Source organism: Muscardinus avellanarius (assembly GCF_963383645.1).
Source record: "Muscardinus avellanarius genome assembly, chromosome: 10".
NCBI lineage: Eukaryota > Metazoa > Chordata > Mammalia > Rodentia > Gliridae > Muscardinus > Muscardinus avellanarius.
This window is the reverse complement of record NC_137796.1, coordinates 88,173,143-88,237,141: the sequence shown is the minus strand read 5'-3', so window position 1 is coordinate 88,237,141 and position 63,999 is coordinate 88,173,143. Positions and strand designations below refer to the sequence as shown.

Here is a 63,999-nt window from a genome sequence, read left to right as displayed (position 1 = left end):
AAGAATTTTTAAATCTATGTTTATTTTGTTTGCTTGTTTATTTATTTTTGTGGTACTGGGCATTGAAGCTAGCGGCACCCTGTTCTGAGCTATACCCTCAGCCCTTTTTATTGTTTAGTCTGAGTCAGGGTCTCACTAAGTTGCTGAGAATCTTGCTAAATTATTAAATTGTTGCGGCTGGCTTCAAACCTGTCATCTTTCTGTTTTAGTTTCCCAATTACTGGAATTACTGGTATGCACCACTATGACTGGCTGGTATGTATGTATGTATGTATGTATGTATGTATGTATTTATTTATTTATTTATTTGTATTGAGGATTGAACTTTGTGCACTCTACCTCTGAGCTATAACCCCAGCCCTGTTTTATTTTATTTTTGTTTTAATTTTGAAACAGTCTCACTAAGTTGCAGCATCACTATAAATTGCTAAAGCTGGCCTGGAAACTGTAATTCTCCTGTCTCAGCCTCTTGAATACTGGAATTTCTGGGGTGTGTCACCAAGCGTAGCTTACATCTATGTTTATGAGAAATATTAGCCTATCGTAGTTTTTTGTTTTTTTTTTTCGGTACTGAGGATGGAACCTAGGGGCATTGTAATACCTCTGAGCTACACCCCTAGCCATATTTTTTTTTAAATATTTTTATTTTTTGAAACAGGGTCTCACTGAGTAGCAAAGGGCCTCACTAAGTAGCTGAGGCTATCTACAAACCACAATCCTCTGATGTCCACCTCCCGAATGCTCGGATTACAAACGTGCATCACCATGCCCGGCTAGCCTATAGTTTTCTTTCATGATGTGTTCTTATCTGATTTTGGTACCACGGTGATAGTGATGTCTGTGATATCTCATTTTTCAGAAATTCTTTTTTTTCTTCGTATTTCCTAAGACTTGCTTTGTAGCCTAAAATATCATCTATTTTGGAGATAGTTCCACAAACAGCTGAGAAGAAAGTGAACTTGGCTGTTGTTGGATAAAACATTCTGTAAACGCATGTTAAGTAAATTTGATTTATAGTATATTTTAAGTCTAAAAAAATCTTTGCCAATTTTATGTCTAGATAACCTATTTACTGCTGAGAGATGTATTGAAATCATCCACCATTAGTGTATTGAGCTGAATCTCAGCTTTTATGTTGAGTAGTGTCTGTTTTACGTAATTAGGTGCACCAACATTTTGGGCAGAAATATTTACTAATATTATATCTTCTTTTTAGATTGCTCCCTTTACCACTTTGAAGTGATCTTCTTTGTCTCTTTCGATTAGCTTTGGCTTGAAGTCTGTTCTGTGAGGTTTGAGAATGGCTACTCTTACTTGTTTTCAGGCTCCACTGGGGTGGAATATCATTTCCCATCCTTTTACTTTCCGCTGTGTCTTTGTCTGGGCGATGTGCCTCTTGCAGGAAACATATACTTGGGTTTTATTGATCCAGTATGGCAGTCTGTGTTTTTTAGTTGGTGAGTTGACATCATTTATATTCACTTTTATTATAGAGAGCTGTTTAATAATTTATGCCATTTTGATTAATACCTAATGTTAAATTTGCTCCTAATACTCATTTGCTCAACTATTCCTCTAATAATATTTATCCTATCCTGAGTTCTGCTGTTTAAAAAAAAATCCGTACATTGTATTTCAGGGTGTATCCATGTTGGAGCATATATCAGTATTTTATTCCTTTTTGTGGCTGAATGATACTTCATTGTAATAACCAGATCACAATTTTGTCTATCCATTCTGGAATGGATCTGGAACATCTCACGAAGGCTCATATGTTGAAGGCTTGTTTCCCAATAGTGACATTATTGGGAGCTGGTAGAAACTTTAGAATATAGAGCCTAGTTGGTAGAAGCAGGTTACTGGCATTTTTGTGCTTAAGGATATATCTGTTCCCCAGGCCCCCCCACCTCTCTCTCTTTCTCTCTTTCTGTCTTTCTCTCTCTCTCTCTCCCGCTCTCTCGCTCTCGCTCTCGCTCTCGCTCTCTCTCGCTCTCTCTCGCTCTCGCTCTCTCTCACTCTCTCACTCTCTCGCTCTCTCTCGCTCTCTCTCGCTCTCGCTCTCTCTCACTCTCTCACTCTCTCGCTCTCTCTCGCTCTCTCTCGCTCTCTCTCGCTCTCGCTCTCGCTCTCTCTCGCTCTCTCTCGCTCTCGCTCTCTCTCACTCTCTCTCGCTCGCTCTCGCTCGCTCTCGCTCGCTCTCGCTCTCCTTTCTGACCACCATGGATGAGCAGTTTTTGATTCACTACGTGACTCCCAACATGATGATCTGCCTCACCACATCCCAGAGCGATGGGCCCAATTGGCTACAGGCTGAAACCTCTATGAGGTCATCAGCCAAAAATAAATAAATAAATAAATAAATAAATAAATAAATAAATAAAGTTTCCTCCTTTAAGTTGTCTTTCTTGGGTAGTTTGTCAGAGCCACAGAAAAACTCTATGTTCAACATTTTAAGAAACTCAAATTATTTCTCAAGGGGCTTCATCATTTTACAGAACCAGTGGCAATGTATGAAGTTTCTATTTACATACAAATTTTGACATTAACATTCTTGGATCTGTACAGAGGGACCTTCCAGAAATGTGCCCACCAGCCACAGAAAGGCTGTGGCTTTACCTGTTTGGGAGTAGAGGAACTTTTTCCGTACCATGACAAGAGTTCTTCCCTGGGAGCCTTCAACAGTGACAGCCTCCCCCAGCTCCTCCCGGAACACGAGCTCTGTGAGGCAAGGGCTTGTGGATTTAACCCCTACTACTGTGCCTGGCATCTAGTAGGTACTCAATGAATATTTATAAAATAAATGAATGAATTTACCTCCTGCTTTTTTCCTTTGTCTGTTTTTTGCAGAGCTGAAGTCAATTCAGAGTCTCATGCATGCTAGACAAGTGTTCTAGCACTGATCGATTCCCCAGCCATAGCCTCCTGCTTTATCTCTCCAGTTACCCCTTCCTGCTTCTGAGAATATTCCTTTCTTATTCTTTAGGAGGACTGGTTATTTGCAGAATCTAGCCCATGGGTCTGCAAGGGCTGAGATCCCAGTATTCTTTATTTCTAAGGACATGGGTTGGTCAATCTGTCAGAATTCTTCACTAGTATTTTTTTTTACCTTGGAATTAAGATATTTATCAAAAAGCAAAATTTCAACAATTTGCTTTCATATCCAGTTGGCCTGGGTTATCTTCCGCTGCAACAAAATATATAAGATAATCATTTTATTTATTATTAATTAATTAATATATTTTTTGTGGGCCTGGGGATGGAACCCAGGGGCATTTGACCTCTGAGCTACACCCCCTGCCCTATTTTTTATTCTTTATTTTGAAACCGGGTCTCACTGAGTTGCAGAGGGCCTCACTAAGAAGCTGAGGCTGTCCGCGAACTGCGATCCTCCTGTCTCAGCCTCCCGAATGCTGGGATTATAAGCCTGCGCCACCACACTGGCAAGATAATCAATTTAAAGAAGGAAAGGTTTGCTTCAGAGACTGGTTTGGGAGGTTTCGGTCCTCAGTCAGTTGACTCCATTTCTTCTGGCCTGAGGCAAGGCAGTGAGCCCTTGGTGAGCAACGCTGTTCCCTCCAGAGCAGTGCTAAGCAAGAAGAGAAATGGGAGCCCCTGAGGTCCGTCCAAAGATTTCTTTCAAATGCATGCCACCAGTGACCTGGCTCACTAAAACACACTATTTTTATTTTTATTTTTATTTTTGGTACTGAGAATTGAGCCCAGGGGCAATATTTTGAAATTGAGCCTAGAGGCGTTCTACTTCTAAGCTACCACCCCAGTCCTCTATCTTATTTTTTTTTTTTTATTTTGAAACAGGGTCTCACTAGGTTGCCAAGGGTCTAGCTAAGTCGCTGAGGCTGGCTTTGAACCTGCTATTCTCTTGTCTCAGTTTTCCAAGTGTTGGGATTTCAGGTGTGTGGTACTGTGCCTGTCTTAAAGCTTAAATGCCACCTCTTTTTTTTTTTTTGTGTGTGTGTGTGTGGTGCTGGGGATGGAACCCAGGGACATTCTACCTCTGAGCAACACCCCCAGACCTATTTTTTATTCTTTGTTTTGAAACAGTCTCACTGAGTTGCAAAGGGCTTCACTAAGTAGCCGAGGCTGTCCGCAAACCATGATCCTCCTGTCTCAGCCTCTCAAATGCTGGGATCACAAGCGTGCGCCACCATGCCAGGCTAAAATTCCACCTCTTAAAGGTTTCACCACCTCTCCATAACGTCACAGGTAGGTAACCAAGCCTTTAATTTTGGGGCCTTTTTGTTTGGTTGTTTGGGGGCTTGTGAATTGAACCCAGAGGCATTCTACCTTTGAGCCATATCTCCTGCCCTATTTTATATTTTTATTTGGAAACAGGGTCTCACTAGATTGCTGAGGGCCTCACTAAATTGCTGAGGCTGGCTTTGAACCTGTGATCCTCCAGTCTCAGCCTCCCAAGTACTGGAATTACAAGCATGCGCCACCATTCCTAGCTTTTTATGGGTCGTTAAGTTGCAAATTTTGGGGTAATTTATTACCCCAACAATAAATAACAAAAGGATATTACTCAAAATCACTAAGCAAAACCCCTTTTCAGTTAAGAACGGCAACCAGGGAGAAGCTAGCCGTCCCTGAGCATGCTTCTTCCTGAAGACGGTGAAATTCACTTACACGTGTTTTCCATTTAGTATGGCCGCCAGAAATCTCAGAACCAAAGTTATGGCTCAATTTTAATTAATTGTGCAATTAAAGCAAACCCGATGGCCTGACTAATCTGTGATCTTACTCCTGGTCTTTCATTTCATTCTGACTCGTCTTTTTCTTTGTCCTGATTTTTGTTTTAGTTCATATTTCTGTTTATCTCTACCCCATGAATTTATGTGACGCCACCTCAAAATCAACTGTGGGAAGGTATCACCAACAGCTTTAAAAAGTTTTTTTCTTTTTAATTTAAAATTATTCTTTGCACGTATAGGAGAGAAAAAAAAAACCCACTTTTGCACGTGTTGAACACAAGGTGACTGTGGGTGGTGCCAGGGGAAGATCATGTCATTGAAGCATGGTTCCGGAGCTCGGGCAGGGGCCAGGGTTAATCTGGATTGGGTCAGAAACATCAAGCGACAGAGACAAAAAAGGCAAAAGGGACGGCAACTGATTGCCGCTAAGGCCCTGCCGCGCCACCCACCTCGCCCCGCCCTCCCGGCCCCGCCCTCCCGGCCCCGCCCACCGCCCGGCCCCGCCCCCTCCGCCCGGCGGTTGCGCGCTCCGCCCCTCCCGCGCCGCGCGCCCGCGCGCGCCCTCCCCGCCGGGCCGGGCTCCCTCCTTCGGGGCGGTTGGGCCGCGCGCCTGTGGGGGCGGGGCCGGGGAGGCGGCCGAGCCAATGGGGCACGGCGGCGGCGGCGGCGGCGGCGGCGGAGGCGGTGGCGGCGGCGGCGGCGGCGGCGGCGGCGGCTGGGTCGGGCCCCGACGGGCGGCGGCGGCGGTGGCGGCGGCGGAGGGCGGCGGCGGCGGCGGGGGGAAGATGGCGGCGCCCGTCCTGCTGAGAGTGTCGGTGCCGCGGTGGGAGCGGGTGGCCCGGTACGCAGTGTGCGCCGCCGGGATCCTGCTCTCCATCTACGCCTACCACGTGGAGCGGGAGAAGGAGCGGGACCCCGAGCACCGGGCCCTCTGCGACCTGGGGCCCTGGGTGAGGTGCTCCGCCGCCCTCGCCTCCAGGTAGCCGGCCGGGCGCGGGCGGGGCGGAGCGGGGCCTGGCGGCGGCGGGCGGGCCGCGGCACCGACGGCGGCGGCGGGCGGGGGCGGCGGGGCCGGGGGGGGCGGCCAGGCCGCGGGCGCGGCGGATGAGCTGGCAGGGCGCAGCGCGGCGGGCGGGCGGGCCGGGCGGCCGGGGGCGGCCGGCTTGACAGGTTCGCGGGGCTGCCGTGGGCGCGGGCGCGGGCCGCCGCGCGGGGGTCGCCGTGCCCCGGGCGCTAGGACAGGTGTTTCCGCGGTCCGGCCTCTTTGTACTCCGTCGCGCCCCGGAGCATTTGCAGACTTCTTGAGACAGTGACATTTGCGGGCCAGTGCGAATTGGACCCTACTTTGGAAGAAGACACCGGCACTTAACATATCTGATTTCTTGGACCTCCCTCGTTTATCTCAGTGTGTCCAGGGCGGGGAAATGGCCAGAGTTTGGGTCTAGCTCAAGCTTAATTCGAGTAAAAAGTATGGTATGTGTAGTGATGGTGTTTTAGGCAGTAGGCTGACTACACGTTGTTGGTTTGTAGAATGGGAGACCCACAAAAGATTAAAAAGTACGCTTTGCTAGACCGGTTTGTTTCATTCATAATTTTATTTATTTTTTTAAAAAATGTAATTGATTTGCCTGTTACATTTTGTTTTGATGCGAAAATGTAATTGATTTCTCTGTTACATTTTATTTCAGTGCAATAAGTTTTCCTAGATAAAGCTATTTTGAATAAAAGGGGTATTTGCAATTTTAAAGGGACTGCTTTTTTGTGTGTGCGCGGGGGGGGGGTCGGTCATAAAACAGCACAAGTAAAAAGAATGATTTAAAAATTGAAAGTTTATATTTTTAATAGAGAATATCTCTAATATTTTGATGTTTGTAGACAGTAGTCACATTTCAGCAGTTTCTTCCCCTCCTGTTGATTGGAAAATTGCTAGGTAGACAGAAATGTATAGTTCGCTAGTTAATTTTGACCAAACCACATATTGATGATTACACGAACAACTGAGAGTTGAAGATTGTCTTGTTTCTGTTCACAAACTGCAAGCTTCTGGTCTTTGCCACTTAGCCTTTTTCGTGGATCAGGTAGTCTGTTTCATTTGTTCTTAAACCAAATTCCTGTAGCTGTTTAGTGGGAAAATAGTTACCATATGCACTATACTTTAAAAAAAATTGACAGTGGAGCTATCCATTTACAGTGCAGAATACATCAGTATGTCAAAAAGCTCACATTTGTTAATGATTATTTTGAACCAAATTAAGTCTTTTCCCCCTACCTGTGGTACTGTGGATTGAATCCAGAAACATTATATTTCCAAGCTATACGTCCCCCTTCCTTCCTTCCTTCTGTTTTCCTTCCTTCCTTTATTTATTTTGTGTATTGGGGATGGAACCCAGGGGTATTCTACCTCTGAGCTACATCCCCAGCCCTATTTTTTATTCTTTATTTTGAAACAGTGTCTCACTGAGTTGTAAAGGGCCTCAGTAAGTAGTAGCTGAGGCTGTCCAGGAACTGAGATCCTTCTGTCTCAGCCTCCTAAATGCTGGGATTACAAGCATGCACCACTACACCTGGCATTTTGTTGTTGTCTTAAAACAGGGTCTCACTAGGTTGCTGGGAGTCTCACTGCTTTCCTGAAGCTGGTTTTGAACCTGCAATCCTCCTGTCTCAGCCTCCCAAGTACTAGGATTCCAGGAGTTCACTATGCCCAGCTCTACGTTAAATTTTATTAGACTCTCAGATACTGTTTGAGATCCACTGTGTATATCTTATACAGAAAATTTTTATGTTATTTTCACTCTTAGAAAAGACTTTTAAACTTAAAAGTATTAATACACCCAAGTTAACTGAATGACTAAATACATAATGAAAAGTCAGTGCAGCAGCATATATCAAATGTTTAAAAAACAAGAAAAGAAACCAACTTGATATTAGATTAATGTAAAATTAGCCAGGCATGGTGGTACATGCCAGTAATTCCAGTACTTGGGAGGCTAAGACAGAAGGATCACAGGTTTGAGGTCAGCCTTAGCGATTTAGCAAGACCTTCTTCTGCAACTTAATGAGACCCTGTCTCAAATAAAATAAATAAATAAAAAGGGTTAGGAATATGACTTAGAGGTAGTGTGTCCCTGGATTCAATCCCCAGTGTGTGTTTGGGGAAAGGATACTATGAAATTTAGACCAACTTTAGATTTTTTTTAGAAACTTTAGTTAATAAAAATTTAGTAGACCTTTTTCAGGGCGTGGTAATGCACACCTGTAATCCCAGTACTTGGGAGCTTAGATAGGAAGATTACAGGTTTGAAGCCAGTCTTAGCAACTTAGTGAGACTCTGTTTCAAAATAAAAAATAAATAGGGCTGGGGTATAACTCAGAGGTAGAATGCCCCTGGGTTCAAACTCCAGTACGAAAGAAAGTATGTTATTGTGTGTTTAAGTTCTTAAATTGGATTTTCTTTAAAAAGTAGTGTTTTTGAGCCAGGTAATAAGTATAGACTCTATTCTCATAGCTTAGATACTGCAAGAGCCAAGTTTTCATGCTCTTTTTTCTTTCTTTTTTTTTTATTTGTGCTATGTTACTAGGGATTGAATCTAGAGGGGTTCTACCTTCGATCTACACCCCAGCCCGATTTTCTTTCTTTTCTTTCTTTTCTTTTCTCTTTTTTTTGGGGGGGGGGGTGGGGGAACTGGGGTTGAGCCCAGGGGCATTCTACCTCAAAGCTGCATCTCCAGCCCTATATTTTTTATTCTTTATTTTGAGACAGGGTCTCACTAAGTTGCAGAGGGTCTCAGTAAGTAGCTGAGGCTGGCTACAAACCTGCAATTTTCCTGTCTCAGCCTCCCAAGTATTGGGATTACAAATGTGCGCCATCATGCCTAGCTTTTTTTCTTTTCTTTTCTTCTTTCTTTCTTCCTTCCTTCCTTCCTTTCTTTCTTTCTTTCTTCCCTTTTTCCTTCTCTCTCTTTTTTTCTTTCTTTCTTGTACTGGGGATGGAACCCAGAGGCATTTTACCTCCGAGCTACACCCCCAGCCTGATTTTTTTTTTTTTTTTTTTTTTTGGTGGTACTGGGGTTCCTGGAAGCCCTTCTACCTCCGGTCTACACTCCCAGACCTATTTTTTATATATATTTTTTGAAACAGGGTCTCTTACGACAGCACAGCGCGGTGGCTTCGAACCTGTGTGATCCTCCTGTCTCCGCCTCCCAAGCGCGGGGATTACAAGCGTGCGCCACCACGCCTGATTTTTTTTTTTTTTTCTTTATTTTGAAACAGGTTTCACTGAGTGGCAAAGGGCCTCAGTTAGTAGCTGAGGCTGTCCGTGAACTGCGATCCTCCTGACTCAACCTTCCAAATGCTGGGATTACAAGCATGTACCACCACGACTGGCTCTCTTTTTTTTTTTTTGATGATGCACAATAAATGACATTAAATAACATTGAAAAATATATTAAAAGTATTAGATATTAAAGTATTTATTAATATACAAATATATTAAAAGTATTTAGAAGTATGTTAGACTAAAAATAACTGGATCTTTATATGGTTTTATTAATTTTTGTGTCTCTAGGGATTGAACCCAGAGGCATTCTACCTCTGAGATACATCCCAGACCTGTTTTATTTTTTATTTTGAAACGGGGTCTCATTTGCGGAGGGCCTCACAAAGTTGCTAAGGCTGGCTTTGAACCTGTGATCCTCCTCTCTCAGCCTTCCCAGTTAGTACTGGCATTACAAGCCTGCACCACCATGCCCAGCTTCATATATATATATATATATATATATTTTTTTTTTTTTTTTTTTTTTTCTTTCTTTTTTTTGGTACTGGGAATTGAACCCAGAAACATTCTACCTTTAACCTTTGCATCAGCCTGATTTTATGTATTTATTTGGAAACAGTGTCTCACAAGGTTTCCCGGAGCCTTGCTACTTTGCTGAGGCTATCCTTGAACCTGTGGTCCTTCTGTCTCAGCCTCCCAAGTACTGGGATACTGGGATTATAAGCATGCGTCATCACGCCTGGCTTTAGAGTTTTTTTTTTTTTTTTTTTTTTTTTTGGTACAGGGATGAAACCTAGGGGCATTGCATTCTACCTCTAAGCTACATCCCCAGCCCTATATTTTATTATTTTTATTTTGAAACAGAGTTTCACTGAGTTGCAAAGGGTATCACTAAGTAGCTGAAGCTGTCTTTGAACCTGGATCCTCCTGCCTCAGCCTCCCAAATGTATGTTGGGATTACAAGTGTGTGCTACTATGCCTGATTTTTGTTGTTGTTGTTGTTGTTGTTGGTGGTGGTGGTGGTGGTGTGTGTGTGTGTGTGTGTGTGTGTGTGTGTGTGTTACTGGGGATGAAACCCAGGGGCTTTCTACCCCTGGGCTATACTCCCAGACCTATTTTATATTTTATTTGGAAACAGGGTCTCACTAAGTTGCTGAGAACCTCACTAAGTATCTGAGGCTGGATTTGAACCTGCGCAATTCTCCTGTTTTAGCCTCTCAAGCGCTGGGATTAGAAGGGTGCGCCATCACACCCAGCCTTTTTTTTTTTTTTTAATAATTTAAAATGAGAATTTAGTATGTTGTAACTGAAGCTAGTATTGAATTATGTAGCCATGTACATAAATTATTTTAAATTTACGCTTGCCAAAGGATAGGTAAGAAATCAGAAATGCTAATAAGAATAAATAATTTACTTACCATGTATACAGTATACCCCTTTTCAAGAAATTTATTGAAGCTGGATGTGATGTGGTCCATGTCTGTGGTCCCAGCTACTTGTGAGGCCAAGGCAGAGGATCCAAGTTGGAGGCCAGCCTGGGCAGGCTAGCAAGGCCCTGCTGCAAAATAAAAATAAAATGGGCTGGGCATGTAGCTCAGTGGTAGGAACTTGCCTAGCATGCATGAGGGCCCTAGGTTAGATCCTAAGCACTGTGCAAAAAGAAAAAAGAAATTTATTCAGTTTACTTAGCCTGTTTTGCAGAAGTGTGTGTGTGTGTGTGTGTGTGTGTGTGTGTGTGTATGTATGTATGTATGTGTGTTCCAGTGGACATTTAGAAAAATAAAGCAGCCTAAGTCTGATTTATAGATTGATTTTGGGGGGAAGTAGGTAGAATAAGCATCATTAAATGTTTCTCTTTTGACAAAATTAAAAAGCTTTTCCATGTAAGCAGATTATTGGGCACCTCAAGTTAATTTGAATATTGACTGGCATGTAGCAATAGTGTTTAGAGAAGTGACTATGCTAGGGAAAAGAAAGTTTTAGCCCAGGTTTGAGTGAGTAGAATTAAAGGTAAAGGTTGAGAAAAGTTAACAAGTTAACAAATGAAAAAAGATCCTGGGGAAATTCCTCCGTGTGTGTGTGTGTGTGTGTGTGTGTGTGTGTGTGTGTGTGTGTGTGAGTGATGCTGGAGATTGAACCCCAGGGCCTTGTATTCTGAGCTACATCCCCATCCCATTTCATTTTATTTTTTATTTGGAAACAGGGTTTCACCAAGTTGCTGAGAGGCTCAATATACTGCTGGAGCTAGCTTGGAACCTGCAGTCCTCTCGTCGCAATTTCCCAAGTTCTGAGAGAACTGGCATGCACCACCATGCCGGTTGAAAGTTGTTTAAGAACCAACATTAACTCATGATTTTCGATTGCTTAAGTTCACTGTATTCTCATTTCTCAATTCTTTAATTTTCTAGTTCGAATAGCATAAGGTAAAGATTAATGACACAATCTTGGGGAGGGGATGTCTGTGAGTAAAGACATCTAATATTTTGGGAGGCATAAATGCATAAGAGAATAGTTCCAGATTTTTGGATTTCAAAAGAAGTATTTTACCCCCAAAACTGGTAGCTGCAACAGAATTGGAATTTAAAAAATTCTTTTGCTGGGCGTGGTGGCACACGCTTGTAATCCCAGTGCTTGGGAGGCGGAGACAGGAGGATTGAGTTTAAAAGCCCAGCTTTCAGAGTACTAGTTTAGAACCCCTTAACCAGCCCATATTTTAAATTAAATTCTTATGTAGAGTAATACATTGGCTGCTTCACATTTGTGGGTAGTACTGGGGATTGAACACAGGGATGTTGTACCTCTGAGCTACACCTCCAGCCCATTCATTCATTCATTCAGGTACTGGGGATTAAACCCAGAGGCATTCTACCTCCAGGTTATATCCCCAGCCTGGTTTTATTTCTTATTTGAAAACAAAGTCTCACTAGGTTGCTGAGAGCCTCACTATCTCACTATATTGCCAGGGCTAGCTTTGAACCTGTGATTCTCCTGTCTCAGCCTCCCAAGTACTGGGATTTCATGGGTACACCACTGTGCCCAGCATATGTCTTGCTTTTTTTTTTTTTTTTTTTGGTGGCACTGGGGGTAGAACCCAGGGGCTTTTCTACCTCTGGGCTATACGCCCAGACCTATTTTATACTTTATTTAGAAACAGGGTCTCACTAAGTTGCTGAGAGCTGCACTAAGCAGCCGAGGCTGGCTTCGAACCTGTGTGATCCTCCTGTCTCAGCCTCCCAAGTGCTGGGATTACAACTGTGCACCACCATGCCTGGCCTATATTTCTTGGTTTTTGAAACAGGGTTTTGTTGGTTACTGAGGTTCTTGCTACTTACTTAGGCTGTCTTCGAACTGTGATCCTCCAGCCTTAGCCACTTCAGTACTCAAATTATAGGCATGCACCACCACATCTGGCTGGTACTTCAGATTTGAAAGATACGGCATATACACAGTGTTTTCACAGAGTCTCCTTTATACCCCTTTCCCCAGATACTTTTTTCCATTCTTAGGCAGCCTTGAAACTTTCTAAAGCCATTTAATGCATAAAGCATAGAGACAACCATATATATTACTCCTTTTTTTGGTTGTTGTTGTACTGGTGTTCCTGGAAACCCTTCTACTTCTGGGCTACACTCCCAGACTCCTATTTTTTATATTTTTATTTGGAAACAGGTTGTCTTAAGCCAGCAAGGCTGGCTTCGAACCTGCGCGATCCTCCTGTCTCTGCCTCCCAAACGCGGGGATTACAAGCAGGCACCAACCACCATGCCCGGCTTTTTTTCAGTCCTGGGGTTTGAACCCAGGGACATTCTACCACTGCACTACACTCCCAGCCCTTTTTATTTTTATTTTTATTTTTAATTTTTAGTTTGGAACAGGGTCTCACTAAGTTGCGGAGTCCCACACTAAATAGCTAAGGCTGGCTGCAAACCTGCAATCCTCCTATCTCAGCCTCCCAGGTCCTGGGATTACAAGTGTGTGCCACCACACCCCGCTCCATAATTTTTTCCCCCCCAGTATTGGGGATGGAACCCAGGGGCATTGTACCTTCGAGCTAGACCCCCCCCCAGTCCTATTTTTTTAGTCTTTTTACTTTTTGAAACAGAGTCTCGCTGAGTTGTAAAGGGCCTCGCTAAGTAGCTGATGCTGTCTGCGAACCGCAATCCTCTTGTCTCAGCCTCCTAAATACTGGGATTACAAGTGTGTACCACCATGCCTGGCTCATAATTTTTTTTATTTTTTATTGGTGCATTATATTCATACATCATATTAGGGTCTTAATTTTTTTTTAACATGAAGATATACATTTTGACTGATGTCTTGCCTTTTTTCTTAGCATTCTTTCTATCACTCTTGCACTTTAAATAACCTATATTCATATTTAGGGAAATGCCTTTTTTTTTTTCTTATTTTTGTACTGGTGATTGAATCCAGAGGGCATTCTACCTCCAAGCTATACCCTTAACCCTTTTTTATTTTATTCTATTCATTGAAACAGGTTCTCACTGGATTGATGCTGAGGCTGACCTTAAACCTGCCATCCTCCTGTCTCAACCTCCTAAGTATTGGGATTTTACAGGCATGCACCACTATGCCTGGATCTAGGGAAATGTTAATAGCTGTGTGAAAGAAATTTTGTTCTAATAGTTTTTTCCAGTTCACACAAATGTATGAAATATGAATTGTTATGTCACAGCTGTTTCTTGAAGCAGAAATTTCAGAAGCAGTATGAACTTCTGAAAGGAATAGAAAGAATCAGCCTGCCATGGCTGTGCATACCTGTGATTCCAGTACTTGGGAGGACAAGACAGGAAGGATTGCAGGTTTGAGGACAGCCTCATCAAGTAGTGAGACTGTCACCAAATCAACCTTTTGAGACCTTTATTAAATTAAAATAGTGCTGGGGAACTGGGCTTGATGGTACACACTGTAATCCTAGTACTTGGGAGGTAGAAACAGGAGGATCACAGGTTTTAAGCCAGCCTCAGCAACTTAATGAGACCCTTTATAACTTAGTGAGACCCTGTTTAAAAAAAAAATAATATAGAGCAGGGGGTTTAGCTTAGGGGCAGAATGCCCCTGGGTTCAATCCCCAGTCCACAAACAAAACAAAACAAAACCCCATAAATGAGTAAATCTGGCCAATCATGTATTAAAGATAAATGTAAATACTTATAGGCAATGCTGTCTATGTTCTAGCCCATATTCTAAGTAATTTACATATATTATTTAGTTCCTACAACCATCCTATAAATCTGGTACTTTTTTTTTTTGGTAGTACTGGGGGTGGAACCCAGGGCCTTTTTCTACCTCTGGGCTATACTTTCAGACCTATTTTATACTTTGTTTGGAAACAGGGTATCACTAAGTTGCAGAGAGCCTCACTAAGTAGCCTAGGCTGGCTTCGAACCTGTGCGATCCTCCTGTCTCAGCCTCCCAAGCGCTGAGATTACAAGCATGTGCCACGATGCCCGACTAAATCAGGTACATTTTATTACCATTTTATAGATGAGAAAAATGAGACACAGCATGTAATTGAAACTTGAAACAGATAGTAGAGAGTTGCCTGATTCTGTCCCAGGCAATCTGGCTAAAGAGTCCAGTTTCTTTAACACTACTTCAGATTCCTTTTAGAAGTTGGCCATGGAGTTGCATGCGTGTAATCCCAGTACTTGGGAGACTGACCTAGGAGGATCACAAGTTTGAGCACACCCTTAGCAAGTAGTGAGACTCATCAATCTAGGGAGACCTTGTTTCAGAATAAAAATAAAAGGGCTGGGGGCATAGCTTGGAGGTAGAATGCTGCTAGGTTCCATATCAGCTAAATTAAAATGCAATTCAAACAGTAGTGCTTTTTTTTTTAATAAAAATGTATGACAAAACTACATAGAGTGTGTATTACAGCATATACCTGTTTAGAGTGGTCTTTCTGGAAAAGCAAGAACATCACTCTGAAGGTATGGTATTCAAGAGGCAAATTGCTGGAGTATTTGCTTTCTAAACCGCAACTAGTGAAGACTGGATATTTGTTACACACAGTTAGTTAACAGATATGCAGGGGGGGTGATCGAGCCTGAGGACTTATCAGGTTAGCCTGGGGGGGGGGAGATAAAACTAAAGTATCTGCTGGTGGGGGAAGGGGAATGTTTAATTCTGTACTAGGCTGGGGTAGCCCTTTCTGTGCGAAGTGTTGAGTCTTGTGGACTACTACATATAGAAACAGAACTGGCCTTGAGCTGCGCTGTTGGCTAAATCACCATGCAGAAAGGAGGAATTTAAGAGGGATTATTTCTTGGATGACTTGGAAGAACTCCAATAAATGGCACGAGAAAGGCATGGAAGTGTAGGAAGCTGGCTATTAGGAGAGAATGGCAAGTTATGTTTTCTTTTTGTGGTTGAACTAGCATTTTACCTCTGGGTTACACCCTCAGCCCTATTTATTTTTTATTTTGAACCAGCGTCTCACTAAGTTGCAAGGGCCTTGCTAACTTGCTGAGGTTGGCCTTGAACCTGCAGTCCTAACTCGGCCTCTCAAGTACTGGGATTCTAGGCATGTGTCACCATGCCCAGCCAGGTGGTCGTATTTGAATGTATGGTAGACCCATTTGGTTTAGGAAAGGACTGGAATCTACAGATTGGTCAGAAAAATGCAAAACCAGGCATTCTTTTATATCTTTTGTTTGGCAGTACTAGGGGTTGAACCCAGGGGCATTCTACCTCTGAGCAATACCTCAGCCCTAATTTTTGTTCTTTATTATGAAACAGGGTCTCACTAATTTCCAGAGGGTCTCACTAAGTAGCTTAGGCCAGCCATGAACCTGTGATTCTCATGTTTCAGCCTCCCAAGTACTGGGATTATAGGTGTGTACCACTATGCCTGGCTGTATTTTAACATCTTTAAAACACTATAAACAGCTGGGCATGGTGATGCAAGTCTCTAATACTAGTATTTGGGAGGCTGGGACAGAAGAATCATAAGTTTGCAGCTCACAGCAATTTAGCAATTCTACAACTTGGTGAAATCCTGTTTTTTTTTTTTTTTTTTTTTTTTTAAAAAAAGATAGGACGGGGCAGGGGTATAGCTCAGAGGCATAACGCCCCTGGGTTCAATTTCCAGTATCACAAAAACAAAATTCACTATAAACACTTATATACACTCAAATGCATGGTTGTACTTTATTTTTGTCATACTTAATTTTAACATATTAGACCATTGATTGGTACTTCCAAGGTTATCTCAAGAGAGTTAATGCTGAGTGGGGAAAAATTACCAGTCTTAAAAGGTTATGTGCTATATAATTGCATTTATAAACATTGCTGAAGTTGCAAAACTAGAGATGAAGAACAGATTAGTGATTGTGAGTTAGTGAGGGGAGGGGAGAAATGATGTGGTTATGAAGAGTTAGTATGTGAGCCTTGTGTGGGGGTAGAACAGTTCTGTATCTCAGTCATGGTTACACAAAGATGTAAATGTGATAAACTTGTGTAGGACACACACTGCATGTAAAATTGGTGAAATCTGTGTAAACTCTGGTACGAATGTCGATTTCTTGGTTGTGATAGTCAATTATAGTTATCCAAGTTCTATCACACACACAAAAACATACTGATTAAAAAAGATACAGGAGCCAGGCGTGGTGGCGCACGCTTGTAATCCCAGCATTCGGGAGGCTGAGACAGGAGGATCACAGTTTGAGTCCAGCCTCAGCTACTTAGTGAGGCCCTTTGCAACTCAGTGAGACCCTGTTTCAAAATAAAAGAATAAAAAACAGGGCTGGACGTGTAGCTCAGAGATAGAATTCCCCTAGGTTCCATCCCCAGTACCGCAAAAAAAAAAAAAAGGATAAAATCAGCTTTAATCTATTTATCACATTGTAGATCCACATAAAATTTCGTTTAGAAGGAAAGTTCTTTTACATTCAATGGAGTGGGATTGGAAGAAGCTTACCAAGTGCGTGTGTGCATGTTATGTCCTTATCACTCTGAACTTCACTGAGATGTATGGTTATGATGTACCAATAAAAGTATATTTTAAAAAGTAGAAGAGTTGTTTTACTAATGAAAGTTTTGAAGTCATTAGGTTATGATTTATACAAGGTTTATTTGTATTAACACCTCTAATGGACTCTGAAGGAAACGGTTTTGCCGTCTTGTAATTATTGACTTTTTTTTAATACTGGGGATTGAACCTAGGGGCATACTACCGCCGAGGTACACCCCTAGCCCTAATTTTAACTCTTTAGTTTGAGACGGTCTCACTAAGTTGTGGAGGGCCTCACTAAGTAGCTGAGGCTGACTGAACCTGTGATTCTCCTGTCTCAGCCTCCCAAGTACTGGGATTATAAATGTGTGCCCCCATACCTGTCAATTATTGATTTTTTTTAAACAAATTATACTTAAGAAGTAAAATAGTGGAATATTGATGCTAAAATAAGAAATGAAAGTGGATAGTAAACTCAACTCTACTGTGTTTAAAGTTTGATTTGCTTCTGTATATTGTACAAATAGTTAAGATCACAAACTAGACCTGAGTCAACCTGGGTTGAAATCTTTGCTCCATCCCTTTATCTCTCTGTTGCTCAGTTTTCTCCTTCATAAAACAAGGATAAAAGCTGGGCGTGGTGGTGCACGCTTGTAATACCCGCCCTTGGGGGGCTGAGACAGGAGGATCGCACAGGTTCGAAGCCAGCCTCAGCTACTTAGTGAGGCTCTCAGCAACTTAGTGAGACCCTGTTTCCAAATAAAGTATAAAGTAGGTCTGGGAGTGTAGCCTGGGGGTAGAAAGCCTCTGGGTTCCACCCCCAGTACTACCAAAATAAAAAATAAAAAAATAAAACAAGGATAAGAAAATAGGGCCTGGCACAGAAGTACTCATAAAACTTTGTAACATGATTGAAATTGTAGTGTGTGTGTGTGTGTGTGTGTGTGTGTGTGTGTATGTGTTATACTAGGGATTGAACCCAGGGACATTCAACCTCCAAACTATATCTTTAGCCCTGTTTCACTTTTATTTCGAAACTGGGTCTTACTAGATTGATGAGAGTATCACTAAGTTGCTGAGACTGTCTTTGAACCTGCAGTCCTCCTGTCTCAGCTTGCCAAGAACTGAGATTACAAGCATGTGCCACCATGCCTAGGGGATTGTATGTCTTTATTTAATATGCTCCCCCACCCCTTGGTACTGGGGATTGAATTTAGGGGTGTTCTACCTCTGAGCTATAATAACCCCAGCCCTTAAAAGTGTGTGTGTGTGTGTGTGGTGTGTGTGTGTGTGTGTGTGTGTGTGTGTGTGTGTTGTTTATGGCATTGGGGATTGAACCCAGGGGCATTCTACCTCTGAGCCACAATCCCAGCTTGCTTTTATTTCTTACTTGGAAACAAGTTCTCTCTAAATTGCCGAGAGCCTTGTTAAGTTGCTGAGGCTGGCTTCAAACCTGTGATCCTACTGTGTCAGCCTCCCAAGTATTGGGATTTCAAGTGTGTACCACCGTGCCCAGCCTAAATTATTTTTAATTTTATTTTTTGTGGTACTGGGGATTGAATCTAAAGATGTTCTACCTCTGAGCTATATCCTAAGCCCTATTTTATTTGGAAACTGTTTAAGTTTCTGAGGCTGGCCTTGAACTTGAGGTCCTCCTGTCTCAGCTTCCTAAGTACTGGGATTATAGGCATACACACCATGCCCTTTCCTTTTTCCTTTCTTAGCATATTACTTCTACTATTTTTGTATGTCATTAAAAAATTTACCAGTAATGTAAGAGAAAGAATTTGAGGAGTCTTGTAACCTTGCCAATATTGGGCATTCTTTTTTTTCGTATGGTACAAGGGATGGAACCCAGGGGCATTCTGCCCTTGAGTTACCTCAGGGGGTGCTTTGCCTCCTTGCGGTCTCTCCAAGCCCCCAAACCCCCAGCCCTAGTTTTTATCTTTACTTTGAAATGACCTGGTATTTTTAAGCATATAAAAATTATAATTATTTTTCTTTGTAATTTTCACAAATTTTAAGTCTCAAAAGACATTTTCTTTTCTTTTCTTTTTTTTTGAAGTATTGGGAATTGAACCCAGGGGCATCTACCTCTGAGCTACACCCCTAGCCCGCCCTTCCTTCCTACCTTCCTTCCTTCCTTCCTTTGTTTGTGTGGTACTTTCTCTGTGTGTGTGTGTGTGTGTGTGTGTGTGTGTGTGTGTGTCTGGTACTGAAGGTGGAACACATGGGCTTTTCTACCTCCGGGCTATACTCCCAGACCCTTTTTTAAATTTTATTTGGGGAAACAGGGTCTCACTAAGTAGCTGAGGCTGGCTTCGAACCCGTGCTATCCTCCTGTCTCAGCCTTCCAAGCTTTTATTCTTTATTTTGAAACAAGGTCTCACTGAGTTGCACAGGGCCTAAGTATCTGAGGCTGTCCGCAAACTGCATCCTCCTGTCTCAGCCTCCCAAATGCTAAGATTACAAGCATGCACCACAATGCCCGGCCTCAGCCCTATTTCTCTTCCTCCCTCCCTTCCTTCCTTCCTTTCTTTATTTTATTTTATTATTTTTTTTTTTTTGCGGATACAGGGTCTCACTAAGTTCTGGAGGGCCTAAGTAGCTGGGGCAGGCTGCAAACCTTGATTCTCCTGTTTCTGCTTCCCAAGTACTGGGATTGCAATCGTGCGCCACCACACCAGGCAGTACACTTGTATTTCTTTTGAATATTACCTATTTATATATTTGTCTACTTTTTCCTCTTCTGGATTATTCCTTCTGGGTTTTTTCATTCGGTTAATAGTTTTTCATTTCTTATAGTAATTAATTGCCTATTATATGTATTATATACATTTTCTCCTAATTTGTCACTTGTCCTTTATTTTATTTATTTATTTGTATTCTACCTCTGAGCCACACCCTAGCTCCTTTTTATTTATTTATTTATTTATTTATTTATTTATTTATTTATTTATTTTTGTACTGGGGATGAAACCCATTGGCCTTTTATCTCTAAACTATACCCCAGCCCTTTTTCTTAATTCTTATATTTTGATACAGGGTCTTGCTAAGTTGCTGAGGTTGGCCTTGAACCTGTGATCCTTCTATCTCAGCCTCCCAAGCATGTGTCACTGTGCCTAGCTATGGTTCCTTAGTTATATAGAAGTTTTAACTTTTTTTTTTTTCTTTTTTGGTGGTGCTGGGGATGGAACCCAGAGGCTTTCTACCTCCAGGCTATACTCCCAGACCTATTTATTTTATTTGGAAACAGGGTCTCACTAAGTTGCTGAGAGCCTCACTAAGAAACTGAGGCTGGCTTCGAACCTGTGTGATCCTCCTGTCTCAGCCTCCTAAGTGTGGGGATTACAAGCATGCACCACCACGCCTGGCTTAGAAGTTTTAACTTTGTATGGTCAGATCTTTGACTTCTTGAAGCTTTTTTTTTTTTTTTTTTTTTTTTTTTTGCGTTTTTCTGGGGATGGAACCCAGGGGCATTGACCTCCGAGCTATACCCCCTGCCCTATTTTTTTTCTTTATTTTGAAACCGGGTCTCATTGAGTTGCAGAGGTCTCAATAAGTACCTGAGGCTGTCCGCGAACAGCGATCCTCCAGGTCTCAGACTCCCAAATGCTGGGATTACAAGCATGTGTCACCACGCCCGGCTTCTTGAAGCTTTTGAAAGCCGGGCGTGGTGGCACACGATTGTAATCCCCTACACTTGGGGGGCTGAGACAGGAGGATTACAGGTTCGAAGCCAGCCTCAGTTTCTTAGTGAGGCTCTCAGCAACTTAGTGAGACCCAGTTTCCAAATAAAAATATAAAATAAGTCTGGGAGTGTACCCAGAAGTAGAAAGCCCCTGGGTTCCATCCCCAGTACCACCAAAAAAAAAAAAAAAAAAAAAAAAAAAAAAAAAAAAATCCCAGTATTGAAGCTTTTGAATTTTTTCCTTAATATTTTTTTTTGCAAAATCTACCATTTTAAGATTATTTTAAAAAAATTCTCATATTTGTTGAAACATCTTTTTCACATTTTGCTTTGCAAATTTGTGTGTAATTTTGTGTCCAGTGTGAGGTGTAGGGATCTGACTTTCTTTTTCTAAATGAATAGGCTTTTGCCTAACTCTATAAATTGACTTGTCCATATTTGAAATGCTACAAGACTGCTGCGTATATAAAGTCTCTGGATTTCAGTTTTATCTCAGATATATGTTTCTGTATTTATTCCATGTTCACAGTCCTCCCTCTATGGGTTTTATATAGTAAATTTGAAATCTGATAGTGCAAATATGCTTGGTTTCAGAATTTTTTTTAGCTATTCCCGTGCATTTGCTTTTTCAGGGGATTTTTTGATGAACTCTAAAAAAATTCTTATTGAGATTTTGATTAGAATTGTGTTGTATTAGCCAGGCGTGGTGGCACACACTTGTAATCCCAGCGTTTGGGAGGCTGAGACAGGAGGATTGCGGTTTACGGACACCCTCAGCAACTTAGTGAGGCCCTCTGCAACTCAGTGAGACCCTGTTTCAAAATAAAGACTTAAAAATAGGGCTGGGGGTATAGCTCAGAGGTAAAATGCCCCTAAGTTACATCCCCAGTACTTCAAAAATAAATAAATAATAAGTAAATAAATAAAAAATAAAAGATAGCTATTAGAGCAAGTATTGGGGGGAAAACCTAATCTACCTACATTTTCATTTCTATGTTCTTAAATTTGGAACCTAAAGACATTTTATCAGGGAATATGATTTAAATCTACTTAGGTTCTTAGAATTGGTGCCATATTGTAATCTTTTTCTTATGTCATTAACTTAATGATTTAACTACTATTTGATCAAGTTATTTACTGAATTCCTTTTGTTGAACATTTTTCCAATTTTTGATAGTATAAGTTAATACAGTGCTTTTGTCTTATTTAAAAATGCTGCAGTGGAGTTTTTATCTTTTTTAAAGGAAATCTTTAGGCAAAATATAATTGTGAAAAATTCATTCATTCAGTATAGTAGTGTGTGTAGGAGAAAATGCTCCTGCTGAAGGTGAAGGCATTGTTTTCAAAACATCCAGTCCTGCAAGTGTCTGATTACATTCTCTTTATGTTTGTACCATCTGCAGCATTCATTTGTAACACTTTCCTTAAAATTTATTGAAGTCTCAGGCAAATGTGGCAGTGTGCCTCCTTTAGTACCAGCTACTTGTTCTGAGTAAGTAGATCTTGAGCTCAGGAGTTTGGGACCAGCCTGAGCAACAAAGACTCTCTCTAAGAAAAAGAAAACAAAGCAAAAAACCCTTGGCAATAAATCTCTGAATACATACATTGACGGCCTATTTGTTTTCTAATGTATATTAAGTACATGCATAATTTTTTCAAAAGTACACACACTTTATAAAGGACTGGTATAATGAATAGAAGTGTAGGTTCTGAAATTAGGGTTTTATGGTTTTAGTTCCAGTTCCACCATATTCTATCTCTGTGACAGAAGACAAATTATTAAAGTCTCTGCTCACTTATCTTACTTGTTAAATGAGGTTAGTATGACACTGGCCTTGTAGGATTACTATAAAATTAAATAGGTGTATAAGAAGTCAGGATATCCTTAATGTAAGTATTCAACAGATATTATGTATTATTATTAAATAGTTTATAAATACCTTGTTTCTCTTTCAAAGTTTGTTCTCATACAGGTTTTTCATTTTTAAAGTATTATGATTTATGAAATTAAGCCTTTGTATTTTACTGTTTTTTTCTTTAGGAAGAAAATGAATAATAGTGTTTTTTTCCAATATGTATTACCAGGATTTCCTCCCAAAGGATTATATTGTTTTATTGTCAATAGTGCCTTGCTAAGTTTAACGTTTAACTATTTATTTATTTATTTATTTTATTTTGCGGTACTGAGGATGGAACCCAGGAGCATACCACCTGTGACTGATACCCCCAACCCTATTTTTTGTTCTTTATTTTGAAACAGGTCTCACTGAGTTGCAAAGGGACTCACTAAGTAGCTGAGGCTGTCTGTGAACCACGATCTTCCTGTCTCATCCTCACTATTTAAATATTTTAAGAAAGTCAGGCCTGGTGGTTCATACCCATGGTCCCAGTAATTGGGAGTTTGAGACAGGAGGATTGCAGGTTTGAGGATAGCCTTAGCAATTTAGGCCCTGCACAACTTAGTGAGACCCTGTTTCAAAAATAAAGAAGTAAAATAGGATTCGATCTCTAATACCACAAAAAAAAAAAAGAAAAAAGAAAAAGAAATAGGACTGGGGGTGTAGGTAAGCATTCTACCACAGAACTACACCCTCAGTCCTATATTTTATTTTATTTTATTTTATTTTATTTTATTTTATTTTATTTTATTTTTTGGTGATACTGGGGATTGAACCCGGGGGCATTCTACCTCCAAGCTACATCCCCAGACCTTTTAATTTTTGTTTGGAAACAGGGTCTTGCTAGGTTGATGAGATTCTCATTACTTGGTAAAGCTATTCTTAAAACTGTGATCCTCCTGTTTCAACTTCCAAGTACTGTGATTAGAGTTTTGTGCCACCAATTTTGTTCTTTGCTAGGGCTTGACACCAAACTCCAGAATAGAAGAGTTGAATGAGCAGAAGTGCTGTTCCAGTTAAGCTTAAATAGTTTTAGGCTAAAACACTATGCGATGAGCCCCTTCCCTCTCCCCAGTTCTCAAACATGACTTGATCTTCCTCTTGTGATCTAGCGAGCCGGATTTAACTCGTTACTATCAGTTGCCCTGGGTCATGTAACCAAAGAGAGCCCATTTGCCTTGGCTGACTGCTGATCTGGCTTTGGCCACCTGCCCTGGGCCTTTTCTGCCCAAGTAATAGTTGGCCCTGGAGAAGAGAGGGTGGCGAAGGGGGTGGGGTTGCTGAGCCTTCTTGTGCCACGTCAGTTACATGGAAGAAACTGACCTTGTAATAGTGATTCTACTCAGGTGCACAGACCCAGTCCGTTCTCTCATCAGCCCTTTTCCTGAGTGCAAGAGGGAGCCTTAATTTCTCTCTTATCAAGACAGCACACAAAAACTTAACATCTCTTCTCAGAAACTGGTTTTCTCGGGTTATTAAGTCAGCCAGCCAAGAGGTAGAGTCAGATCTGGCTCCCTGAGTGTCACACACAATCCATATCCTCCCTACCTGTGCACCACCTGCGGTGGTGACATCACTCAAGAGACCTTCCTCTTGCTTAATTACGGTCATGGCATGCTCTTCATTTTCCTCCTACCATTTCAACTCTCCTTCTTTTATTGTAGGCTTATTCTTTATTATTTATTTATTTATTCTTATTATTAATGTACCCGGCATTAGCTCTTGATACTACGTGGATCAGCTTTGGTCCTGTCACTTTCCTTTCCCTTAAGTATCACGTGCATGCCTGTGGCTTCACCCTTGACCTCTTCTTTAAGCTCTTGCTTTGGTGTGTGTGTGTGTGTGTGTGTGTGTGTGTGTGTGTGTGTGTGTGTACTGGGGGTCAAAGGGCATTCTACCTCCAAGCCATACCCTCAACTCTATTTTGAAAAATAATCTCACAAAGTTGCCTAGACTGGCCTTGAAACTGAGATCCTCCTGTCTCAGCCTCCCAAATACTGGGATTACAGGTGTACATCACCATAATCAGTTTAGTATCTGCCTGTATCCCAGGCATAATCTGGTTCTGTAACAAGGGCATTGCTTCCTCTTGCTAACTTCTTCCACATCTCAGACCTGGGAAAAAGTGATGTTTCATTCTGCTAGGTTTTCATTTCTTTCCTTTTTTCTGTAATTATTAGTATATATAATTGTACAAAATAATAGATTTTGTGATAATTTTATAATTGCATATAATGTACTTTGATCATATCCAACCTCCACATTCCCTCTTCTTCTCTTCTTCTGACCCCCAAGCCCTACTCTAATATTATCCCTCTGTTTTCTCCCCTAGAGCCAGCATATCAGGAAACATGCCATACTTGTCTTTGAATCTGACTTATTTTGCTTAATATGATGATACCCAGATCCATCCATCTTCTTGCAAATAATGTGATTATGTTATTTATGGCTGAGTAATACTCCAATGTGTATATATATCACATTTTCTTTATTCATTCAATGATGGGAATCTAGGTTGATTCTATAACTTAGCTATAGTGAATAATGCCTTGATAAACATAGGCATGCAGATGACTCTATAGTATGCTGACTCCCCCCCTGCCCCTGTGATAGTAGAGATTCAACAAGGGGCATTCTGCCTCTGAACTATACCTCTGGTCTTTTTATTATTATTATTATTATTATTATTATTATTATATTATTATTATTTTTTTTTGGCAGGTCTGGGGATGGAACCCAGGGACATTGATCTCCAAGCTATACCCCCTGGCCTATTTTTTTATTCTTTATTTTGAAACAGGGTCTCACTAAGTTTCAGCCTCCTGAATGCTGGGATTACAAGCGTGCGCCACCACGCCTGGCTACCTCTGGTCTATTTATTTATTTATTTATTTATTTATCATTTATTGTACTGGGGATGGGACCCAGGGACATTCTACCTCCGAGCTATGCCCCTAGCCCAATGTTTTTATTCTTAATTTTGAAACAGGATCTCCTGAGTTGCAAAGAGTCTCACTAAGTAACTAAGGCTGTCGGAGAGCTGCGATTTTCCTGTCTCAGCCTCTCAAATGCTGGGATTACAAGCGTGTGCCGCCACACCGGCTTTTTAAAAAATTTGAAACGGTTTCACTAGGTTGCTGAGAGTCTCACTACATTGCTAAGGCTGTCTTTAAGCCTACCATCTTCCTGTGTCAGCCTCCCAAGTACTGGGCTATGTAGCATGTACTACCGTGCCTGGCAAGTATACTGACTTTTATTCTTTCAAGTGTTAACCCAAGAGTGGTAATAGTACGGTAGTTCTATTTTTAGTTTTTTTGTTTGTTTGTTTTTTGGTATTTGGGATTGAACCCAGGGGCCTTCTATCTTTGAGCTACACCTCTAGCCCTGTATTATTTTTTATTTTGAAATAGTGTCTCCTTAAGTTGCCATTCGTCTTGCTTACTTTCTGAAGCAGGCCTTGAACATATGATCCTCCTGTCTCAGCCTCCCAAGGACTGGGATTACAGGTGTAGGCGACAATGCCTGGCATGGTTTTAGTTTTTTTGAGGACTACCATACTATTTCCTGTAGTGGCTGTACTAATTTACATTCCCACCAGCATTTTTTTTTTTTTTTTTGTACCAGGGATGGAACCCAGGGGCATTGTACCTCCAAGCTACACCCCCCAGCCCTATATTTTTAGTCTTTTTTTTTGAAACAGGGTCTCACTGAGTTGTGAAGGGCCTCACTAAATAGCTGAGGTTGTCCATGAACTGGGATCCTCCAGTCTCTGCCTCTTGAATGCTGGGATTACAAGCGTGTGCCACCACGCCCAGCTCCCATGAGCATTTTATAAGGGTTCCTTTTCCCTTTTCCCCTCCATACTTTTTTTTTTTTTTTTTTGGTACTGGGAATTGAACCCAGGGCATTCTACCTCTGAGCTATACCCTCAGCCTTATTTTTTATTCTTTATTTTGAAACAGGGTCTCAGTAAGTTATGGAGGGCCTGACTAAGTAGCTGAGGCTAGCTGCGAACCTGCAATCCTCCTTGTCTCAGCCTCCTAAGTACTGGTATTACAAGCATGTACCACTATGCTAAGCTTTTGCCAGTACTTGTAAATTTTTGTTTTCTTGATAAGAGCCATTTTGACTAGGGTAGACTCTTCCTGTATATTTGGTTTTCTGCTAGCTTTTCAGTGCTGCTTTGAAATAATTATTCTAGAGCTTTCTGAAGTAATACTGTTTCCTATGAATTGAAATTCATTGTGTCTAGGATTATTTATTTATTTACTTATTCATTTTGCGGGTCTGGGGATGGAACCCATGGTCATTCACTGAGTTGTGGAGGGCCTCACTAAGTAGCTGAGGCTGTCTGCCAACCACAATCCTCTGGTCTCAGTCTCCCAAATGCTGGGATTACAAGCGTGCGTCACCATGCCTGGCTTTATTTATTTATTTATTTATTTATTTATTTATTTATTTAGTGGTATTGGGGATGGAGCCCAGGGGCATTTGACCTCTGAGGTATACCCACTGCCCCAATTTTTATTCTTTATTTTGAAGCAGTCTAAGTTGTGGAGGGCCTCACTAAGTAGCTGAGGCCGGCCACGAACCTCAATCCTCTGGTCTCAGTCTCCTGAATACTAGGATTACAAGCATGTGCCACCATGCCCAGCTACCCCCATACCTATTTTTTAGTCTTTATTTTGAAACAGAGTCTCACTGAGTTGCAAAGGGTCTCACTAAGTAGTAGCTGAGGCTGCCTGCGAACCTGAATCCTCCTGTCTCAGCCTCCCAAATGCTGGGATTACAAGTGTGCGCCACCACGCCCAGCTTTGTTTCTAGGATTTTTGACTGGATGTAAGAAGAGTGGAGCTAGCTGAAATGACTGATGTTTATGGAGGACTGTGACAGGCAGGTCCTGGGTGGAAGTTATGTGACTAGTTTTTTAAAATAACAGCTTGAGACAATGGCTTGCAAAAACTGCTGGAGCTGTGAGCTGGAAATGTGAACCTAAAAAAATTGCTTCTCATTATAAATTCTGTGTGTGTGAGTGTGTGTGTGTGTATGTGTGTGTGTGTGATGAGAATACCAAAAAGTATAAAGAAAATACCAAAACAAACATTTTAATGTTAATTCTAACCGAATTATCATTCTACCCATGCCAACTAAATTAACTTCTGCTTATTTTTCTGCTTATATATGTATAAAAGTGAGTATGTATAAATACCCTTTTTTGTGTGTGGTACTGGGGGTGGAACCCAGGGGCTTTTCTACCTCCGGGCTTTATTCCCAGACCTATTTTATACTTTATTTGGAAACAGGGTCTCACTAAGTTGCTGAGAGCCTCACTAAGTAGCTGAGGCTGGCTTCGAACCTGTGCGATCCTCCTGTCTCAGCCTCCCAAGTGTGAGGATTACAAGCGTGCACCACCATGCTGGGCTAAATTCACATTTTAAAGCGTAGTTGATTGCATTTTGTAGTTTTATTTTTTCTCTTCTGTGTGCTCTATTTGTGAATGAAGAAGTCTAAGTCTAGTCACATGTGGTCAGAGTCTATTTACAGTTTTTATTCTGTCCAGCAAAAATGAAATAACAAGGATTGGCTTTACTTTGCTACCTTAAGAAACAAGAAACCTAGGTAGTATATGAAAAACATTTTATAGACATTGGATAACAAACAATATTGGACTGTGATCACTGGAAAAAGGCAAACAACAACCAAAAACAACCCTCTACTACCACGCTCTGTGGTTTCCCTTATTTGGAGGCTGCAGAACGGGAGTAGGAAACACAAATAGAACCTGATGGTCTTACTGAGTTGAAATAGGAATTAGGAGTGGCAGCTGTAATTTGTAGGGCAGATTATCCAAGAAGAGGGAAATGTACAAAGAATTGCAGAGAGATGAAGAAGGATCTCCTTGAGTCTGGTTGAATAATGATCTGCACATGCACAGAAGGAAACTACTTGAAGTCAGTCAAGAACCCTGCTGGAAAGCAACAGGTTAGATGATTCCTGGAACTCACGTAGAGCCAGAAACAGCCTGTGTCCCCAATATCCAGAGTACACAGGCATCAAAAGGTCATGAGGCTGATTAGCCCTTAATGAAAGGTTGCTCTGCACCCATCCTAACACTGCAGAAAGCAAGTCTTGGAGGATCCAGCCAGCTCCAAGAAACTTTACTGTGTGCCCAATAGCAAGCATTTGAAGGAATACAGAAAAACCCAGCATCTCAAACCCACTTGGCATTCAATAAAAAATTATGCAAAGAACCAGGAAAATGTGGCTTAAAGTCAGAGGAAAGTCAATTCTAAAAATGTCAGAGATGACATTACAAATCAGCCATAGGAACTGTTGAAAATGAGGTACAGAAGGGAAAATGGGAAAGTTAGTAGAGCATCGGTGACTCTTAACAGGCACCACGGTCAGGGGCAGAGACGGTCAGGCATATGTGCATCAGAGTTCCAGAAAAGAGTAAGAGAGGAAATAAATATTTACAAATATTCTTTAGGCTGGGCTTGGTGACACACGCTTATAATCCCAGCATTTGGGAGGCTGAGACAGGAGGATCATGATTCGAGGACAGCCTCAGCTACTTAGGTCCTTTACAATTCAGTGAGACCCTGTTTTTTTTTTTTTGGTGGTCCTGGGGTTCCTGGAAGCCCTTCTACCGCCGGGCGACGCTCCCAGACCTATTTTATACTTTTTATTTGGAAACGGTCTCTTAAAGCCAGCATGGCTGGCTTCAAACCTGCATGATCCTCCTGTCTCCACCTCCCTAGCACAGGAATTACAAGCGTGCACCATCATGCCCAGCGAGACCCTGTTTTAAAATAAAAAATAGGGCCGGGGGTGTAGCTTGGAGGTAGAATGCCCTTGGGTTTCATTCCCAGTACTGCAAAAACAAACAAAACAAAACAAAAAATAAGAGAAATTTCAAGTTCAATGAAAACTACAAGTATACAGATTTAAGAAGCTCAGTAAATCTCAAGAATAAATGTAAAGGAAACCACGTCGTCACATCATAATCAAATTGCTGATGGCCAATAATAGAGAATCTTGAAAGCAGACAGAAATTTAGTTACAGAATAACAAGAAAAACAAGCAAACTTCAGACATCTTTAACATACCCCCTCCTTAAAGCCTACTTTTTACTTATGGAGATACCTTTTAGAAATTAGGGCAAGCCGAGCGTGGTGGAGCACTCTTGTAATTCTAGCGTTTGAGGGGCTGAGACAGGAGGATCACACAGGTTTGAAGCCAGCCTCAGCTACTTAGTGAGGTTTTCAGCAACTTAGTGAGACCCTGTTTACAAATAAAGAATAAAAATAGGTCTGGGGGTATAGCTTGGAGGTAGAATGCCCCGGGTTCAATTCCCAATACTGCAAAAAGAAAAAAGAAAAAAAAAATAGGGCCAAATAAAGACCCTCAGCAAAAGCTGAGGAAACTTGTTGCCAGCAGATGTACACAATGAGAAATGTTAAGAGAAGTTACTTAGGCAGATGGAAAATGATATGAAATGGACATTTGGATTTTTTGGGGGTGTTATTAGGTTGAACTTGGGGGCATACTACTTTTTTTTTTCCAGTACTGGGGGTAGAACCCAGGGGTATTCTACCTCTAAGCTACACCCCCAACCCTATTTTTTATTCTCTACTTTGAAACAGGGTCTCACTGAGTTCAAAGGGCCTCACTATAAGTAGCTGAAGCTGTCTGTGACCGCGATCCTCCTGTCTCAGCCTCCCAAATGTTGGGATTACAAGCGAGCACCACCATGCCTAGCTGATTGATTTTATTTTATTGATACTGGGGATTGAGGCCAGGGGCATTCTATTCTACCTCTGAGCAACACCCACAGCCCTATTTTCTTTTGTTTTGTTTTCTTTTTTTCTTCTTCAATACTGGGGATGAAACACAAGAGTATTCAACCTCTAAGCTAGACCCCCTGCCCTTTTCTTTCCTTCCTTCCTTCCATCCATCCATCCATCCATCCATCTTTCTTTCTTTCTTTCTTTCTTTCTTTCTTTCTTTCTTTTCTTGTCTTTTTTCTTTTCTTTTCTTTTCTTTTCTTTTCTTTTCTTTTCTTTTCTTTTCTTTTCTTTCTTTCTTCTTTGCGGGCCTGGGGATGGAACCCAGGGGCATTCGACCTCCGAGCTACACCCCCTGCCTTATTTTTTATTCTTTATTTTGAAACTGGGTCTCACTGAGTTGCAGAGGGCCTCACCAAGTAGCTGAGGCTGTCTGTGAACCTCCATCCTTCGGTCTCAGCCTCCCAAATGCTGGGATTACAAGTGTGTGCCACAACACTCAGCTCTTATTATTTATTTTGAAACAGAGTCTCACTGAGTTGCAAAGGGCCTCTCTAAGTAGCTGAGGCTGGCTGTGAACTGTGATCCTCCTGTCTCAGCCTCCAGAATGCTGGTACTACAAGCATGTACCACTATGCCTGGCTTGCTTTATTTTATCTTATTTTATTTTATCTTATTTGTAGTACCGCGGATGGAGCCCAGGGACATAATACCTCCAAGCTATACCCCTAGCCCTATTTTAGTCTTTATTTTGAGACAGGGTCTTACTAAGTTCCAAAGGACCTCACTAAGTAGGCTGGCTGCAAACCACGATCCTCCTGTCTCAGCCTCCCAAATGTTGGGGTTATAAGCGTGTACCACCATTGCCTGAACCTATTTTATTTTTTATTTTGAAACATTGTCTTGCTAAGTTGCTGAAGGTCTTGCTAAATTGTTGAGGCTGGCCTTGAACCTGTGAACGTCTTATCTGAGCTAAATACTAGGATTATAGACATGCCCTACCATGCCTGACTTCTATTTTTGAGTAATACTTTAATGAGCATATGTATAAACTTATGTGTATATCTTTATTTACATCATTAGTCATCCTTTTCATTGCTTGGACCAAATATATGACAAGCACAACTTTGAAGAGAAAGTTTTATTTGGGCTCACAATTTTGGAGGTTCATTCCTTAGCTGGCTCCAAGGCAGAAACCATAATGGCAAGGCATGGTAGAGAGATGCTATTCTCACTTCCTGTCAGCCAGTAGAGTGAGAGGAAAGGACCAGGAACATAAGTGACCCACCTCCAATCATGCCCCACCTCTGAACCTTCTGAATCCAGGGATCATGCCTTTAACCCATTAGTCTTTTTGGAGGACAAACTATAACACTCAGCCTCTGGACCCCAAAATTCAAGCCCATCTCCCCATGCAAATGTATTCAGCCTATCTCCAAGAGTTTCCACAGTTTAACAGTCCCAGCATTGCTCAAGTCTCATCTGAGGCCCAAGGCAGACTTTTAGCTGTGACCCTCTCTAAAAATTTTGCAAATTTACATGCTTCTAACATACAGTGGCACAAAATAAATATTTCCCCTTCCTAAAGGGAGGAATAGGGGCATAGAATGAGCAAATAGGACTAAAATTGGGCTGAAACTCAATAGGGCAAATATCAAGTCCTATAGATCTATGTCTGAGCATCTAGGGCACATGATGGTGAGATGTGATCTCCAAAGAGCCTGAGCAGCCCTGCCCCATGGGATTGATGGTTTTAACCAGCGTGGACATTGTCTTAGATTGGCTGTTCTCGGGGGACTACACATTCTTGGCATCTCAATTCCTTGGGTCTCCATTGTAGCTTCAGTTTCACTTACACAGCTGCACAAATTTCTTCCTTTAGTTTTGTTTTCAGGGTTTCCAACTTTGCGACACAGTGCCTAGCCTTCATTTGAAATATGGGTGGAAGCTGCCATAATGCCTTAATTCCAGCCTCCTGCATTCCCGCCAAACCAGCACCACGTGGATAAAGCCAAGATCTGCTGCCAGCTCGCACAGTAGACAAGCCTCCTTGGACCATGACTTTAGCAATCTCTGAATGCCTGGAGAAGGGGATTCTGGGGCAACAACTTTCCAGATGGCCTCAGGCAAACAGGAGGCCCCCAGGGCCTCTTTTCAAAGTGACCTCTTTCAAGCAAGTTTCCCTTGAACTTGTGAGAGTGGGGTCTTGCTGTTTGATGAGGTACCCACAAGGCATCTTTCCTATTGTCTGCATGCAGAGTACTTATCTTCAACAACTGCACATTTCTTGTCCCCAATTTCATATGTGCTTTTCTGGCCAAACTGCACATTTAAAATATTTCTCCTCTACTTTCTGCTCCATTTTATCACAGTAAACATGATAAAAGCTACCATCAATATCTATGACACCATCTGAATGTTCAGCTGCTTTGAAATTTATTCTGTGAAACTAATTAGTCCAGTGCCTTTAACTTTGGCCTCTCACAAAGTTTCAGGATATGGGCAAAATGTAGAAAAGTTCTTTGCCAGAATGTAACACCTGTGACCATTTCCATCTGAAATCTCATGAGCTTAGTCGTGTGTGTGTGTGTGTGTGTGTGTGTGTGTGTGTGTGTGTGAGTGACCAGGGATGGAACCCAGGGGCATTCTACCTCCATGCTACGTTCCCAGCACAATTTTTTATCCTTTATTTTGAAACACGATCTCACTAAGTTGCAGAGGGTCTCACTAATTAGCTGAAGCTGGCCTCGAACCTGCAATCCTCCTGTCTCAGCTCAACTCTTGGCACATATTTCTGTTTTAGTCAGCTTTTTTGTCCCTGAGATTAAAATACCTGACAAAGCACCATTTAGAGGAGGAAAGGTTTACTTGGTTCACAGATCTGGAGGTTCAGTCCATAGTCAGCTGGCTCCAAGGAGAACCCACAGTGGCTGTGCATGGCAGAGCGAAGCACACTCTCTGGTGTCTGAGAGCAGAGAGCTAGAGGAGGGGCTCAGGGACCTGTGTACCCCAGGCCAGGCCCTTACTCACCCTCCTCCAGCCATGCCCCACCCCTGAACCTTGCTGTACTGGGGACCATGCCTTTAACACAATGAGCCTTTTGGGGGGCATTCCAGGCCCAGACTATAACATATATTCCTAGAAATGGAATTGTCAGATATACATGGAAGTACATAATTAATGATCCCACTATCTGTATTTAAGAGTGGTAGTTTAACTTTGTGTTCACATATGATATTAGTTTAAAAAATTCCTCTCAAGCTGGGCATGGTTGTGCACGTTTGTAATCCCTGTACTTGGGAGGCTGAGACAGGAGGATCGCAAAAGTTTGAAGCCAACCTCAGTTACTTAGTGAGGCTCTCAGCAGCTTCGTGAGAGCCTGTTTCCAAATAAAAATAGGTCTGGGAATGTAGCCTGGAGGTAGAAAGCCCCTGGGTTCCATTTCTACTACCCCCCCCACAAAAATGCCTATCATATATATTTTTTTAATTTGTAGATAACTTGGTTCTCTCTACTTCAATGCTTGTAGGATACATCCTTAATCTTTGAAGTTTTAAAAATCTGAGATTCTATTAAATTTGACTAAAACAAATTGTATACATTTTTTTCTGTTTCATCAGCATAATTTTCATTTCTTTGGTTATTGCTTCAGCTTCATTAGATTTATTTATTTATTTATTTATTCGATATTGGGGATTGAACCCAGGGGCATTCTACCTGCAAACTATACCTCTAGCCCAATTTTATTTTTATATGAAACAGGATCTTGCTAGGTCAATGAGAATATCACTGCTTGCGAGGCAGTGATATTCTCCTGTCTCAACCTCCCAAGTAGTGGGGTTACAAGCATGCGCTATCAATGCTCCGCTCATATTTTTTATTTCTGAAAAAGAAGAAAAAGGTCTGATAATTTCATTGCTTTCTTTTTTGTGACACCTGGAATTGAACCCAGGACATTCTACCTTTGAACTACACTCCCAGACCTACTTTATTTATGGTAACAGTGTCTCGTAAGCCAGCGCGGCTGGCTTTGAACCTGAGTGATCCTCGTGTCTCTGCCTCCCAAGCGTGGGGATTACAAGCGTGCGCCACCACGCCTGGCTTTATTCTATCTATCTATCTATCTATCTATCTATCTATCTATCTATCTAGTCTATCTTATCTATCTATCTAAATTCTTTGTGTGTGGTACTGGGGTTCCTGGAAGCCCTTCTACCTACGGGCTACACTCCCAGACCTATTTTTACATTTTTATTCAGAAACAGGGTCTCTTAAGCCAACTGAGGCTGGCTTTGAACCTGCGCAATCCTCCTGTCAGCCTCCAAAGTGCGGGGATCTATTCCAATTATTTTAAGACTTAGATTTTTCTTTCTTTCTTTCTTTTCTTTTTTTTTCAGTACTGGAGATTGAACCCAGGGGCTTTCTACTTCTGTGCTACACCCCCGGCACTATTTTTTATTCTTTATTTTGAAACAAGGTCTCACTATTGCAGAAGACCTCACTAAGCAGCTGAGGCTGGCCATGAACCTGAGATCCTCCCATCTCAGCCTCCCACCTACTGGGATTACAAGTGTGCACCACCCCAAATAGATTTTTATATCCTTTTTCAACTCTAAGACATTGAAACTTAAGTGTTTATTTTAAGCTGGGCGTGGTGGCACACGCCTATAATCCCAGTGCTTGGGGGCTGAGACAGGATAGGAGATTGGAGGACAGCCTCAGCAAGTACTGAGACTCTCATCAACATAGTGAGACCCTGTTTCAAAATTAAAATAAGGCTGGGGGTGTAGCTCAGAGGTAGAATGGCCCTAGCTTCAATCGGCAGTAACACACACACACACACACACACACCATTATTTTGTTCATTTTAAAACACTTTAGGACTGGGAGATAAAAGACAAAGGAGTATCCATTTATTTCTTTAATAGTTTTATTTGTTACTTTATTCTTATTTTATTTTTATTATTATTTTTGCAGTACTGGGGATGGAACCCAGGGGCATTCTACCTCCAAGCTACATTCCCAGCCCTATTTTTTATTCTTTAGTTTGAAACAGGGTCTCACTGAGTTGCAAAGAGCTTCATTAAGTAGCTGAGGCTGTCCTTACAGCATCCTCCTGTCTCAGCCTCCCGAGTGCTGGGATGACAAGCGTGCGCCTCACACCAGGCTTATTTGTCACTTTAATTCAGCCACTTTGGCATGCAATTAAAATGTGATATCACAAAATTTGTAAGTAGTAGGTTACGCTTAAGTGTTTTTATTTGCCAAGATAGCCACATGAGAGTGTACTTTCTAGATAATATTGACTTCCTGATTTTTAAGATCCCAAAGGGTGGAGAAATGGATCCAGAAATAAGCCAGTAATCAAGAACAGCTTAAATACAACCTTCCTATTTCTGAGATAACCAAAAATTAGAACTTGAAAGAATTAATGGCGTGATGGCTCATGCTTGTAATCCCAGTTCTCTGGAAGCTGAGACAGGAGGATTGTGGGTTTTCAGCTACCCTCAGCTACTTAGTGAGGCCCTCCACAACTTAGTGAGACCCTGTTCCAAAATTAATAATAATAAAAAAATAGGGCTGGGGTGTAGCTCAGGGGTAGAATGCCCCTGGGTTCAATCCCCAGAATGGCAAAACAAAACAAAACTTGAAAGAATTGGAGTTATTTTTATTTATTTGTTTGTTTATTTGTTTATTTATTTATTTTTGCGGTACTGGGGATGGAACCCAGGGGCATTCTACCTTTGAGCTACACCACCAGCCCTATTTTTACTCTTTATTATTTTTAAACAGGGTCTCACTGAGTTGCAGAGGGCCTCACTAAGTAGCTGAGGCTGGCCTCGAACCGAGATCTTCCTATCTCAGCCTCCCAAATGCTGGGATCACAAGTGTGCGCCACCATGCCCGGTTTTGGAATTATTTCTTCCTTTAATTACACTTTGGAATTTGGCTCTGGGAGCTAAAAAAATAAACGAAAAACCCTCTTCTCAAGTCCAGTCTTGTGCCAGATGCAGATGCTAAGGGCAAAATAAGTGCAACAAAATGCTTGTGAAGGGTGATGATGGCGGCTGATGGCCATGTGAAGGGCGTCTGTAATTCACATTCTGCATGTTTTATTGAGAGGGGGCAGCAAAGGCTTTATGCAGAATGGAGATTTTGGGATTTCATTTTGAGAGAATAACAGGAGACTAATCTATGAGTAAAAAAATTACAAAGCAGTGCTTAAGATTACGTTGGAAACCTTAACTTTGTATTAGAGTTTTTTTTCCCTAGCAATATTTAATAGAATCCCTATATAGGGAGCTGGGCATGGTGGCGCACGCTTGTAATCCCAGCGCTTGGGAGGCTGAGACAGGAGGATCACGCAGGTTCAAAGCCAGCCTCAGCTGGTTTAAGAGACCCTGTTTCCAAATAAAATATAAAATAGGTCTGGGAGTGTAGCCCGGAGGTAGAAGGCCCCTGGGTTCCGTGCCCAGTACTATCACAAAAAAAAAAAAAAAAGAATCCCTGTATAGGGATGGAAAATGAAACTTGTGTATTTACTCAAAATGGGTGATCAGAAAGAAAATAGGGCTAAGTAAGGAAATGATTTATATAGTTAACCTCACTTTTGGGTACATAACTGCTAGGGACCTCACAAACTTTTCACATTTAATATAAAATTAATCATTGAGACTTTGAGTAAAAATGGAAGCTTTCAACTTCTTTACTCATACCATGGTAGCACTGTTTCTGACAGCCTTGGGCACCCTCTTTCTGATTATTTGCTTCAAAGAACCATGTAGACATGCTTTCTCATTCCAGAATGACCCTTATCAGTCCTCTTAGAATTCAGTTTTTGATTACTGGTAATACAAGTCATTGTGAGTACTAATGTTTTGTTTTAATCATGGAAGAAAAATGCCTGATATTTCCATTGCTGCTAGCTAAGCCAGTCCACAGATCTCTGAGCCAGGTGCTTAATTATTTTTCAAGTTCAAGTTTACGTGAACTTCAGGGTGTCTGAGATTGCAATCAGAACATTCTGATATTTCCAGAGACAATTTGTTCATCTTGTCAATCTAAGATACGTTTTATTTTTTTAAGAGAATCTTCCGTCATTATGTCCCTCCCTTAGACAACAGTTTCTGTGGGCAGAACACTGGATTAAATAGGAAAAGGTGCCCTAGTTCCTACTGCCATCATCATCATTATTATTATTATTATTATTATTTTTTTTGATACTGGAGATTGAACCCAGAGGCATTTTTTAAACCTCTGAGCTACACTCCCAGTCCTAATTTATTTTATTTATTTTATTATTATTATTATTATTATTATTATTATTGTTGTTGTTGTTGTTGTTGTATTTATTTATTTATTTATTTATTTATTTATTTTGGTGGTACTAGGGTTCCTGGAAACCCTTCTACCTCCGGACTACACTCCCAGATACCTATTTTATATTTTTTTATTTGGAAATAGGGCCTCACCAAGTTGCTGAGACTGGCTGTGAACCTGTGATCCTCCTGTCTCAGCCTCCAAGTACTAGGATTACAGGTGTGTACCACGCCTTGCTCCTGGTGTCCCTTACTTAATGTGAAAAATGAAACTCTTGAAGTAAATTTAAGCTTTTAATATTTTCAAATCTGAGCTTGAGTGTCCACATGACCTCCACATAGGAGACTAGATCTGACCTGTTACATACTTGCTTTCACAGTGAGGCCCTTCGCAACTTAGTGAGACTTATAAATAAAATATAGCCCGGCGTGGTAGCGTATGCTTGAAATCCCAGTGCTTGGGAGGCGGAGACAGGAGGATCGCGCAGGTTCAAAGCCAGCGGGTATTACAAGTGTGCGCTACCACGCCCGGCTCTACCATGTGCCCAGACATGCTGCGTTTTCTTCTCTTTCCTATTTCCTACTCATTTTGTAATAAAGAATTGTGAAAGCTGCAAAAAAAATAATAATAATAAATTACTTCAAATGTTAGCAGAATCTCAAAGATTTATTCAGGATTTATCTGGATTTAATCTGTTGACATAACTAAAGATATAAATACTTAGGGCTACTTGTATTACAGTATTTCTCAAACTTTGGTAAAGAGAGTTTTTAAAATTTCGAATCCTGCCAGGTGTGGTGGCCCACACTTGTAATCCCAGTGCTTGTCCCAACCCCCTCTGTTAAGTCACCTTACCTGCTCATCTAAGGTTTCTCCTTCTTTGTCTAGACTTCCTCCTCTGACCCTTTTCCTCCCTAGCTTCTGCATATTAGGAAAACATGCCAATTTTTTACTTTTTGTGACTGTCTAATTTCACTTAGCATAATATTCTCCAGTTCCATAATTTCCTGCAAATGATGTAATTTTGTTCTTCTTATGACTGAATAAAATTCCATCGTGTACATATTTTATAGTTTTGTAATCCATTCATCTGTTTATGGACATCTTGGCTGGTTCCATAGTTTGGCAGTTGTGAATTGTGCAGCTATGAACATACATACGCATGCATTAGTTTGGTAGTTTCATTTCCATTCTTTCGGGTAGATACCCAGAAGTGCCATTGCTGGATCATATGGTAGATTTGTTCCCATTCTTCTGAGGATCCTCCATATTGTTTTCCAAAGTGATTCTACTAATTTGCACTCCCACCAACAATGTATTAGAGTTCCCACTTCTCCACAACATCACCAGCATTTGTTGTTGTTTATGTTTTTAATGATTGGCATTCTAGTTGGAGTTAGATGAAATCTCAGGGTAGTTTTGATTTGCATCTCTCTGTTAAAGATGTTGAACATTTTTTCATACATTTATTGGCCATTTGAATTTCTTCTTTTGCGAAGTGTGTATCATTAGTTTCTAAATGTGTCAAGCTGTACCATCATTGGAAAGCACAGATGTGCCTGGTGTCTCTAAACTTTTTTTTTTTTTTTTTTTTTGTGGTATGAGGAATGGAACCTAGGGTATTCTTCCTCTGAGCTATACCCCTAGCCCTATTTTTTATTCTTTATTTTGAAACAGGGTCTCACTGAGTTGCAAAGTGCCTCACTAAGTAGCTGATGCTATTGTGAGCTGTGATCCTCTGGTCTCAGCCTCCCAAATGCTGGGATTACAAGCGCGTGCCACCACTCCCCCTCCCAGTTTAGCATTTTCTTTTCTTTATTTTTTTCTTTCTTTCTTTTTTTTTTTTTCCTTCATACTGGAGTTTGAACCCAGAGGCATTCTACCTCCAAGCTATACTCCTAGCCCAATTTTATTCCTTATTTGGAAACAGAGTCTTACCAGGTTCCTGAGGACCATGCTTCCTGAGGGCCTTGCTAAGTTGCTGAAATTGGGTTTGAACCTGTGCTCCTCCTGTCTTGGTCTCCCAAGTACAGGGAATACAGGGGTGCACCACTACGTCTGGCTGCGTTTTTGTTTTAATAATCTATTATGTTAAGATAGGAAGCATGTAAAACAAATATTTGTGGATAAACTCCTGATCAACTTTTGTTACCTTTTAACATTTAGTATTTAAATTTTTTGTTTTCAGTTTATTTCTGTACATTTTATCTGCAAATACCCCTTAAGTTTTGAGATTTTGTTGCTTCATTAATCACCAGATCTCTGTGCTTAATACACTGATGTTAGCACTTCATTCATGAATATCAATTGTGGCTCTAATACTGAACTCATTGCCAGGGTCATACTCTCAAAGGAATCACTTCATCCTCATCTGGTTTACTGGTGCACTCAGAGAAAGTGTTTTCTTTTCACTAAAAAATAATAAAGGGGTCAGAGATACATCAGTAGTAGAGTAGTATAGTGCTTTTCTAGTGTGTACCAGGCCCTGAGTTCAGTCCCCAGTACCACATATACACACTGAAAAATCTACTGAATCTTGTTTGTTCATCTGTAAATTTGATTTCTCTAGTTTAACTAGTGTTAAATTTTAAATTTAAAAGCAGACATAAGATTAAAATGCTTGTAAAATAACTATAAAAATGGATAAAGCCAAGGATGGTGGCACATGCTTGTAATCCCAGTACTTGGAAGGCTGAGACAGAAGGATTACAGGTTTATGGCCAGCCTCAGCTACTTAGTGAGGCCCTCTGCAACTTAGTGAAACCCTGTTTCAAAATAAAGAATAAAAAATAGGCCGGGTGTGGTGGTGCATGCTTGGGAGGAGGAGACAGGAGAATCCCGCAGGTTCAAAGCCAGCTGTGCTGGCTTAAGAGACCCTGTTTCCAAATAAAAAAGTATAAAAATGGGTCTGGGAGTGTAGCCCAGAAGTAGAAGGGTTTCCAGGAATCCCAGTGCCACAATAAAATAAAATAAAATAAAATAAAATAAAGGACTGAGGGTAGAGCTCAGGGCTGGAATGCCCCTGGGTTCAACCCCCAATACCCCCCCCCCCAAAAAAAGGATAGACTTGTGTATTTTCTCAGATTTTTATATACTTTTAGATAGTGAGCAAACCATAAAATATCACATGTACATTGGTTCTCCTTGTCTGAATAGTACATGTAATGCATATATAACTTACATGGGAGTCTGACAGGACTCAGATCCTTCAGTACTCTGCAGCACAACACTGACCGGTGACCATGTGCTTTAATGTCATGGCAGTGTTAAACCAGAGCACACGTTTCTGAATGCTTGCTCTTGCTCTGGATTTTGAAATGTTCTCCTTGTGAATTTATAATAATAGTTAATAGATCACCACTGGTTTGTGACCCATGGTTTGATAACAATTGCATAGCTTCTATTTGACTACTGTATCACAATAAAGAGCAAGTGTGTAAGGACAAGTGAAATACAACCATAGAGTCTATGCAGCAGTTCTAAAGAAGGGAACTAACAACTTTCAAATCAGGAAAGACTGATTGGAAAATAGTAACTTTCCAACCCACCCAAAAACCCAGAGAAGCAACTTCCCTCTAAATGCTTTTTTCTTTTTTCTTTTTCAGTACTGAGGATGAACCCAGGGACTTGCTACCTCTGAGCTCCACCCCCTGCCCTACTTTTTATTTTTTATTTTGAAACAGGGTCTTACTGAGTTGCAAAGGGCCTCACTAAGTAGCTGAGGCTGGTGCGAACAGCGATCCTCCTGTCTCAGCCTCCCAAATGCTGGGATTACGAAGGTGCGCCACCACGCCTGGCTGCAGTTGTTCTGGAAACAATCTATAGTCATCTGTATTGTGTGTGTGTGTGTGTGTGTGTGTGTGTGTGTGTGTGTGTGTGTGTGTGTGAGAGAGAGAGAGAGAGAGAGAGAGAGAGAGAGAGAGAGAGAGACAATTGAACCCAGTAACATTCTACCTCTGAGCTACAACCCTAGCCCTATTTTGTTTTTATTTTGAAACAGTGTATTGCTAGATTGATGAGTGTCTCACTACTTACTAAGGCCGTCCTCAAACCTGTGATCCTCCTGTCTCAGCTTCCTAAGTACTGAAATTACAAGTGTGTACCACCACGCCTGACAGGCATCTTCTGTTTTAACAGGACTTTCAGAACATTGAAAGTTCTGAAATGTTTTTAAGGTGTGAATAGACAAATGTAACATATTAGCGATGGTGGAGCTGTACTAAGCCATCAAAAACTGTTTATTGAGTGGTGGAACTTAAGGCTCTTTCCCAGATTGCAGTGCTTACAGCTAGGAAGTTTTGGTGTGCATATATCAGTGTTTCTGAACTGGCTTCATTGGATATCAGAGTTTATTTTGATTCATGTAAGGAATTATTGGCAGTAACCTTTGAAGGTTTTACATGTTGAGTCTACACCCACGAGAGCCCTTGTGGCAAGCAGTACGTTCTCTAGCAGCCAGCTAAGAGCTACAAGGAGTCTTGAGCTTCCTGACACCATGGAGAGGCTTGCCATCAATTGCCCCCTTGAAACTGGGCACTTAAGACGCAGGGCGTAATGATCTGGTAGAACAGTGCTACTCACATTGTGGTGAGGAACCACTTTTCCCTGAACTGGTTATGGATCAGTACTTCATAAAATATAATAAAAGGGAGTTACGAGAAAAAGAATTTGAAGACAAAAATACAACCCTCATTTTTATTAATAGCTTCAATACACAAGGTAAAATTACACTTTGGTAAATATAACAAGACAATTCTTCTTTATTTCTGAACATATTTCATCTCAAAACAAACAGTGATAACAGTTCAAGGATCAGCATCAGTCCATGGACTGCATTTTGAACAGCACTATGGAAAATACTTACCCTTATATGCCAGTTTCTGATTTGTGGTCCAGATTGGGTAGGGAGGACTGGGTATCTCAGAGAGTGATGCTGTCTGTGGCAGAACCTTCGAAGAGCATTATGTGCACTCTCTCCTTCACAGCTCCAAAGTGCACAATGTAAGACCCCATCTTGGCTGCTACTAACAGGGGGAATTTGAGTTTTGATGAAACATACATCATGTTTTTTTACTTTGGTAGTACAGTTCTTTGGATATGCTTTGAGTTTGTCCCTCAAGGGTTCTGCATTAGAGGCTTGGCCCCATTGTGGAGATGTTGGGAGGTATTGTGGACCTTTAAGAGGTGGGGCCTAGTACAAGGTCTTTAGTTCATTGGGAGTGCTGCTCTTGGAGGAAATAAGGTAGTTCTTGTGAAACCCCAGTTAGTTATTACAAGTGTAAGCCGTTATAGACAGATGTAGTAGCGCACACCTGTAATCCCAATATTTGGAAGACTGAGACAAATAGATTGCAGGTTTGAGGCCAGCTGTAGCAATTTATTGAGACCCTGTAACAGGCCTGGGCATAGTGGTGCCAGCTTGTAATCCCAGTACTTGGGAGGCTGAGACAGGAGGATCGCACAGGTTCAAAGCTAGCCTCAGCTACTTAGTGAGGCTCTCAGCAACTTAGTGAGACCCTGTTTTCAAATAAAATATAAAATATGTCTGGTCTGAGGGTATAGCCCGGAGGTAGAAAGCCTCTGGGTTCCATCCATAATAACCACAAAAAATAAATAAAAATAAAAATAAAGTAGGGCTGGGGTATAACTTGGAAGTAGAGTGTCTCTGGATTCTATTTCCAATACCCAGTCCCCCAAATTTTTACATTGTTACAAAAAACCGAACTTGCCCACTGGATCACATTCTGGCTTTCTGTCTGCTCATGTGATATCCATCTGTCTCGCTGTCTATCTTCATGTTCTCACCAGAGCCTGACAACAGGGCTGTCCATTCTTGGACTTCTCACTTTCGCTGGGCTAAATAAACCTCTTCTTTATAAGTACCCAGCTTTAAAATTTTTGTTATAATAACCAAAGATAAACTAAAAGTCATGAATTTTATTTAGAGGGAAGTTGCTTCTCTGAGTCTTTGAATGAGTTGGAAAGTTACTATTTTCCAATCAGTCTTTCTTGATTTGAAAGTTATTAGTTCCCTTCTTTAGAACTGCTGCACAGACTCTTTGGTTTTCTTTTACTTGTCCTTATGCACGTGCTCTTTATTGTGTAGTGAAATAGGAGCTATGCAATTGTTTTTAAATAATGTTCCTCCACCCAAATCTTCATGCACATAAATTTCCATGTGTTTAGAAGAGGAAAAAATAAGATCAAGCCGTTAATGGAATAGAAATTCAGAAGTCTGGTTGAAATGATAGGGATAAAATCACTAAGAAAAACTTCCTTTTAATGTATCTTGTTGTGCCAAAGTAAATTTTAGGGCTTCCTCTAATAAGTGTATTGGAGAGTTTCCAGGGCTTCCAAAATACACAGCTTGAAGGAATATATTAGTGGGGCTTAGGAGTACCCTTGTTCACCTTAAACTTCAACCTTTATGTCTTTTTTTTGTGTGTGTGGTACTGGGGGTGGAACCCAGGGGCTTTCTACCTCTGGGGTATGCTCCCAGACCTATTTTATATTTTATTTGGAAACAGATTCTCACTAAGTTCTTAGCTGAGAGCCTCACTAAGTAGCTGAGGCTGCCTTCGAACCTGTGCGATCCTCCTATCTCAGTCTCCCAAGCGCGGGGATTACAGGCCTGTGCCACCACACCCGGTCAACCTTTATATTTTAAGAGATGTTATTAAAAAAAAATAAAAATTTGGAGCCTGGCGTGGTGGCACATACTTGTAATCCCAGCATTTGGGAGGCTGAGGTAGGAGGATTTGGGTTCACAACCAGCCTCAGCTACTTAGGCCCTTTGCAACTCAGTGAGACCCTGTTTCAAGATAATAAAAAAATAGGGCTAGGGGTGTAGCTTGGCAGTCGAATGCCCCTGGGTTCCATCCCTAGATCCTCAAAAAATAAAAAAATAATTAAAATAAAAATAAAATTGGATGTGGTGGTGCACACCTATCATCCTAGTATTTGGGAACCTGAGGCAAGAGAATCCAGTCACAGATTCAAGGCCAGCTTCAGCAACTTAGCAAGACCCTGTTTGGGGGATGCCTTCCACAACTTAGTGAAACCCTTTTCAAAATAAAATAGGGCTATGAATGTAGCTCAGAGGTAAAAAGCACCTGGGTTCAATCCCAAGTACCAAAAAATAAAAAATAAAAATAGGTGTCTTGGTTATGGTACTGTCTCTTGATGGTAAAAAGTAAATCTGGTCAGTAATCTGCAATTGTGTTTTTCTGTTTCTTCCTCCTGACATTTATATTTTGCTTCAGTTTCTCCTAACCTTTTTCTCTAAGTCCACTGTAGGTAAATTCTTCAAAATCATTGAGTCTTTATTTTTGCCTTTTCAGTCTTAATCCAATGAAACCCACCTCTTTGAACACTATTTTATTTTTTTGGTGGTACTGAGGATTGAACCCAGGAGCATCTAGCTCCAAAGCTACACCCCCAGCCCTATTTTTTATTCTTTATTTTGAAACAGTCTCACTAAGTTGCAGAGGACCTCACTAAGTAGCTGAGGCTGGCTGCAAACCTGCAATCCTCCGGTCTCAGCCTCCCAAGTACTGGGATTACAAGTGTGTACCACCACGTCCAGCTTGAACACTACTTTTTAAAAATATATACTTTTAATGATGCAATGTAATTATATACCATAATGAGGCTCAAAGTGATATAAACATACATGAGTACATCACTTGATGTGTTTCCCTCCAAATGTCCATGCCCTGTTCCCTCTTTCTTCTTCCCCAACATGTAAGTGAGATTGGTAGTGAAACTTCCTGTGCGTATGTGTGTGTGTTGCTGGGATTGAACCCAGGGGCATTCTACCTCTGAGCTACACTCCTAGCCCTATTAATTTTTTTATTTGGAAAAAGGGTTTCACTAAGTTGGTGAGAGCCTCACTTTGCTGAGTTTGGCTTCAAACCTCCGATCTTCTTGGTTTATTCTTTTTTTTTTTTTTTTTTTTTTTTTTGTGGTACTGGGGATGGAACCCAGGGGCCTTCTACCTCAGGGCTACACTCCCAGACCTATTTTATATTTTATTTGGAAACAGGGTCTCTTAAGCCAGCTGAGGCTGGCTTCGAACCTGCACGATCCTCCTGTTTCAGCCTCCCAAGCGTGGGGATTACAAGTGTGCGCCACCACACCAGGCATTGCTTTATTCTTTAGAGTACTGGGATTATAGGCATGCACCACCACACCCAGTTTTGTGAAGCCTCCTTGTATGAACATAACCCTATTTGAACTGTTTGCTTCCTTACTACTCATTTTCCTCTCCCTACCAGCCTCCTCCAATCTCCTTCCACTATTCTACTGTTTTCTCCCCTCTTGTGACTCAAGTTCCTTTTGCTTCTGTTTTCTCTGTAGCTTCCACATACGAGAGAAAACATGGGTCTCTTGACTTTCTGAGACTGGCTGATCTCGTTTAGCATAATATTCTCTAGTTGCATCCATTTTATTGCAAACGACATGATTTTGTTCTTCTTATGGCTGTATAAAATTCCATTGTGTGGAGCCATTCGTGGTGGTGCATGCTGGTAATCCCCGCGCTTGGGAAGCTGAGAAAGGAGGATTGCACAGGTTCAAAGCCAGCCTCAGCAACTTAGTGAGGCTCTCAGCAATTTAGTGAGACCCTGTTTCCAAAAAAATAATAATAATAATAATAAGGTTGGGGGTATAGCTTGGAGGTAGAAAGCCCCTGGGTTCCACCCCCAGTACCACAAAAAATATAAATACATAAAAATGAATGATGTTTAATATGTTTCTAAATCTATTAATTTATTAGGTATTGCAAATTTATTATCTGGGTTACTTTTATGAAGAGAAAGCTTCTTTCATCTACTACTCGATTACCCAGTGATACAGTCTGTAGAAAAGGCAGGATAGAGTCGGGCATGGTGCATGCTTGTAATGCCAGTACTTGGGAGGCAGAGACAGGATCACAGGTTCAAGGCCAGCCTCAGCTACTTAGTGAGGCCCTCTGCAACTTAGTGAGACCCTGTTTCAAAATAAAGAATAAAAAATAGGGCTGGGAGTGTAGCTCGGAGCTAGAATGCTCCTGGGTTCCATCCCCAGTACGGCAGAAAGGGAGGAAGGAGGAGGAAGGGAAGGAAGAAAGGAAGGAAGGAAGGAAAGAGGAAGGAAGGACAAGTAGGATAAGTATATGGTTTTTTGTCTGTTTGCCAGTTTTCTTTCTTTTTTTCTATTCCTTTTATTTTTATTTTTATTTTTAATTTATTAATTTATTATTTGCATTACTGGGGGTGGAACCAAGGGGCACCCCAGCTCTATTTTTTATTTTCATTTGTTTATTTTTTTGGTACTGGGGATGGAACCCTTCTGCCTCCAGGGTACACTCCCAGACCTATTTTATATTTTTTATTTGGAAAAAGGGTCTCTTAAGCCAGCAAGGCTGGCTTCGAATCTGTGCAATCCTCCTGTCTCCGCCTCCCAAGTGCGAGGATTACAAGCGTGCACCACCACGCCTGGCTATTCTTTATTTTGAAATAAGGTCTCACTGAGTTCCAAAGGTCCTTGCTAAGTAGCTGAGGCTGTCTGCAAACTGTGATCCTCCTGTCTCAGCCTCTCAAATGTTGTACCACCATGTGCAGCTTGCCAGTTTTTTTTTTTTTCTTTTCTTTTTTTTTTTTTTTTTTTTTTTTTTGGTGGTACTGGGGGTGGAACCCAGAGGCTTTCTACCTCCAGGCTATACTCCCAGACACATTTTATATTTTATTTGGAAACAGGGTGTCACTAAGTTGCTGAGAGCCTCAGTAAGTAGCTGAGGCTGGCTTCGAACCTGTGCGATCCTCCTGTCTCAGCCTCCCAAACACGGGAATTACAAGTGTGTGCCACCATGCCCAGTGCCAGTTTTCAAAATAATACTTCTGCCTGGTGTGGTGGCACACGCTTGTAATTCCAGTACTTGGGAAGCTGAGACAGAAGGATTGCACAGATTTGAAGCCAGCCTCACCTACTTAGTGAGGCTCTCAGCAACTTAGTGAGACCTTGTTTCTAAATAATTAGGGCTGAGAGTGTAGCTTAGAGGTAGAAAGCCCCTGGGTTCCATCCCCAGCACCACACACACACTGCTGTGGTCTACTGTTATTATTATCCTTATTGACACTCAAACCACCCTAATTTTTTGTCCTTTTGACATGACTTCAATAGACTTCTATAGCTTCTTTGTTATCTGGTATGATTGACATTCTTGGTTTATCTTATTTTCTTTCTGCCTACTACCTAAAGTCAGCCATTTTCCCCAGGAGTCCTGCTTTCATTGAAGGGGAAATGGAAACAACAAACTACGATTCAAGTTTTATTGCTATTGATTTGATAAGTCATTGTTTGAGATACAGGAAATATTTTTGTTTGATTTTGGTACTAGGGATTGAACTCAAAGGCAGTCTGCCTCCAAGCTACACTCCATTTTTTTAAAAACAGTCTTGCTAAGTTGCTGAGGGTCTCACTAAATTGCTGAGTTTGTCCTTGAACCTGTGATCCTCCTGTCTCAGCCTCCCAAAATGCTAGGATTACAAGTGTATTTAAAAACTCTCCCAGTTTTTGCATATTAGAGAGAGCATCTGATTTTTTATTTTTCTTTGATATTTCTCTGTATATGCCGCATTGCAAGTTCTGACCCCACTCGCGAAGGCCCCGGTACCAGCCTAGTCACCCAGAAGTTTCTGTTCCCGGCCTCGCTGGCTCCAGCACCAGCCTTGCCTCATGGCAGGCTCCGATCCCCGCCTCAGAAGCCCCTGCAACGGCCTTGTCTTTAGGCAGGTTCCTATCCCGGCCTTGCTGGCTCCATCTACGGTCACACCAGATGGCAGGCCTCGATCCCAGCCTCTCTGGCCCCGACCCCGGCCTCACCCCTCAGCAGGCTCTGATCCTGGCCTCAGAGGGCCCAGCACCAGCTTTGCCTCATGGCAGGCTCCGATCCCAGCCTCGCTGGCCCCCAGCACCAGCCTCACCCCTCAGCAGGTTCAGATCCCAGCCTCAGAGGCTCCAACACCAGCCTTGCCTCACTTTTCAGAATCTATTCTTTCTTTTTAGTGGTTATGTCCCTTTTGAATTCTTGAGATAACTTGAAAAATTAGGTGGACCTGTTTTATCTATCATGACCTGAAAAAGAGGATTGCAGGTTTGAGGCCATCTTAACAACTTAGTGAGATCTAGTCTCAAAATAAAAAGGGCTGGAGGTATAGCTTGGAGGTAGAATGCCCCTGCATTCAATCCCTAGTACCAAAAAAATTAATAATAAAAGCAGTTCTAATTGTTGGTGACAACAGATATATTTATTATATACCAATGGGAAGAAGCAAGCTAGATGTATATGAACATATGAATTGATAAAAAATGTGATATATACATACAGTAGAATATTATTTAGCCTTATTAAGAAGTCCTGACATATACTACAACACAAATGAACTTTTTTTTTTTTTTTGCTGGTTCTGAGGCTGGAACCCAGAGGCTTTCTACCTCCGGGCTATACTCCCAGACCCATTTTATATTTAAAAACAGGGTCTCACTAAGTTGCTGAGAGCCTCACTAAGTAGCTGAGGCTGGCTTCGAACCTGTGCGATCCTCCTGTCTCAGCCTCCCAAGCACGGGGATTACAAGTGTGCGCCACCACGTCTGGCCATAAATGAACTTTGAGGACATTATACTAAGTGAAGTAATAAGCCAGTCACGAAAAGATATCTCATAGAAACAGAAGAGACTTGTGGTCACCATTCAAAAGAAAATAATCTTATTTAGTGCCAGTCTACTTTGCTTGTAAGTTCTGACTTGCTTACAGTTATTACATGCAATATTATCAAAGTAACTATTATATTTGTCAAGGAAGTAAATGATTATTCTGTTTGGCTGAAACCCTGGGATGGTAGTGGGGTTCCAGAACAGTATGACCCAAGGGCTGGAGTACAGCAGTGGGATCTAGGAGACCACTGATCAGCTTTGATGAATTCCCCCAAGCCTGACTGCCCTGTGTTTCTTACATTTGGGCAGAGAATCATGGATGGATGGGACTGAACAGAATTTAACCGAGGAGATGGAAGCATTGTCTTTATTGTCTATAGTTGTTTCTTTTTTCTTTCTTTCTTTTTTTTTTTTTTTTTTTTTGGTGGTACTAGGGTTGGAACCCAGAGGCTTTCTACCTCCGGGCTAACTCCCAGACCTATTTTTTCTGGGGGTGGATGGTACTGGGGTTTCTGGAAGCCCTTCTACTTCCAGGCTACACTCCCAGACCTATTTTATATTTTTATTTGGAAACAGGGTCTCTTAAGCCATTGCATCTGGCTTCAAACCTGCTGTGTAATCCTCCTGTGTCTGCCTCCCAAGTGCAGGGATTACAAGCGTGTGCCACCACACCCGGCTATAGTGTTTCTATTACCCAAATGTATTCACTTGTCAAAATTACATAAGATTTGCACATTAAACATGTAAATTTTACCTTAAAAAACTAAAAATAACCATTGAGTGGTAGAGGTAGAGATAAAATAAGAAAGGCACAATCATTGAAGCTGGGTGATGGGTAGATAGAAATTTATTTGTTCACTTTGCATAATATGTAAATATTTGCATAATATATGAATATTTATATGAAGCTTTGTTTTTTAGTTGCTGAGGCTAGTCTTGAACCTAGGATTCTCCTGTCTCAACCTCTCAAGTATTGGGATTACTCATGTACACCACCACACCCAGCAATAAAATGTTTTTTAAAAAGCAGTATTGTCAAAAGATACTTAGACCTGAGCATAGTGGCACACGTCGGTAATCTCAGTACTTGGGAAGCTGAGACATGGAAATGGGACAGCCTCAGCAAGTAGTGAGACTCTCATCAACCTAGTGAAACCCTGTTTCAAAAAAACAAACATACATACATAAATATATATATATATGGCTGGGGTGTAGGTCAGAGGTAGAATGCCTCCAGATGCCACATACACACAAAAAAGCTATTTAGAGTCAATAAATCAAGAAATAACAATATAAGCATATTATTTAGAAATGTAGAGGTAAATGGTTAAAAACAAGACATCAAAGTTATTGTCTTCTTTGGGGATCAGAACTGAGTACAGGGAGGGCTGAAGTAGAACAGTCTATTTTGTTACATAAGGCTTTGATGTTATTTTATTTTGTAGCCTTACCACATATTTCTTTGATAAAATAATGTGTTCATTTTGTGGATTGCTGCATTGTTTTCAAGGAAGTTATCCATGTGGTCCTAGATGAATTAGGCATCTTATAGCCATGATAATTTTGGCAGTATGCCCAGTTATTTCCATTGCTAAAGGCAGTGATTTAAATTTGAATTCCTTCTTCAGATGAGTAAGGCTAAGTTTGATTGCATAGGTTTCTCCCTGTCTGTACTGTTATCTCCCTGCACTTTGGTCCTTACACTATAGCCAAGAGTGATCATAAATAAGGTAATTTCATGAATGTCTTCATTGCAATTAGGATAAAACTCAAACTTCATGGCCTACAAACCAGGCCCTGGATAATTTAAATAATTAAGACTTGTGCCTAATTCTCTTGTCACCCTCCCCTGATTACCATATGTCAGCCTCAAGGGCTTTCTTTTGCACACATAGCTTATTCCTACCTCAAGGCCTTTGTATCTACCGTTCCTCATGAGACTGACTTTTCAAGATCTGATTTGAAATTAATTCTTGAGAAAGGCTTTCCCCTAGCCATCCAGAGAGAGTAGTTTTCACCATCATCTTGTCTCGAGTAGTAGATCTTACAGCCTGGTCTCCAGGCCAGGAGCATCAACATCACCTTGGAGTGTTTTGGTTTGTATTTTGGACATATAGATTCTTAGGCTCCATCATAGACTCACTGCAGCCAAGTCTACATTTTAACCTGACCTACTCCCTAAATGGCTGCTGTGGAAGTCTTCAGAAGCACTGATGAGGAGAGTTTCCGGAACACCACTTTCCCTTTGCACCTATATAAGCTTCTTCACTCCCCGAGGTAAAGACGCCATTTGTTTACCTACTTAGTACTTACCTGACTAGAATATGAGCCCAGGAAGGCAAGCACCTTGACTAGTAGCTGAATCTGGGCCCTCAGCACTTTTCAGCATCAACACTTTATATGTACTCACTAAGATTTGATGGCTGGGTGTGGTGGCACACGCTTGTAATCCCAGCATTTGGGAGGTTGAAACAGGAAGATTTGGGTTCGAGGAGAGCCTCAGCTACTACTTAGTGAGGCCCTTTGTAACTCAGTGAGACCCAAATAAAGGATAAAAAATAGGACTGGGGGTATAATTTGGAGGTAGAATGCCCCTGGGTTCCATCCCCAGTACCACACACAAAAAAAGTATTTGATGAATGAGGGAGTAAATTAATAGAGATTACTTTGTGTTTTTTGGAATATATAATTATACAATGAAAATCTCCAGCAAGGCATAGTGGTGCACACTTATAATCCCAGTACATGAAAGGCTAAGACAGGAGGATCACAGGTTCGAGGCCAGCCTCAGCTACTTAGTGAGGCCCTCCGCAACTTAGTAAGATCCTGTTTCAAAATAAAGAATAAAAAATAGGGCCTGGGGTGTGGCTTGGAGGTAGAATGCCCATGGGTTCAATTCCCATTATCCCCCCCAAAATAAATCATCATGGCTCTCATTTGGTTAAAGGTTTTTCACAGCTGGGTGTGGTGGCACACGTTTATAATCCCAGCATTCCGGGAAGCTGAGGATTGCAGTTTCAGACAGCTTCAGCTACTTAGCAAGGCCCTTCACAACTCAGTGAGACCCTGTTTCAGAAATAAAAAGACTAAACTGGGCGTGGTGGCGCATGCTTGTAATCCTAGCATTCGGGAGGCTGAGACAGGAGGGGGGAAAAAAGTGTGACAAATAAGGAATTATTTATCATTTTTAGACAGTTTGTCTTCAGAAATAAAGTTTAGGTTGTATTAGAGTGCATCTTTATAGACTTAACATCATAACAGTTTGTTTTCTTTTTGGTATTTAAAAAGTACTCTTTCTTGCCAGACATGGTAGCACATACTGGTAATCCCAGTACTTAGGAAGCTGAACAGGAGGATTGCAGGTTTGAGGTCATCCTCAACAGCATAGTAAGACTTTCAACAGCCTAGCAAGACCCTGTTTCAAAAGAAAAAGGGCAAGCCGGCGCATGCTTATAATCCCAGCATTCGGGAGGCTGAGACAGGAGAATCGCAGTTCGCGGACAGTCTCAGCTACTTAGTGAGGCCCTCTGCAATTTATTGAGACCCTGTTTCAAAATAAAGAATAAAAAATAGGGCAGAGGGTGTAGCTTGGTGGTCAAATGCCCCTGGATTCCATCCCCATACCTGAAAAAAAAAAAAAAAAAAGGGGTTGGGGGTATAGCTTGGAAGTAGACTGCCCCTGCCCCTGCCCCTGCCCCTGTGTTTAATTTCTAGTACCATAAATAAATTAATCTTCAAAGGTTTTTATACAAAGTAAATGGTGGTTTGATATTTATCAAGTTTTATTAAATGGTAATTTAGTAATATTCTTAATAAGAAAATAGGATTGTGAAAATGTTAAGTCAAATGCAGATTTGTACATGTGCAGTGGCACATGCCTGTAATCCCAGTACTTGGGAGGACGAAACAGGAGGATCGAAAGTTCAAGAACAGCCTCAGCAATTTAGTGAGGCTCTCAGCAACCTAGCGAGACCTTGTTTCAAAACAAATAATAAAAGGGGCTTGGAGTGTAACCCAGAGGTCGAATGCCTCTGGGTCAATCACTAGTACCCCCCAGAAAAAGTACAATTTGAAGATAAACTTTAAAAACTGATGGGGTGCCGGGTGTGGTGGTGCACGCTTGTAATCTCAGCATCCGGGAGGCTGAGACCAGAGGATCGCAGTTTACAGAGAACCTCAGCTACTCAGTGAGGCCCTCTGCAACTCAGTGAGACCCGGTTTCAAAATAAAGAATAAAAAAATAGGGCAGGGGGTGTAGCTCGGAGGTTGAATGCCCCTGGGTTCCATCCCCAGACCCGCAAAAGAACCCCCCCCCAAAAAAAAAAACACCTGATGGGGCATATAATTATTAATTTTTTACTTTTAAGATATGATTCTAGGAAAGTCCTGTCGTTTCTGATATTGCCCCACATTTATTGGTGCGTTCCAGGATAGGTTTACTTGTGTAGCCTGTTGAAATTTGCCAGGAAACAACTTTTCAATCTGTATTCTTTGAAGGAATAGAACAGCTTATATCAATAGCTTTCACCTGGGGCAGTTTTGCCTCTGCCCCACCAGGAGACAAACGGCAATGGCTGAAGGCCTTTTGGTAGTCACAGCTAGGAGCTGAGGCACGCTCTAGCCTGTAGTAGAGGCCACAATTACTGCTCACTAATATCTGCGATGCCCCCCTCGCATCCCCATCAAGAATGATCTAATCCAGAAGGTCAGTGGTGCCACTGCTAGAGACCCTGGCTGAGGCTGAGCAAGGCCTCCTTCTACAAATGCTAGTGACATCAGAAAAGGAACATTCTGTCCAGCCTTCTGGAAAAGAATGTATAGAAATTAGCCACATAGAGATTCACATGGGTAAATCGGCACTTTTAGATATGTTTATTTTAGGTAGTGTTTTTAATCAGATGCAATATAGAAGTCTGATGACTAGTTTCCCTCTTTATGAGTAAATTACTTTGAACAAAAGCTATGTAAGAAATTTGGCAACTTCATTGATTTTAGAATTGGATAACATTCTCAAATAATTTTACATTTAAAAAAAGTAGGGAATCACAAATATAGGGTTACTGGTTTTCCTTATTTTACAGATGGGGTCGAGGATTTGGTCTTTTGGGTTCCATTTTTGGAAAGGATGGTGTATTAAACCAGCCAAACAGTGTCTTTGGACTTATATTTTATATACTACAATTATTACTTGGTAAGTATTTATACAGCAGTACAAAAATTTGTTATATTCCATTTAGTAACTTGTGTTTTGCCTTAAGTTTGTCTTTATAAATAAAACATGTTAATGATAAAACCACTAGTTTGTAGCATGTTTTTGTGTTATGAAAACATGATTCACTAAAATTTTTATGATGTGAATGTCAAGTGGTATATCAGTTGGTGTTTAATCATGGATAAAAACATGATATCCAGAAAAACAAGTTCCATCAAGGAAATTACTACTCCAAACAGCCTTCCCTGTAAATGTTTAAAAAACTATAGACTGTAGTAAACCATATTTTTAATTTTATTGCCTGTACAAACTACTATTTCATTGTTTCTGCTTGTGCAAGTGTGTATATGTGCACGTGTTGCTGGGAATCTAATACAGGGCCTTACATATGCCAGGCAAGCGCTCTGCTACCAAGTACATCTCAGCTCTGTCTTATGACTTTTAAAATGATCTCTTATTTTCAACACCTCTGTTAGTGTTACATCTAGGTTTCACATTTTTTATATTCTAAATAATAATGCTATAGTAATCACCTTTGTTTATAACTCCCTCTTTCCTTTGATTTTTTTTTTTTTTTTTTTTTGCGGTACTGGGGATGGAACCCAGGGGCATTCTACCTCTGAGCGACACCCCCAGCTCTGTTTTTTATTCTTTATTTCGAAACGGGGTCTCACTGAGTTGCAAAGGGCCTCACTAAGTAGCTGAGGCTGTCCATGAACCATGATCCTCCTGTCTCAGCATCCCAAATGCTGGGATTACATGCGTGTGCCACCACACTCGCCTTTTTCCTTCCTCTTTGAATTATTTCTATAAAATAAATTTTCAGGCATCTAATTAGTGAGTTTAAAATGTAGATTTCGGTGTGTGTGTGTGTGTGTGTGTGTGTGTGTGTGTGTGTGCGCGTGTGTGTTTTACTGGAGACTGAACCCAGGGACATTCTTCCTCAGAACTACACCTCTGGCCCTGTTTTATATTTTGTAATGGTTTTACTAAATTGCAGAGGGCCTTAGTAAATTGTTGAGGCTGGCCACGAACCTGAGATCCTTCTCTCTCAGCCTCCCAAGTACTGGCATTACAAGCATGTGTCACCTGGCCTGTTTTAAACATTTTACTCATTCTTTATACTTTCTTTTGTGGGGTGTGTGTGTGTGTGTGTGTGTGTGTGTGTGTGTGTGTGTGTGTGTTTGTATCCAGGAGCATTCTACTCTGAGCTTCACCCACAGCCCTATTTTATTTTTATTTGGAAAAGGGTCTCATTAGGCTGATGAGAGTCTCACTACCTACTGAAGTCTGTCCTCCAACCTGCATCCTCCTGTCTCAGCCTCCCAAGTACTGATATTATAGGCATGTGCCACCACACATAGCTTCTTTATACTTTTTTTTTTTTCTTTTGGTGCTACTGGGGTTCCTGGAAACCCTTCTAGCTCTGGGCTACACTCCCAGACCTATTTTTATTTTTGGAAACAGGGTCTCCTAAGCCAGCGCGACTGGCTTCGAACCTGCGCGATCCTCCTGTCTCTGCCTCCCAAGCGTGGGGATTACAAGCGTGCGCCACCACGCCCTGCTCAAGTTGATTTGTTTTGAAGCAGATTGTGAATATGAATTTTTCTGAATGGTCCTATCAAGTTTGCCAGTTCTGCATATATCTATTTATCATCCAGAAATATAAAAATCTGTGCACATGGATATTCATAGCAGTACAGTTTAAAATAGCAAAAAAGTGGCCGGGCGTGGTGGCGCACACTTGTAATCCCCGCGCTTGGGAGGCAGAGACAGGAGGATCGCGCAGGTTCAAAGCCAGCCGCGCGCGCTGGCTTAGGAGACCCTGTTTCCAAATAAAAATATAAAAATAGGTCTGGGAGTGTAGCCCAGAGATAGAAGGGCTTCCAGGAACCCCAGTACCACCAAAACAAACAAACAAACAATAATAATAATAATAATATTATTATTATTATTATTATTTTAAAAAATAGCAAAAAAGTGGAAGAAGCCTCATAATAGGTAGTGATTGAATTAGGGCCATCCATGTTAGAAAATACTGTAAAGCCATTAAAGGAAAAGTAGATTTATATTTAGATGCTAGAAAGATGAAAACATTGTCCAATGAATAAAACAAATTGTGACTTAATAAGAATAGGGTAAATATATATACACATGTTAATGCATAGAAAAAGACCTTGGGGCTGGAGAGAAGGGAAAATTTCTCTTTTATTTATTTGTTATGTTAGATTTCTGAAGAAGAATATAAAGTAAGCCAAAGTACAAGGAAATAGTTTGTTTTCCCTTCATGAGAGAGCCTAAGAAAAGTCTTTGTATTAATTTGGAGAGATATAGATAAAATTTTTCTATTTATAGTATTAATTAGCTAATTTCATTATATGTATATATTTTAGATTATTTGCATTGTTTCCATTTACATTTCCTGAAGTGCTTTTTAACTCTTCACCTGTTTTTGTAATGTTGGTGTCTTTATTAATAAGTGGAGGCGTGTTTGAGCTTATTTAACACTGTTCCATGCCAGGCATAGCTGTGCACGCTTGTAATTCCAGTTCTTGGGAGTCTGAGACAGGAGAATCTGGATTTGTGGCCAGATTCTCACTTAGTGTGGCCAGGTCTCACTTAGTGAGACCCTTCGCAACTTAGTGAGACCCTATTTCAAACTAAAGAATAAAAAATTGAGCTGGGGGTGTACCTTGGTGGTAGAATGCCCCTAGGCTCAATCTCCAGCACCACAGACAGACACACAAAAACACAAACAAACAAAAACAAAGTGTTCCAGGGTTTCATCTCCACTCCCTTCTACTTTGTATGAGATTCAGCACTTTAGATTTACTCTTCCCATAGGTAATACATTCATAGAGTTCAAAGGTTAAGTAAGTGATATGCTAGCCAGGCGTGGTGATAACATCCCTATAATCCCAGTACTTGGGAGGCTGAGACAGGAGGATCACAGGGTCAAGGGCGGCCTCTGCAGTTTAGCGACCCTCCTGGAGGCATAGCTCAGAGGTAGACTGTCCCCAGGTTCAGTCCCCAGCAACACACACACACACACACACACACACAAAGATGCTCTGCGGCGAAGTGTGAGCCCAGCCTGTACCACTTTGCCTGGTTTCCTTTGCTCCTCATCCCTGACTGATAGCTTCTTTTTGTTGTTGTTGTTGTTCTGTAGTTCTTAGAAAATGCAAATATATAGTCTTAATTCTCCTGCCATTCTAAATAAAAAAGGCAGATGCAAAACACAGTTTCATAGCTTGCCTTTTTTTCTTTTTTTGTCTTCTTTCTTTCTTTTGCTTGACTGATCTATCTTGGTGATCTCTTTAAGAAATATCAGACTTGGGAGGCTGAGACAGGAGGATTTCAGGTTTGAGGACAGCCTCAGCAACCTAGCAAGACTCTCAGCAACCTAATGTGACCCTATTTGAAAAAATATGCATTTTTTTAAAGAGCTGGAGGTATAGTTTGAAGGTAGAATGCCCCTGGGGTTCAATCCCCAGTACCCCCTCACCCCCACACACACACAGAAAAAGAAAAATATTAGGCCAGGAATGGTGGTGCATGTCTGTAATCCCAGTACTTGGGAGGCTGAGGCCCAGGATCTCAGGTTTAAGGGCATCCTCAGCAATTTAGTAAGACCCTGTTTCAGAATAAAAAGGCTAGTGGTATAGTTCAGAGGTAAAATGTTCCTGAGTTCAGTCCCCAGTACCACACCCACAAAAGAAAGAAGAGAGAGAAAAAGGAAGGAATTAGAAGGTAGATTCATTTTTTTTTTTTTTACAGCTGGGAAAGATTCCACTACATGATTATACCATTATATATTTATAGTTATAGCACATTTTAAATTCTATTGGGATTTTTTTTTTCTCAAACCACAAGTACCTAGTTACATTACAATCATATCTACGTAACAGTGGCATTTATAGTGCATTCTAAATACTTTATTCTAGCTCATTAGCTATTAATCATACTTTATCTTAGCTAACTTAATTCTTTTCTTTTTCTTTCTTTCCTTTTTTTTTTTTTTTTTTGCGGTACTGGGGATGGAGCCCAGGGGCATTCTACTTCTGAGCTATATGTCCAGCCCTATTTTTTATTCTTTATTTTGAAACAGGGTCTCACTGAGTTGCAAAGGGCCTCACTAGGACTGCAAGTGTGCGCTGCCACGCCCGGCTAGTTCACTTAATTCTCACAATTGTCTTAGAGGTAAGCTCAAGTCATGCAAGGTGGCGCACGCTTGTAATCCCCGCGCTTAGGAGGCTGAGACAGGATCGCACAGGTTCGAAGCCAGCCTCAGCTGGTTTAAGAGACCCTGTTTCCAAATAAAATATAAAATAGGTCTGGGAGTGTAGCCCGGAGGTAGAAGGCCTCTGGGTTCCATCCCCAGTACCAGCAAAAAAAAAAAAAAAAAAGGGCCGGGCGTGGTGGCTCACGCTTGTAATCCCCACGCTTGGGAGGCGGAGACAGGAGGATCGCGCTGGTTCAGAGTCAGCCCGGAGTCAGCCTCGCTGGCTTAAGAGACCCTGTTTCCAAACAACAACAACAAAAAAGTAAAATAGGTCTGGGAGTGTAGCCTGGAGGTAGAAGGGCTTCCAGGAACCCCAGTACCACCCCCCCTCCAAAAAATAAAAGAGGTTAGCTTAAGTGTTACCCTAACTTTAGAGTTGAAGAGACACGTGGAGAAAGTGAATAACTTGCCCATGTCATTTTATGCGGTGCTGGGGATCAAACCCAGGGCCTTGCACACGCTAGGAAGGTGATCCTCCACCGAAGTTACACCCCCAGCGCATCCTGGTCTTTTTTTATTTTTTTGCAGTAATGGAGATGGAGCATACCCAGGGACATTTGACCTCCAAGCTACACCCCAGTCCTATTTTTTTATTCTTTATTTTGAAACAGGGTTTCACTGAGTTGCAAAGAGCCTCACTAAGTAGCTGAGGCTGGTCACGAGCCCGGATCCTCTTGTCTCAGCCTCCCCAGTGCTGGGATTACAAGCGAGCGCCACCTTGCCCGGCTCGTGTCATTTTAAAACTAACTTTTTAAAAAAAACTTTTTCAGATAAAATCAAGGTGACAGTGTTAATATTTGAAGTTTTAAATGTTTTGCATAGGTGAAGTCAACAACTTTTTTTCAGTAAGGGACAAGACAAGTAATTCAGGCTTTTCTGGCCTCTGCAACTACTCAACTGCTCCTAGTGTGACAGCAGCTCCAGACCCTTTGTAAATGGTGAGAACGGCTGTGTTTTGGTAAAGCTTTATGGACAAAAGCAGGTGTCTGGCCAGGTTTACTCATCCCTGGAACAAGTAATTCAACAGCATCTTAGTCTGATGAGCCTCATTAGAGCACCGCTGCCTAGTTCTGACCAGCCCGCAGGCCTGTGGCTTGCTGTGCCCACAGGCACCCTCTGTACCTTTCTTTTTGCTGGTAGGCACCAGGATTTCAGCTCCTTTAACTGACTTCTTCATCTGCCATCACCTTTCCGATTTTTTCCTGTAAGTGCTATCCATCAGCCATCGGGTAGGAGGGTGGTTTAGTGTACTCTGCTTTTTCCTTAATCATTTGTGTTTTTGGCTCTAGGAAATTACAGAACAACAGGTATGAAGATAAGACTCGAGTTCAGGCACACTTTTGTCCCGAGAGCCCTGGCTTAGGACATATAACTGCCTTTTTTCTTAGTCTGGTTTGACCCTTATCCACCAGGCTTAGCCCATTCTGAAATGTTTATCCATATTTCCCCCCTTTTTATAGCAGCGTGTTGTTATAGTCATCTGTTGAAAAATCCAATATGGTTTTTGGCTTTTTGATCAGTTTTCTAAGGATTAAAAGTGAATTTTAGCCGGGCGTGGTGGCGCACGCTTGTAATCCCCACGCTTGGGAGGCAGAGACAGGAGGATCGCGCAGGTTCGAAGCTAGCCGCGCGCGCTGGCTTAGGAGACCCTGTTTCCAAATAAAAAAAAATGTAAAAATAGGTCTGGGAGTGTAGCCCGGAGGTAGAAGGGCTTCCAGGAACCCCAGTACCACCAAAAAAAAAAAAAAAAAGTGAATTTTAGAGCCACACATGTTGGTGCATGCCTGTAATTTTAGTACTTGGGAAGCTGAAAAGGAGGATCACAGGTTGGAAACTAGCCTCAGCACTTAGCAAGGCTCTCTTCAAATAAGAAATAAAATTGGGCTGGGGGTGTAGCTCAGAAGTAGAACACCTCTGGGTTCAATTCCCAGTAACACACACACACACAAAAGTGAATTTTACTTTCCTCAGATGGGGAGCCAGTAGTGAAAAGGTGAGAGCGAGGGGGTCTCACCAAGTATATATGGTGTGGCAGAAGAGTTTGCTGTCCTTGTGTTCCTTTATTCATTAGGAATGTTATTCTGTTTATTTTACAATGTGGCATCATTGCTTAATGTGATTGTGAGATTGCATATTTTCTTTGTGTGCATATCCTGAGTTAAAGGCTAGCTTATGAACTAAGCAAACTTCTTATAAAACATTGATAAGTCAAGAACATCACAACTATGAAGCCGGGTATGGTGGCGCACACTTGTAATCCCAGTACTTGGGAGGCTGAGACAGGAGGAGTGCACGGTTTCGAAGCCAGCCTCAGCTACTTAGTGAGGCTCTCGGCAATTTAGTGAGACCCTGTTTCCAAATAAAAAAACAAAACGGGGATGCAGGTATTACTCAGAGATAGAACACCCCTGAGTTCAATCCCCAGGACCACAAAAAACAAACATTGCAGCTAAGAAACTGGTCTTATCTACAAAGTCCACCTGCATCACCTTATCAAAATAGATCAGTAGTTTTTGTTCCCAAATTCCAGAATTTTGCAGTAAGATGAGAATGTATACTCTGCTGCGAACCACAGAACGTTACCTTTTGCCTCCGCAGCCTTCTCCCCAGTGTTGGGGCCTGATTGAACCACTGTCTTTTTCTTGCAGGCATGACAGCAAGTGCCGTCGCAGCCCTAATCCTCATGACATCCTCCATCGTGTCTGTAGTGGGGTCTTTGTACCTGGCCTACATTCTGTACTTTGTGCTGAAGGAGTTTTGCATCATCTGCGTCACTACGTACGTGCTGAACTTCATTCTTCTCATCATCAATTACAAACGACTCGTTTACTTGAATGAGGCCTGGAAACGGCAGCTGCAGCCCAAGCAGGACTGACGGCCTGACCTACTCTTAACTGACAGTCTCATGTCCCTTTTTCCATTAAGTTTATTTTGCAGCAGTTTTTTTTTTTAATTCTTCACAACAGACACTTTCCCTAAGAATCTTAAACTGATTTTTTAAATACTGTAAATTAGAAGGGGCCCTACCTATTTTCTGTGTCAATCTTCATTTTAAATACGGATACACAAAAGGATACGCCGAGCCAATCAAAGACAAGCTTTAACTTTACTTTGAAGACGTTTCTGAGATAATAAAATGTAGCCCTAGCCCCCATCCCTCAATTGTAAAGTGAGCAACCATTGCTAGTAATTCTTTAATGTGTATAAATTCAATTTCAGGTATAACAAATGTGATCATGACATGAAAATATTTTAGAATAGATACTGTATTAAATATTGCCATGTTTACAAATGTAATATGTTTTAGCCGATGGATTTAAAGATGTAGATTCAACTAGACACATGTGATATTTGTAAATAAAGGTAGAAATATTGGATCCATCCCTGCAGAACTTACTGTACAGTTTAGTTGAGGTGTAGTGATGAAGAATGGTCAGCTCCATGTTGACTGATAAAATAGTGGAAATAGGAAGCCCTGCAGAGCACCTCGTGGGAAGTGCTGACAGCCGGGGCGCGGCCGTGACGGCGGGAGTCATAGGGCCGTTGCTTCCCTTTCACCTCCCTGCCCTGAGAGGAAGAACTTAAATCTGAACGTTCAAGTCAAGTTTGTCTAGTCATAAAACTGGATCAGTTAAACCTTCAGAATGAGTCATGTGACCAGACCATCACAGCAAGGCCTTCAGGACACTAATGATGGGAAAATGTGCTTATTTCTTTGGAGAAAAACTGGAAATATTAATATGGCATCTTAAGGTAAAGCCTCATACCATAGTTGAATTTTCAATGCAGATATTTTTCCTTAATATTGGTGCCAGTCAACCAAACAGTATTAATGACTTTGAAACAACCATTCTAAGTCCAGTCACCCTCTTAGGATTGCTCTTTGGTAGCTCCATATGGTTTTCCCTAATTGTTTCTTTCTGCACTAAGAATTGTTGGGAATTGTTTTAGAATCCAATTCTGTCTCTGTAAACTTTAGGGCTGACATGCTGCTCAGTTTGCTTAATTGGGAGAAATACCACAGGTAGAAATATCTGAAGGGAAACACATTGATGTTGTCACTGCTCTTTCTGGTAACTACACAAATGCAGTAAAAAATTTTCAAAGGTGACTTGAATAAACCCAAATGAAGTTGTGACAGTATGTTTCTATGGTTAACATCTTATATCAGAATGTTAAAGTGCCTTCTGTCTTAAATCTCAAAACCAAATATTTTGTGTGTTGGACTTGGGCAGAAGTGTCCTTCCTTCCTTTCTTACCATGAAGTAGAAAACTTGCATTCTACAGAAAGATTCTGTGTGATCACTTTTATCCCTTAGACTGAGAAGTAGTAGCGAAGTTTTTGCTTCAGATTGGATGAATCATTATGTTAAAAATAGTCACTTAGACCAGTCATTTTTAGAGCTTGATTTGCCTTCTCTTTGAATGGAGGGGACAGGCTCTGCTCTGTAAACTAAAATGTGTAGAGTCAGCATCTGTTTAGTAGTTCACAGCTAACTGTCATAATTGCTACAACATAGGTCTTCTGGCCCAAGGCAGGTATAAAATCTGAATTGTAATGAACTTTTAATGGGTTTCACCAGTTTCTTAAAGGAGAGCTAAATTCAGATTTCATTGAGGCTATGTTTTCCCATGAATGTGAATATTTCGATGCCTGTCTTACCGTGTATGTATTGTTCTTATACCCTTAAGTAGTTGAAGAACTCTGAAAGCAGTGATGGGTTGTCTGGTGTTGATGGAGAAGCAAGTCCCCGCTGGAGAACTGCACAGGGAGGTTGTCTTCTAACCTGCGTCCAGTTCTACCAAAGCAGTTTACTGGCTCTCTGCTAAGCTAGAGTGGAAATGGCTTAAAGGTTAAGACTCCTGTGGTATATCAAACATGGGTGTGTGCTAACCAGGCTCCTCGTGTCCCAGTTTCCAGTGATCTTTCCTCATATTTTTATCAATCAGCTCAGTATAGTTAAAGCTTGTCTTCAACTTTTAATATGAGAAAACACGTAAAAACGTTCAGCCAGCCCCAAGTGTTTCCTTTGCTTTCCTAAGCCTTGGGGAAACCACTGCTTCAGTGGTATAAGAACTGTTGCCACGTTCCTATGGCCCAGTGGAATTAACACCCTCTTCCTCACTGAGATGGAAAGGTGCTGCCTGA

The 63,999-nt window shown here is 41.3% G+C and overlaps 1 protein-coding gene across 3 annotated transcripts; it reads left to right on the top strand.

Annotated features, from left to right (window-relative positions):
- Nucleotides 1-5,497: 5,497 nt before the first annotated feature.
- Nucleotides 5,498-61,725, top strand: VKORC1L1 (vitamin K epoxide reductase complex subunit 1 like 1; the record flags this gene model as incomplete). Of its 3 annotated transcripts, none has more annotated exons than XM_080702575.1 (3): nt 5,498-5,553; nt 54,435-54,544; nt 61,499-61,725. In XM_080702575.1, the coding sequence occupies 3 exons, from the start codon at nt 5,498-5,500 to the stop codon at nt 61,723-61,725; spliced, it is 393 nt and encodes a 130-aa protein (XP_080558701.1). The 3 variants fall into 3 exon arrangements, with proteins under 3 accessions (XP_080558701.1, XP_080558699.1, XP_080558700.1); XM_080702573.1 differs by having other exon boundaries at nt 5,498-5,691; XM_080702574.1 differs by lacking the exon at nt 54,435-54,544 and having other exon boundaries at nt 5,498-5,691; nt 61,499-61,688.
- Between the last annotated feature and the right edge of the window lie 2,274 nt (nt 61,726-63,999).